The 72089-nt window shown below is 35.5% G+C and overlaps 2 protein-coding genes across 2 annotated transcripts; one reads left to right on the top strand and one right to left on the bottom strand.

Annotated features, from left to right (window-relative positions):
• Positions 1-18875: 18875 nt before the first annotated feature.
• LOC145068811 (Zinc finger C-x8-C-x5-C-x3-H type family protein) lies at positions 18876-22229 on the top strand. Its single transcript, XM_079015804.1, has 4 exons — positions 18876-19292; positions 20193-20381; positions 21026-21150; positions 21229-22229. The coding sequence occupies exons 1-4, from the start codon at positions 19233-19235 to the stop codon at positions 21986-21988; spliced, it is 1134 nt and encodes a 377-aa protein (XP_078871930.1). The 5' UTR covers positions 18876-19232; the 3' UTR covers positions 21989-22229.
• A 3709-nt stretch (positions 22230-25938) lies between these two features.
• LOC145066019 (protein IQ-DOMAIN 32-like) lies at positions 25939-29720 on the bottom strand. Its single transcript, XM_079013164.1, has 5 exons — positions 29500-29720; positions 28217-28549; positions 27898-28122; positions 26306-27815; positions 25939-26224 (listed from the first exon to the last, which is right to left on the bottom strand). Exons 1-5 carry the CDS (start codon positions 29593-29595, stop codon positions 26205-26207), a joined length of 2184 nt encoding a protein of 727 aa, XP_078869290.1. The 5' UTR covers positions 29596-29720; the 3' UTR covers positions 25939-26204.
• Between the last annotated feature and the right edge of the window lie 42369 nt (positions 29721-72089).

The raw sequence follows: 72089 nt of genomic DNA on the forward strand, positions 1-72089 counted from the left end.
ATTTCCACACTTTAAAGCATCAAGTTCTTCAATTACATCAGCAAGACTAAGACGATTGAGATCTTTTGTCTTCTTGATGATAGCCACGTCCATATCCCACAATTTTGGAAGTGAATTCAATAGCTTTTTGTTTATATCAGATTTAGACAAGAAGATCCCAGCTATATTCATCTCGGTAATAAGTGTAGTAAATCGTTGCAACTAAGTTTCGAGGGTTTCTCCAGGGATATAATCGAAAATGTTGAAATTTTGTCTTAACGTATCCTGACGACTCTCTTTCATGTTATAACTCCCTCGTAGACCTTAAAATCAATTAAAAAGCACAACTAGACGCCAAAATCAAACTTAAAAGTCAAACCCTTTGATTATAAAAGTCAACCTTAAAAGTCAAATTTAAAAAGTTAAACTGAAAAGTCAAACTTGAAAAGTCAAACTTAAAAGTCAAACCGAAAAGTTAAATTTGAAAATTTAAAAGTTAAATGAAAAAGTCAAAGTTTAAAATCAAATATCAAACTTGGAAGTCAAAGTCAAAATTTAAGATCAAAAGTCAAAAAAATAAAAGTCAAAAATTAAAATATAATTTTATTTATTAATTTTAATTTAATTTATTCTTATTATTTTTTTTTTTTTTAAATTTTGGATGAAAAAGGAATTTAAAATTAAAAGAAATTGAGTTTTGGGGTTAAAAGTGTCAAAAAAAACAAAACTTGCTGCGACAGGAGTGGTTATAGTCAAAAAAACGGAAGCTTGAAACAACAGAAAGCTTGGCTCAAGTGGTAAGACCATAAGATGCATGGATGTTGATTCAAGAGACCTGGGTTCAATCCCCGGCACCTCCAATTTGCGTATTATTTTTGATGCGAGGCGAGGAAAGTGCTTGCGAGGACGAGGTGCTATCTACGAGGCCGTAAACCACCGAGGCCGAGGCCGCAAGCTCGGACCGTGAACCCCGGGCCGCAAGCTCGGGAACCCTAGCCACCGGCCGTGAACTGTTTCCGGCAGTAAGCTCCGGCCGTGAACTCCGAAACCCTAGCCGCCGGCCGCAAACTCCGATCAAAAACACCGATTTTTCGATTTTGAAGCTCCAAAACTCGATCAAAAACTTTTTTTATGAAAAACACGAAGAACAAACCCCCCCTTATTTTTGCAAGATCTATCCAAAAACGCAAAAATATTTCGAAAATAAGATCAAATAATGCCCCAAATCTGACAAAATTGACTGATACAACTTGGCTCTGATACCAATTGTAAGTCCCTAATTTGCCCGTGTATCAATCAGATCCCTTTGATGGTGCGGAATCTCAATCAAACGGATGATGTCAGATAAAAATAGAAGAGAAGGAGAAGAAGAAGATGATGAATCTCAATGTATTGATAATATGAATTAAATTCCTTACGCAAGATTCACACACATAAATGCTCCTTTCTCTCTAGACCGTAAACTCTCTTCGTGTTCATCAGTCTCTACTCCTCACCCTAACACCTATATTTATACTTGGAGAACATGGGCCGGATAACATGGGCCGTAAGGTGTTTACGGCCATAAACTCAACCGTAAACATGACCGTAAACTCCAAAAATATTACAGAAAAATATAATTGTCCAGAAAAGCAAAGTATTAACCATATTTTGACCCAACAAAGATATTATCGTCTCATTATCACTCGTGATAAAATCCATGAAGTGATTCCAATGAGCGCGGGTTGAATCCAATACTCAGAACTTATGAGCACTCATGAGTGTTGTAGCCCTTTGTCCAACATCTTAGACCTCTACAAGCCAACCCATGACAATCTTAATTCATATCTACTTCCAACATATGACCGACTGTGGATGGTTTGAATAACTTAGTCAATCAGAACAATGACCTAGTTATTCTGGAAGTCAAAACATGCAAAGTGAAACACAATAATAATTGAATCCGATATGGTCTCAGAACTTATGAATATAAATAAAACACCTTTTATTTATCACCATATGATTACACATTATTCATTGTATACTGTTTCAGCTTTCAACTTTATTCTTGAATTTAAAACAATAGTTGTCCCATGCTCCAAGCATGTACACTGTATTTTCTAAACACTAGTCATGCTACACACCAAGTATGCATACTATGTTTGTCTATAATCTTTTACTTTATGAAATAGATCAATTGAACATAACTCCAATGATCCTCTTTCATAGTCCCAAATCTTTACTGCAAATGCAAGAATTCCAAATTCATGCCATTTACTGAAATCTGTTAGATTCTAAACTTATATGCATTGATCTTCTTGTAATGATTATGCACAAAGTCAGAAAGTCTTGACAACAACCATTACAGAGCATTCCAAAGGAGATAAGCTCCTTGGAAACATCCTTCTTGCATTAAGTTTCATAATCTTACACAGATTGAATAATTTCTAACTTTGAAACATTTCCAGATTCCATTTTGACTATCACTCCTGAACAAGAGTTGCCTCTTTACAGATTATGTCAATATGGTCCTTCCAGAATTATCACTATACTTCCAACTGTCCTTGAGCAACCAATCTTTGGTAAACCTTAGATTGTCCTCGACAATTGTTTAATCCTTTTAATCATATCCAATTCTAGACCTTTTTCCCTTCTTAATGCCCCAGGCATTTGGAAATTTTTAGAAATGATGAATATATCACATGTAATCGATCCTATATCCGAAGCATATGGGACACGATTCATGATGTCTCACATAAAGACTAAACCAGTCTTTTGCTATAATATTTCCATTTCTATTTGCCAAGTTCTCATAATTCAGATTATGAAAAGGGATGCCGTAATCATAATCGAATTTTAGAACGCAAATAATGGACCCATATATAGAATTTTCTTATGTTGAGCCATTCCAACATAACTTTCATATATATATTCTTGACAAAATACGATTAAAACCTCAATCTAAGCTTTTAGATTTGAGATGAAGTATAATTTCCTCTCCCTTAATTATAGCAAAACAACTTTTTCCCAATTGAAACCTTTTGTTTTCTACAATTAACATTGCTAACTTGCAATACATATCATAATTATCATTCTCCCACTAACATGATGATTATTAGCATAACACTTATGCTCCCACTAGCTTTGACATGTACTCAGAAATCAGTTGACCTTCTTACCAAAGTTCAAATTTCTGCTACTATATTGTTTTGATAAAACTTTATCAAAATCATACACCTTCTCTTAGATAGCACACTTTTGTGTCTAAACAATTATGAAGAGGGATGTCGTAATCATAATGGTTAGACCTTTTTGCCACTTCTCACAAGTCCAGGTTAGTGTGCCGGTAAACCACACACGCTCCACTAACGACTTTGAGAATGCAAATATTACAATTGCTATCTAGCTAAAATCTACTTAGTGAAAGTGCTTCCTTACCATCATTTTCATGAATCGGAGAGAAACCTTATGACACTTAGATTTACAGGTGTATGTGTTCTTATCCATGTGAATTGTCAAAACCATAGTCACAAGACAAGGATAATGACAAATCCAAACTCATATGGACTGAACTCAATCTTAATTTCTTGCCACCTGGCAGCTCAAGGGTCTGCCATTGCTTCCAAGTTGTTGTGCAACAAATTGAGAAATCTAAGAACTCATATGCAAAACCAACTTTAACTGGAATGGGCACAGAATATGTCAACACGATAGGTTATTAAATCTCAAGTCGTGTGCTAGTGAAGAACTTCAAGTTTTATTCTTGATTAGTTCTTGAGATTTTCAAGACCTTTAAGACTCCCACTGTCCTCTTGACATATAAGACTCCTTTTTCAAACATCCAAGAGATAGTGCGGATTCTAATCAAGACAAACACTTCACACAATTGGCCTTAGTTGGTCTTTGTTTTATCCAAAACATCACAACTTACCAATTTCAAATGTACCAGAGTAGGAAACTTTTACTTTTACACTTGACAAGTGTTTTAATCCTTCTTTAAGACATGTCACTCAAATTACAATCTTGGAGTATGACTCTAAGACTTGTATTGGAACGAAGTATGACTCATCTTCTTGATTTAACCATTTCAACAATTCAAGATTCCTCTTCTTAGTCATAAGAATGCACTAAGATTTCCTTAGAGAAATAATTGTGCTATGGTTTCTTAATCATTAAGATGATCACAAAACTGATACTAAAGTACTCTCCCATCTTTTCAGATTTGAGAAACTTTTATCTTTCTGCCTAAGTTGATTCTTCTTATTCGCACTGCCTTACATTGGAACCTTTTCCAATGTCTCAGAATTACACTTAAGCTTGTAAGTATAACCATATTTACTGAGCTTTAGTAAATTATGACGAATAATCTTATCGATCTTTTGTGGTGGACTTAGTCAGTACACAATAATGTGTACTCGATCCCTTAGTCTGTTACTCGACTCACACATCCATGTGAGCAAGTAGTTAGTCTTAATTTTTCCAATGCTTGAAAGTTCTCATTCATCATGCTATACACCTTGCATGATTCCAAGTTTCTATCCAACTGAAACTTGGGTGATGAGAATCTTTCCTTATTTGGTAAATTTAGACACTACCACAAATGAAAGAATCAAATTCATATTTCCACTCTTGCTCTTAATGGAATTTTATAAGCAACAAAAATTTCCACAAATGCCATTGTAAGGATATTTTAAAATAAATAAAATCAAAATTTTCCTTTTATTTTAAAACTTTGCGGAAGAAATTGTCCTTACAATCATATGAAAACTTGTTGTTATCTATTCCTAAGCAATATCTCACAACTCCTAAGAAGAAGCTCAAGAATCCAATCTTCAAACTATGCGATAAAAATCCATCTACGCGATCAGATTCAGCATATTCTTTCTTTAAGTTCCTTTACTTTTCTTTGATTCTTAAAACATCAACATGTGACCCAGTCACATCATGCATCAAGAATCTCAGAATAGAAACTTAGCAGAGTTAGATAGTGGACTTTACCTAAAGTAGAGTCAAACTTATTGACTTTAACATCCTTAGGTAAAATTGGCAGCTTCGCAATCAATGCCCCTTCCTTTGGCAATTTAACATATGGACGCTTTCGTAATGGAGCATGGGACTATCACAGACTTAGCCTTTCTCTTTACCATTTGGTCAACCGAGTTGACTATGGCCGATCCCTTTCCATTGGGAAGAGAGAGCTTTACTGGATATCCAATGTCACCATTGTCAATGTCCATAAAGTTTTAGGAAGATGATCTTAGCAAATAGATAAGATCATTAAGGTTCTTGTCATAGTCTGTTTCATAGGAGTTCCAAAGAAACTCACTATGTGACTTAGAAAGTGATTGAGCCACTAACTTTCTTGAGACTTTGACACCCAACTCTCTCGGCTTGTCAATATGTGACTACATCTCCAAGATGTGACCACACATTAACCTTTACTTGCCAATAGGGCTTGAGTGACCTTAAACTTTTCAAGAACTTGTGGGTTAGGGAGAATAATTGGAGGAGGTGAAAGAAGTATGATTTCCATGGGACATCATTTTCATTTAGGAAAGCTTGTTTCAAGAGATTTGGGAAGATCATAAATGTCTAAATCGGACATGTTTTGGGAGATATTCAAGATAGTTGATTTAAAGTCCTTAATATAACACCCAATATGAAATATTAAGGCTAGGACCCAACAAACTATTTTATAACTTAGAAGAGGGATGCCATAATCCAAGCTATAAAATATTTGAAGGTAGGTGAATGACGATTCACCAATTTCCACCAAGATAAACGAAATGTATTATTAGGTTTTTATTGTTTTTGAAACTCCTAGATCTTTGAGATTCATTGAACTGTTCAATGGCATGTTTCAATCTCGAGTGTGCCCTTCAGGTTTTGTGACTGGGATGTCGAGGATCACAAAACAAGGTGTGAAGTAACCATGCAAATTACTTGGTACCCTTAAGTGTTTACCCTTCAATCGATGTGCCGGTTAACCACACACGCTCTATCGATACTATGATAAACATTAAGTTACCCTTTTCCTACCTTGTTAAATACTAGTTAGTGTGCCGATTAACCACACACGCTCCACTAACCGACTTAAACAAAGTGCAAAGTGTAATTTCATGGATTAACACCTTATTCACATTTTTCCTAAGTAACTAAGATTGGGTATTAATAAAAGGTTTAGTTACTTAGTATTTATCATTAATACTTTTAATGAAGGGAGAATTCTAGTCCTTGTCCTACCCGTTCGGCTAACGACCCTCCACCAGTCAAGGAAGCGCTGGGTGAGAGTGGACACCCATTAAACTATCATTTTATAGGCACTAACCTTATACCGCCTTATAGACCGGCTTCGTGAGTGAGGCCTACTAACGGTAAGACTGACCTTGCTCTTGTACATATATATAAATATTATTAACTTATAATATTATAAAGTATAAGGGTTGAATTTTAACTTTTAAAATTCTGAGGGCTAATCTTGGAATTAAAGTATTCATAAATTCCAAAACTTGAGGGCAAGTTTTGAAACTATTCAAAACTAATTAATTCCATAACTTATGTGTTTAAAGTAGTTTTAATCCAAAAACTCTTCAAGTTCCATAACTTGAAAGTTATGGAAGACTTTAAATTTTTAAAGAATGTAACTTTTTCTTTATTTTTCTAACTTATGGAATTAATTAAGGTTACATATTTTATTACTTAATGAAGTGACTCTTGAACCTCCATAACTTGAAGACAAGACTCTTCATTTTTTTGTAACCTTTGCCAAATTTTATGAGTTTTATGAAACTTAAATGTGACTTTTCATATAACTTGAGGACAAGTTACAAAAACACATTTTAGAATCAACTCTTAGATTAATTTGGATTGAAAACAACAATTTCACATAACTTCCTATTAATCTAAGCAACTCATAAGAACAAGATAATTCAAATCAAACTTTTTCATGTAATTAGTCTAAGCCTTAAACTATTACAAAACATGAATCTATTGACAATTATATTTGAAATTGGATTAGCATGAACATTACCATATCAAAAATAAGTTTATAAGTCCAAAAACATCTTAGGGTAATGTTCCTAGTCCAATTCCAGCAAAAAAAAGTCGAATATATGTTGTCTGGGGGTCCAACTCGTCGAGTGCATGAACCAACTCGGCGAGTTGGATGTATTTTGCCTTGGACTCGGCGAGTCTACTGGGCAGACAGCATCAAAACTCGATTTTTCAGCTACTTTTGCAAGTATAACAAGAAAACAAGCCTGGGCTCTGATACCACTGTTGGGTTTTGAACATTCTAACACTCCTAAGTGTACATGCAACCCTAAATACCTTGGATCTATGTTTTCTCTATTATACATGCAAATATGAACTTCCAAGGTATTATCCTAATCTAGCATACAAAACAATGAATATAACAAGATAGAATACATACCTCTTTGATGTAGAATATCTTCATGAAGCTTGAGTACCTAGTGCCCCAAGTGTGACACCTCAAATGGTTCACACAACATCATATGCTTTTAGAATAACCTTGAGACAAATGTAGAACACTTGAAATCGGCTATCCCTTCTCTATCTTACACAGTAGCCGATTTTTCCAAGAGTATGATCTTTATATAGTGTTACAATTAGGGTAATGTAGCACCTGGTTCCTGGTACGTAAATCTTATTTGAGTATTTTCCATTTTTAGCCTTGGACTCGGCGAGTCATAGGTCCGACTCGCCGAGTAGAGACGGGACCCGAGACATGTTTAAGTTGGTGACTCGGCGAGTCCATATTCCGGACTCGGCGAGTCACCGCTATTGGATGAAACCCTAAGTTTCAGGGGTTTGCACCCTATTTAAGCCTCATGTCCGCCCCAAGCCAGCCCCCATTCACCCTCAGAGCCCCCAACCCTCATTCAAAGCTTATTTCCTTGAGAGTTTGAAGCATTATTGAGTGTTCTTGAAGGTTTTGAGAAGGAAGTGGAGTAGATCAAGAGGAAGGGAAGGAAGCCAAGCATCTTAGTGTTCTCTCAGTGATTCCTTTGAGGTATAACCCGTTTTCCCTCTGTTTCTATGCTTATTACTCCATTAAGTCTTTCTTGAGCCCTTCCCCAAGCTTGTATGTGCAATATAATTCGTAATAAGTTGATTGGCCTTTAGATCTAGGCATGGTTGAGCTCCAGGAGCTCAGATCTGTTGCCTTTATGGACCCACATTGCGTGAAGACCCTAGATCTACCCTTTTGGGTGCATTTTGAACCCTAAAACCCTTATTGGTGAATATCTACACGTAAAGTTGGAAACTTTACGTGTGATTCATGCTCTAGGAACCCAGATCTGTGAATGGCATGGACTGGAATCGAGCAAAACCGCATAGTTAGTGGTTGCATGGCAACGACTCGGCGAGTCGTTCATCTGACTCGGCGAGTCTGCTCGCGAGTCTCCGAGTTTGTCCCCTTTTCGTTGTGTCGAGTAGAGTAGTGATTCACGGGGTGTGACTCAGTGAGTTGGAAGCCGGACTCATCCATGAAGGAACTCGGCGAGTCATTGCCCTAACTCAGCGAGTTCAAGGCAATCTTCTTAGATCAAGAACAGACTCGGCGAGTTGTTCATACAACTCGACGAGTCTCAGCATAAGTGTTCATCGGATGAAGATGAACTCGGCGAGTATGATGAAGGACTTGAACATCAGTTTGGAAGGAGAACTCGTAGAGTCAACGCCTAACTCGACGAGTAGAGACGGGATCCAGGGCAATCGATTGGACAGGCACTCGGCGAATTGGCGAGCCAACTCGGCGAGTCGGGTCAACTGAAAGTTGACTCTGACTTTGACTTAGGGCATGATTAGGGGTAAAATGGTCATTTTACCCAAAGGACAGTTAGCAGTGTTTGATTGAGTATGTTGTGGGAATTACAGCCGGAGGATTTCCAGAGCAGCAGCAACAGCATTAGACAGTCAGTTCCCGATCAGATCAGCAGCTACTTCAAGGTGAGTTACCTTCCAGTAGCGGTGGGTCTACGGCCACAATGTCGGCCCACCAGTAGGAGTTGTATGTAGATGATTGTCTCTGTGATATTCATCTAGGGATTACTACTACGTGTGTTATGTTTATGTGCTAGTATGATATGATGCTATGTGCTAGTGACAGTAGGGGGAGATAGTCCCTGAGATATCCGGTCGGTAGGACCGAAGGGGTAGTCATACTCAGCCATGTTAGATAGATTCTGATATTGTGATACATGTTATGTGGTAGTAGTAGAGGGGAGAAATAGTTCTCTAGTATCCGGTTGAGAGGACCGAAGGGGAGGCCAGCACCCAGATATGCTAGGCAGTATCCGGTCGAGAGGACCGAAGGGGAGGCCAGCACCCAGGTATGTTAGGCAACGTCCGGTCGAGAGGACCGAAGGGGTAGGTCGGGCACCCAGATATGCCTGGCAATATATGTATGTTATGTGATTATATGGTATGTGGTATAGTGGGGGAACTCACTAAGCTTCGTGCTTACGGTTTTCAGTTTTGGTTTTCAGGTACCTCTGCTTCAAAAGGGAAGGAGCCGGCGCGGTAGCGGCCTATCACACACACTCTTGTTTCTGCAGTTATGAGTTTATTCTGGGATTGATACTCTGATATTTTGGTTGTTCAAATGTTGTGGATTTCAAATTTGGTTTTCGATGTGAAATGGTTTAATTAAACAATGTTTTAATTATTAATGTTTTCTAAGTAATGTTTTAAAAACGAAATTTTTGGACGTGAAAATTGGGTCGTTACAGGTAAACCCTAATTGTCATAACTTTCCATTTCCTTGGATCCATGGGTTCAAATACACCATGGAGCATCCATGGAGCATCCCATGGGTTTTAGCCCAACTTGATAATCCATGGAGCATTAGCCCACTATACAAGTATGGATGATTTACACAATCAACCCATATATTTAATTAGTCTTCTTTTGATCACTTAATTAATCCTAGATTAATTCTTGATCAATACTAATTAAATAATCCTATTAATATATTAGAACTTATAATATATTAATAATCCTTAAGTGTTATTTCTCTCATTATAGTCTATCCAAATGCATGATGCCATGCAACCCAACTGGACCATGCCGGATCGGGTCAAGTCTCACCAATTATAGTTATGGACTTAGACATTAATCCAACAACAACGTCATATATACCAGAATGCATAACCTAGTGATTCGACATTGGTGCCTTCGACCCACATGTACAATGAGGAAAACTCACCTCATAGTCTGACGAAATAGTCGAACAACACATTGCTTCGAATACTAGCTCTACAGGTCGCATATACAACAAATAATGACCAAATCTCAAATTACAACTCAAAATACCCACAAATTCCCTTATGTCAAACTTGTTCAAAAAGTTAACGGTCAACAGAAAGTCAATGTCCAAGGCTGCTAAGTACGCCTAGCGTACGCGGTCTATTCTCACTCCTCCATTAAGCACTTTATCCCTTAATGCCTTTTGTCCAGAGCTTAGATCTTGACTCAAAACATCAACTTAAGTCATAAAATTCCACTTTATGATTTTCCATGGCTATAAAAGGTCCAAAAAGCTAAAATCCTAACTTATGAATCCATTAACCCATCATAATTCTTGAATTAAAGGGATAGAAGGACCGATATCACATTTTTATGGTTCCTAATAGCTCCATAATGATAAAGTTTCCAACTTTATCCATTAGGATGGTCCAAACAACTAAGATCTAGTCTTTAAGTCTCAAAGGGACCAAAAGTGCATCTTTCTCAACTTAGTCCATTAAGTCCAAGTCTCCAACCTTCAAATCTGAATCAATATGATATTTAGATGGATAGAGTTTCCAACTTTATCTATAACAAGGTCACAAACTTTCAAGATCTAAACTTTATGCACTAAAGCGACCATAACTCATAACACCCAAAACTAGCTAGATCGAATAAATGCATCATCAAGATTCAAGCTTCATACCTCCAGAAGAAAGATCAAGGTGAACAAGGTATGGATCTAAAAGCTCCAATGCATCCAACACTTCTCTAATGAGCTCCTTCTTCTCCAAGATGTACCAACAACACTCCAAAACACTTAAAAACTCAAACATCTCACAAATGGGGATATGGTTTCGAAATTAGGGTTAGAGAGGATGGAGGCTGGAGGTAATAAGGGTTTGAAATGAGTTAAGGTCTTTAAATAGGGTCCAAGACCCAAATATTAGGTTTTGAATTAGGCTTGCGTACGCCCAGTGTACTCCTGGTATGCCCAACGTACCAGGTTGAACCTCCATAATCAGCCACGCCTAGTACTCCCAACGTACACCCTGTACGCCCAACATACTCACCTTAACCCAAAACCTTCCTAACTTCTAACGATCATAAATTCTTCGTTCCTACTCCATTTTCGATGATCTTTATATCTACGGAAAGGTATTTAAGAGCCCTACAATATTATCCAGATTTCATGCAAGAATCCATATTTCATGCAAGAACCCGACCTATGACTTTCTCATTTCTACCCTACGGCCCAATACACAGTTCAAGGGTTAAATCCATTAACCATCATTACCTCCTTTCACAAGAATTAAAATTTACCTCCTTAAGGCCCAAATCCTTTACACAATCTACTTCCGACCCACGACCCTGAAATAAGAAAGTACAGGAAACAAGATGTTACAAGTTTGTTCAAAAATACAAGAAAAATAACAATTCATATCAAAACAATAGCCCAAGTATAGACATTACAACTTAATGTCTTCTAAAGTCTTGTGCTTTCTATCTTCAGTCTTCTCTAAGTACTTATATGAAAACATGTAAAAATATTATTGGATTAAGGTGTCCAAGCCTATAACTAAATTGGTATATTCTTGTAATTAAAGGAAATTCCTTTTTGGGTTGCCCTCATAACTAGAACTTGATTAGAATGATATTTATAGAGAGAATATGATTTATTAGATTATTATATGATTAATAAAATAATTGGAAATTATGAGGAAATGATTTGTTAATATATTAATTGGAAATTGACAGTTGGTTTATTAATTTATTATGTGATTAGTAAATTAATATGAGATTAGTTATTAAAATAATTGATTTGTTAATTTACATGGTTAATAAAATAATATGAAATCATTAGAAATAATTAATTATTAATCATAATCAATCTGGAATTAAGTTGGGATTAATTGAAATTAATTAAAGGTGCAAGGGGTGAATTGTAATTGTTCAATAGTTGAACAAAAAAAGCAATTCTAGAACCATAAAAGGGGTGGACGGTTTTGGGAGCCTCCTTGGGGTTTCTAGAAGCCTTTTGGATGTATATAAAGAAAAGATTTGGATTATGATTAAAAATTCATTCAAATCTTGCTTGGCCCCTAAGTTACCTAAACTATAAATAGGACCCATTTTGACCTTAATTTCATTCATGCACTTCCCATAAGCCTTAGGAACGAAATTTTCCTCTCCCCCTCTCTCCTCAACTGTCTTTAGCTCTAGGATTTAAGTGTGAGCCATTAGAGACATCCAAACTTTTGGTGCTTGCATTCCAAGGAACTTCAAGAGGATTTGATTTGATTAATTACTATAATAATCAAAAGGTATGTAACCCTAATATTTATGTTAATTTATATTTTCATAGCCTCTCTATAAGGTTTTCTGATGTTCATAGGTTATTGCTATCAATAGAGAAAAAACATAGATCCTTTCTAAGTTACATGTGAACTTAAGGGTTTAAGTGTTTTTTCCACCACCGGATTTTTTTTATAACCTAAAAAACCCATCAAATATAAGTGTTATTTTTGTAAATTCTATTAAGTATAACCAAGGAGGACTTCAAATGTTTTAGATTATAGTGATCAAAATTTTAATAATCCAGAGTCGGGGGTACTATATACCCATAGTCCAAAGTCAAATACTTTAAAGTTTCAACATTGCTAATTATATAGTTTAGTAAAGTCAATAATTTCCTAAATATCAAATAGATCCAAGAAGGAATAATTCAACAAAAGCTAATAAAAAAGTACATATGCTTTTATTCTCAATCTCAATGTTCATCTCGGTCCAAACTCACTATGATGGTTAATGGGCTCACACACGGTACACATATCTTACATGATACATTCACGACCCATCCAAATTGGGTAAGTTGCGAACCATTCCACAAGCACCATACAATGGGTAGCTAGCCTTGTACATAGTGATGATTATATGAAAATCTAATAACTTCTAATTGGTAAAATTTCATATAGATATCATGAATGGCTCCTGAAGTCTCCCATCTTATGTGAATGTATAATTAGGTTACTCAAAACATTTCCAAGTCCAATAAGGTTTTCTCAAAGTAAGAAATATTTTAAAAAAAAGTAGATTTCCTAAAATAAACAAGTTACTTATGGAATTTTAATAATCCAAAGTCGAGGGTACTATATACCCATAGTCTAAAGTCAAATACTTTAAAGTTTCAACATTGCTAATTATATAGTTTAGTAAATTCCATAATTTCCTAAATATCAAATAGATCCAAAAAGGAATAATTCAACAAAAGCTAACAAAAAAAGTACATATGCTTTTATTCCCAATCTTAATGTTCATCTCGGTCCAAACTCACTATGATGGTTAATGAGCTTATACATGGTACACATATCTTACATAGTGATGATTATATGAAAATATAATCACTTCTAATTGGTAAAATTTCATATAGATATCATGAATGGCTCCTGAAGTCTCCCATCTTATGTGAATGTATAATTAGGTTACTCAAAACATTTCCAAGTCCAATAAGGTTTTCTCAAAGTAAGCAATATTTAAAAAAAAGTAGATTTCCTAAAATAAACAAATTACTTATAGTACTTACATTGCCCGTAGAATAATATCAAATGAAATGAATTCAACTTAAATCATTAAAATAAGTTTAGGGACATTCCTCCTCGTATAAACTCACCTTAAGACAAAAAACAAAGCTCACTTCACATATATGCTTATATAGTTGGCTAGTGGTCACCTATAGTTAAAGTGTACACCCATAATTATCTAAGTGATTCTGACTAGTCAAAACCATAATTAAATTTATTGTTTTAATCTTATTTTATTTGCTAAATATGTTCCTTAAATGGTTAGAATAGTAATGGAAGTGGTTTGAGATCAAATAGATCACTATAGAAAAAATTATAACATTTTTAAGAAAACGACAGATAATTACACGGGTCGTGTAATTTATGTCTTGCATATTACACGGTTATGTAATGCCTAACAAGAATAACACGTGGGTTTTGATAATTTAGGGTAATATACTTTGATCCCCTTGCTCCCTACCTCCCATAAATCTTCTAAATGATCTCTATAGAGATAATAAGACCTATAACTTAATTTACCATGTGTAACACCTGGTTCCCGGTATGTATTTCATTCAAGTATTTTTTCGCATTTTGGACTGAGACTCGGCGAGTTGATGGCCCAACTCGTCGAGTAGTAGCGGCTTGGACCCAGGGTTTAAGTGACGGACTCGTCGAGTTGGCAGCAATACTAGACGAGTAGGCTTTGGCGGGGCAAAACCCTAATATGAGGGTTTGCACCCTATTTAAACGACCTTATACAACCTCCATCGCCCCTTTATGCTCCTAGAACACTCCATTTCGAACCCTAATTGTGTTGTGTAAGATCTAAGGGCTTTTTGGTGATTCTTAGTGGTTTGTGGTAGCAAGAAGGAAGGAAAAGCTTGAGGAATCAAGAGGAGACCAGAAAGAGTCAAGCTTGTGCATCATCTATAGTCCTTGGAAGGTATAAAGTCGACACCTTGCTCCTTCTTGCATTAGATCCCTTTTTGGGGAAATTTAGGGCTTTTATAAGCCATTCTTGGTGACCAACCATGATTGCAAGCATGGTTGGGGGTTGAGGCTTCAGATCCAGGATCCTTAAGAAGTTAGAAGGCAGAAAGGGACTGCCTTTGCACCCATGGATAGCCCCATGCAACTTAAGAGCTTCTTTAGGGTCTTTTTAGCTCATAGTCCCATGCATGTATGTAAAGTTCGTAACTTTACGTGCTAGATCGATATTAGGAGCCTAGATCTATCATTTGGACAAGTGTTGTACATCAGAAATCGAGAAATGAGACTTGAACAACCTCGACTCGGCGAGTTGTTCTTAGGACTTGGCGAGTCCGAGGCTTGACTCTCCTTTTCTGTTAAGGTTCAAAGGAACCCAGTTGAGTGTTAGAAGGGTTTTAGAGGGTGCAAGGGAGTGGCCCAATGTGTTGGACTTAGCCATAGACCTGGAGTTCATAGGACTCGACGAGCGCATGAGCGGACTCGGCGAGTCCAAGGCAATTTCCCACCCATTAAAGATGAACTCGACGAGTGTTCATACAACTCGGCGAGTCGGATGAAGGTTCATTCGAGGTTATTTTAGAAGGAGGACTCGTCAAGTCATTACTAAACTCGATGAGTAGAGGCGTGAAGAGGTTCTGATGAAAGGATAGGAACTCGACAAGTTGGCGGCCCAACTCGGTGAGTCAGGTCAACTGAAAGTTGACTTTGACTTTGACTTGGTCGGGGGTAGAATAGTGATTTTACCCTAAGAGCAATTATCAGTGTCTGACTAAGTATTTTATGGGAATTATAGCCGGAGGACCACCGGAGCAGCACTCACACATCTGTAGATCAGCTTTTCAGCAGTCAGCCTTACGAGGTGAGTTACCTTCCAGTAGTGGTGGGTCTAAGGCACCAAGGCCGGCCCACCAGTAGGAGTCGTATGTTAGATGACTGTCTTTGTGATATTCATCTAGGCTTGCTACTACCTAATATGTTATGTGCTAGTATGATATGATGTTATATGCTAGTAGCAGTAGGGGAGATAGTCCCCAAGATTTTCGGTCGATAGGGCCAAAAGGGGGTAGTCATACCCAGTCATGCTAGATAGTACCCAGTCATGCTAGATAGAATACGATTATGTGTTACATGTTATGTGGTAGTAGTAGAGGGGTGAAATAGTCCACAGTATCCGGTCGAGAGGACCGAAGGGGAGGCCAGCACCCAGATATGCTAGGCAGTATCCGGTCGAGAGGACCGAAGGGGTAGGTCGGGCACCCATATATGCCTGACAATATATATGCATGTTATGTGATTATATGGTATGTGGTACGATGGGGGAACTCACTAAGCTTCGTGCTTACAGTTTTCAGTTTTGTTTCAGGTACCTCTTCAACGAAGGGGAAGGAGCTGGCGTGGTAGCTGCACATCATACACACACACGTTGGATTTCCGCATTATGAGATTCTTGAGAATATACTCTGATTTATTTTACTTTTGGCAAAATGGTTTTATGGTGGCATGTTTTGGATCATTGACATATTGGTTATGACATGAGATATCATTATGAATGTTTTTATACCATTGGTTTTTATGTTATAAATTATTTAAAAAAAAATGAAATTCTGGCCTTAAATTTTGGAATGTTACACCATGTTGATACATCTTCATTCATCAATAACTTAATTATTTAAATGTATTAATGCTTCAAAAGCTTATTTAAGCACAAATAAAGACATCATACTTATAAATTCTCTTTGGCCCAATAGTTTAATCTATTTTGTCTCTAAATGACTTATATCAAGTCAAAAGACACGATAACATGCTTTGAAACCTTTTTATGATTCGAATGTGATGAGCTAATGGTTTTAAACTAAAATCTTGTTTATATACAATAGAAACTATTAGATCTTCAAATTGAGATATGGCATTAACTTTTACACTAGATGAACATTCGATAATTATATGGAGATTATAAGTTAAACTTATGAAATATTAAAATATGTAAAGTAATTTTAGTAAAATATTAAAATATAGGTTAATATTTTTCATTGGCGGTTGGCGTTGGATAGATTACCTTCTTGAGTTACTCTTGATAGATGGGGTTCGTATATTCCTTGTTTATTGTGCCCTATTTGCGATGAGACTAGTGAGTCTGTTTCATACCTTTTCTTTATCTGCTCCATGGATGTGTTGCTCCGTATCTAGGTTGCCATGTGGTGGAATCTGCTTATTCTAGTTTTTTTATGCTGGTTCGTCGGGATGGTTATCGACACTACGACTTAATGGAACCGCTAACAAGTACTTGGAATGAGTTTTCTATGTGATGTGGTGACATATTTAAGTTTTAGGAATGATTGTCTTTTTGGCATCAAAAAGCGAAATGTGGGAGAGGTTATTGATAAAATTGTTACACATGTTTATTTATGGTGTAATGCTAGAAGCGAGAAAAATATTAATTGGATTGATTGGGTGCAAAACCTGATTATTGCTATTTCTTGATGTTCTTATTTTTTTGGTAGACTAGTTTCCTTCTAGTCTTTTTTTTTATTTTATTTTTTTTATTTTTTTTTTTATAATAATACCGCCGTTCAAAAATAAAAAAACTCAAACTTCCGTTGAGTAATGCACAAATAGGACCTTACGAGAAAATTTGAAGACTAGTTTATATTATTAGGATCTTCCAATACCAGTATGATATTACAATCACGATATCGTTAGGTGTGTAAATGAACCAAAATGACATTGTTTATGTTTGTTTATTGAGACGTTAAACAAACATAAAGGAAAATAGATGAACAAACACTAACAAAACATATATGATCATAAACAAAGAAAAAACAATAAACAGAAACGAACATAAATAACATAAACATACAAACGAGTTACCATGCATAAATAAAAGAATTACACATAAATACAAAAAATAAAACATCCAATATCCAAAAAATAACTAAAAACTAAAGTCTAAATATCATCTTAATCCAAATATCTTTCCGAAAAAAATCAAACTTGAAAAGTTCCACTCCCTAGCAGACCTGGCCTGAGATATTGGAGGCCCTGTGCAAAAATTAAATAAGGCCTCATACCTTTTTGTAAAATATTATTAAGGAAATTTTTTATCGGTAAAGACAAAAAGAGTCCACTATTTTATCAAACAAAATTTTATTGTTTATAATATAAATGAGATTTGTGACATGCAATTCCATTTTAATTAACTTATTATTATTATTTTCTTCTAACTTTTTTTAGTAATTAATATTAACAAAATTCTCAATCGGAGGCCCCTTACGATTGAAGGTCTGGTGCAATTGCACACTTGCACCACCCCAGGGCCGCCACTGCTCCCTAGCCTCGTTGAATACTATATATCTTCTCAAAATTTCAAACTTATAAAACTTCAACATTTAATCTCTATCATACAAAATCACCATATATTATGCGGCAAATTATTAACTTCGATAATAAACAAACAAACATAAATGAACGAAGATAAACCAAACATTCATAAATACCAACAAAACATTTTATTTATATTTGTTTGTTTGTATACTAAATAAATGAACGTTTTGTCAAATGGTTCAGATACAATTCATAAAATGTTTGGTCCGTTGGTTTATAACCCCAAATTCTTGAAAAACATAAAATGATTATTAACATCAATAATAAACATCAAATTGTTAACGTCAATAAATCAAACAAACATAAATAAACAAATATAAATGAAATGTTAACATTTTGTTTATATTTGTTTGTTTGTATATTAAATAAACAAATGTCATGTCAAACAATTTACAAAATTTTTAGTCTAATGGTTTATAACCTTACATTCTTGAAAAACATAAAATGATTTTGTGTATGATGTCCCTGTGATTGAGAACTTTAATTATTTATTTATTTCTAAAATAAATAGATATATTTATATTCGAATATTATATAGAAATGTAACATGAGTTTTTAAAAGATAAAAAAACATAGATAATATGAAATTTTAAACAAAATAAATAAAAGTTAGAACTTTGAAGGAAACTATGAGGGACCAAACGTAAAGTTGAGAACTAGTTGAGGGATGATGTAAGCGATTCCGTCAAAATCTTGATCGAAATCCGACTCTCGATCTCAAATACGTTTCTTTGTATTCATCAGGGGCTAAAAAGCGTATATATCCTCTCCCTTTCTCTCTCTTGACCTAGCATTCAACCATCGTCACCGTCTTCCGCCCATCACAGCCTGTCGCCGCCCTCATCAATCCACCCCAAAATCCCTAAATCAAAACCACCGTGCTCTTAGATTCACGCGATTACGTTAAAACGTTCGTGTACAAGTTAGTCAATTAAGGGTTTTAGAAGAAGAAAAAAATTAAGTAAATTTAGGGTTTTCAGTTTACCGGAATCCCTTAATCTTGTCGCCGCGGATCAGTGTTGTCTAATCCTTGCAAAAAACAACATCCATTTTGGGGAAATCGAATTTGTTATATTTGTTTTATTAAACATGCGAGGACTGCAGAAATCAAAAAGGGTTTCATGGGCGTCAGATTTAAATCTTTGTCAGGTATACGTAATATACGTGGTAAAAATGGTTTCGATTTATACATGCAGCTGTGATTATACTCGATTTATATCCGGTTATAGCTGATGATATCTAAATGAGAATTTGGGGGATTTGCTGGACTATACATTACTTCCGCATTCCATAACTGAGCTGCATTTTGACTCTTGATGTCAAATAGGCAACCTTTCAACTTGAATATTCATATTACAACCTAAACTTATAATACTAAATAAGAAAATGATGCTGTTGAGTTTCCAACTAAAATCATATGGATTGCAGTATTAGAATACCATGTTTGACACCAAAGTTTAAATCTGGTTCTTTCAATGTGATGTGAAGCTATTTGAATAAGTTAGTTTTCTGCATTTAGATGCTTGCAAAATATTTTGTTGGATTAGTTTATTGCTAGAAGTGTTTTTATTGTTTTCATGGTATTGAGAATGCTTTGTAATGACATTTATAAGCTCTCATTTCTTAGATTGTACTTTTATAGTCTGGAAAGAGGTGAATGGTGATCTTTTTCTCCAAAAACCTATTTATCAAGCTTAGTTTACATGAATTCTGTTTAGATAATGAATAGGTTTCTATATGCCTATTTATTTTTCTCTTCAATCACAAGTATATGTATTCATTTCAACTTGGTGAATAAAAGTTCTTTCATGCTTCTGAGAATAACTTTTGAACCATGTTTTTAGCATGTAGAAATGGATCATTGCTTTTGTTTTGCATTGAGAAGTGAAAATACTAGAGAGCAATATATTGTTCTTGTCGTATGTTATACATCTCATATTTCAATTGTATGATTGATAGTTTTTTTTTAAAGAGTTGAACAATCGTATTATTAAGTTAAACATGGATTAGTTGGCAGATTTATTGACTAAAACTATTGTTGAATTACAGGTGAAGCTGTTTTTATCAGATGAATCTCCTTCACAAGTGGGATTAAGTGGTCAAGATCATCTTCAGGCTAAAGAATCATGGCATTCTGATGACAATTTGCCACCTGGATTTGAAGGAATTCAGCCTGCAAATTTGTTTCAGAATAAGTTATCTCAAATTACTCTCATACAATGGAAATGCCCTTCTAGAGTAAGTTATTTCTATAAATTTTAGGGAATTGGAATCTTTGGAATTGAATTCAATTGAATTGGAATTTGAAGGAATTCAAATCTGTCTCTAATTTGGATGACAAAAAAATGGAATTGAATTTAGAATGTCAATAATAACAAATGACAAAGTTATCCTTCACTGATATTTATTAGTATGAAGATAAATGGAACTAGCATTTTGTTATTAGTAGTAATTATTATAGAATACATATAGTCTTTATTTACATAAGGACATTAGCATTATAAAAATAATTTGAGCATATATTCTTTAAATAAAATAATGTTAATAATAATAATAATTATTTATAGTTAACTTTGTTATTTAATTATATCGAGTTTATGTCTTTTTATTTATAAAGATGAAGGAATCTAAATTCCCTATGGAATGACCAAATCAATCAAATACAGAATTTTAAGGAATCCAATTCCTTCCTTTTGACAATAAAACTTTTCTCATGATGTAATCTCACATTCAAATCCTTTAGATTCCATCAGAATTTTCGTTAGTTTACAAAATTTATTTTCTACAAATAACTAGAAACTATATATTTTTATTTAGTTTTTTTTTAAAAAAAAACTTTAGTATATTAAAATAATCTATAATTAATTAATTAATTATCACAGTTCATTCTGGATCCCAATTGGCAAGTAACAGCCGGAGAAGAAAGCAAAGAAGTTGACTTTGAAAGTCAACGCGAAATGAGAATACTCGAAGCAGTCTACCCACGCCCATCAGCAATCCCTCCAAAGTAAGTTACACAAACACCCCCTCTACTTTCATTATTCTTACAACTTCACTCCCTCACCAAAATCCATTTTTTTTTCAGTCCCGCATCACCAATCCACACAGACAACTCACCATACAACAACGACCACCACACTCCTCTCATCCCCATCACTCCAATCGAAGACGAAGACACATCACCCGCCACGTCATCAATCCCACCACCACCACCACCAACAACAACAAATCACATGTCCAATGGGATGGCGCCACCTGGCATCGAACCGGATGTAATGAACGCAGCGTATAATGCTTTAACAACTGCAATGTCAAGCAGTCAAGGAAACCTAATTGATCCTAATTTACTCATCAAAATCCTCAGCACACCAACCTTAATTGAAAAACTCGTTTCCTCCCACGGACCACCGCTGCCGCCAATCACCGCCACCACCACCACCACCACGACCCAACCGCCGTCTTCTTCTTCCGGCGGCCCGCTTTATCCACAACCGCCAAGATCAGGCGGTGGAGCGGTTTCGGTTTCTGGTCCAGCGGAGAGTGGTCCGGGGAGGAAGGATTTAAGTTATTACAAGAGCTTGATTCAGCAGCATGGTGGAGAAAAAGGTGAACAGATGATGAATAATAATAATGTGAAAACGAAAGGGAAAGTGATGAAAACGTGTATCTATTATAATAGCACGAGGGGGTGTAGGCATGGAGCGAATTGCATTTATCAACATGATTCTTCTATTTCTTCTTCTTCTTCTTCTACTTCTTCGGTTTCACAACAGAGAGTGAGTATGCCCGAAGCACAAACTGCGAAAAGAATGAAAATGGATAGTAGGGAGATTACGGGTACATAAGTTTTTCAGTGTGATGTAAATGTGACACGTGTCGTCTGGTTACGGGTTTGCTACAAAGATATGGGGTCCTTTTTTTTTTTTTTTTTTTTTTTAAATTTAAAATTTTGCTTTATGATGCTTACCTGGTTTTAGGTTTATGAAATATGAATGGTGGCCTTGATGGGTCTGGGTCGGATACAGTGTGGGTGGACCAAGTATCTTTTAATGGTAATGGTACGGTTTTTGTTTTCGAAGTTATAAAGTTGCTTTCTTCATTTTTCTACATAAATTAAGAGATTGTATGAATTTTTTTTTTTGTTTATTTAACCATTTTATGTTTATAAACTTCGATCGGGTCTTAGTGTCTCATGATACTCGGATTATTTGGGTTACAACATAAATCAGAAATGTATGATGGGTGCTATTATATACACTTCCAAAATCCTTAATTATCTTCTAATATCAGTGTTTTTTTAGTAATTTATTATAAGTATTACTAATATTAATTTTTTTTCAATAACTTTTGTTGTTGCAAAGTATGAAAAAGTAAAAAGTACGAATCGAATCACAATACGAATCAAAGGCTTTCACCATTCATCCCTCACCCCTTTATATCACGGACGATTTATATGAATGACATTTGATTACTCGGTGGGTATATAATTGACAATCAAATTTCATCTTATAAAATAAAATGAATCCAATGATACAAATAAAAGGGTTTTACCATTGATCAAACTGCGATAAAAAGATTTTTATCAAACCAAAGGCTTTCACCATTCTATACACATCTAAAACCATATATAGACGATGAATAGTTTCACAATGAAGACGGTTGATCCAAAATATTGACAAGGAATAGTTTCACACGGGTTGATCCAAAATGAATTACAAATGGTTGCAGAATTGAGAAAGAACAATATCTCCCCACGTGACATTCTATCGAAGTTGAAGAGTCGAAATGAGAATAACATATCTACAAAAACAATTTACAATGCACAAAACAGAGTTTGAATAGAAAGATATAAAAGGAGTGGAAATTGTGGATTTTGGGCTATTGTTATTTTTCTTTGTTATAGTGAAAAAATATTGACATTAGATTCAGTTAGATTTATACAACGATCTAATAACACACCTTGGAGAGTACGTAATGATTTACGATGAATATTTTAACATAATGAGCCATTCTTTGATATCATTGGATCGGGTTCTTCGACATCTGAATATTGGACGACTATGTCTGACACAGTGCTAACAAATATCGTGTTATCGTTCATTATTCGAGTAAAGAAGGTTCTACAACGTAGTTCTCACTTTGTTATGCCCGCAACACATCCCAAATCATATATCTGTTGTGATCGCCTACATTCACTGTATCATTATGTCATGATTGATTTACAAAAAAACATATCCAATATCTACTCTTTTTTTTTGGTCATATTGACGTAGGTACGTATCAAAACAGTTCATTTGAGATTTTTCATTTTTTAATTTTCATTCTCGGTCAACTTGAAGATTCCCGGTTCAACTTGGATTCTTGTATAGCCCCTTTATTTTATTATTTTCTGCAAAACCACCTCAGCCAAACATCAAACCCAAAGACAACCCCTTTTCAACTTAGGGGCTGTTTGTTTACCTCTTAATTGAAAATTTAAGAGGCATCCTCTTAAAATATCAGATGTGAGGTGTTTGGTAACATCTTATAAAATACCTCTGAATTGAATAATTACCTCTTAAAAAATCAGACATCAACCCACATCTGAATTAAAAAAAGACGCTTGTGCCCAAGAAAAAACCACGCCTCTTTTCCTTTCTTTATCGTAAGTGCCTCCAATTCCTTTTGTTCTCATCAGACATCAGCGCCACTTCTTTCTTCCACCCCTCCTCCTCCATCTTCGATCTCGTCTGCCATCGCCGCTTTCCCTGTGTCGCCTTCTCTTTAGGCTTCGACAGCTCCACCTCTGGTATCTTCTGCAGGTAATGGTTTCTCTTTAATTCGAGTTTAATGCTTGAAAATCGAGTATGATAGTTGCTTCCCCTGAAAATCGAGCACAGAGCTTTATTTGTTTTCTTTTTGTTAAATCCAGATGCTATTTGAAAATCGAGTTTATAAAGATTTTTTTTTTCTGAAAATCGAGCACATAGCATAGAGCTTCGTTTGTTTTCTTTCTCTTTTTTCTAGTCATTAATGCAGGTTTATGTTTACATGTATACATTGAAAAGATGAAGGTACATGAGTTCACTCATTGAAGCTCTTATGCACACCAACTGTTTGTGAAAAGTCCTGTGAGGTTCATCAATGTATGTTCTGTGAAAATCCCAGACAGAAAATGCCCTCATCTTTGACCTCCAATGGTCTTACAACAAAAAACCAAGTCCATAAATCACAAGCATTATCATTGGCACACATATGGAATAGACCATTTGGTGAAGAATAAAAAGATGACAACATCAGTTAACTTTGAGATTGTACACCTTCAAAGGACACACTTTTGCATAATGGCTTTTTAATCAAATCATAAATGCCCATCGATAATTTTGATGTATAGGAAATAAATCTTTGGTTCAGAAATTCGGACATTTGGGTTAAAGACACATGAGATTGGTGGTGGTGTTTTTTTTCCATGGATTGAAAGAAATGAATTTGTAAAAATTTATGTTTAATTTGGCTATATTGTAATTGAAAGAAATGAATTTGGAAGAAATTATGTTTAATTTGGTTATAGCACAAAACAAAACTATATAAGGGTAAAATAGTCATTTTTATCATTCAGATAATTATTCAGATGTTCCAACCAAACAGCATGTTAAAAATTCAGATCTTAAAAGTTCAGACCCTCTTAGAAATTCAGACCTCTTAAAAGTTCAGATCTTAAAAATTAATATCCTGCCAAACAGCCCCTTAGACTATTTTCTCCACATGTCAAGGCAGAGAGGTGGCGTTTGCATAGTTGATTCAACGCATGTCAAACCTACTCCTCACAACCTTATAAAAAGTAGTAGATAATCGAAAAAATAATCATAACCAAATTATATTATATATAATGCAAAGTAACCCATATATGAATGGTATTTTTGTATTTTATATTTTTGCCACAATAGTTTTGGTCATTAGACTTTTGCCACAATTGTTTTGTATGTTGGCAGACTTGGTCCCTATATAAAAAATAAATTACAAAAAATATCCTTGTAATTTACAGAAAATGTCCGTATCCGTTTTTTTTTTGTGTAGATAAAATTTGTCCTTGTAGTTTACAGAAAATGTCCCTACATTTTTTTTTTACAAGAATGGTTCACGTGTGTAAATAGTACTCTTTGAGTTTGATTTGACTATAAGACTTTCGTATATTGGCAAGTTTGATTTCTATGTAGAAAATAAATTATAAAATTATACACGTAATTTAAAAGATCATTGTGCAGGAATTTTTTTTACAACAAATAATCCATGTGTTTAAAAAAAAATAGAAAAATACTCACTGCTTAATAAAAAAAATTTATAGATCACGTCTCCTGAAAAACGAAATAAGTTAGACTACCGATGTGAGAAGCGGGGATGGAAATTTCTAGCTGGATAATAAAAAAAATGAAACTATTGGATAGAAAACAATTACAAAAATACTTTTGGATCTATACATCCCACAATAAAGTGCATATCACAAAATTCGTAAGTTACTTCTAGTTTTATATATCTCTAGTTGACTAAATTGTAAACTTGTTTGTGCTGTTTTCTTTCTTTTTTTTTTCTTTTTCTTTTTCTTTTTCTTTTTTGTTTATATCCATTTCTTTTCAGTTTTGCTATGAATTTATCCATATAAAATGACCATCTTTTAATAATCTAATGTCTTTATAATACCTTATTATTTATTTTAATAGTTACAATATAATTATATTTTGTAAAAAATGATCATATCAGTAGTTAATATAAATTGGGAGTAGTAGCTTCACAAGATGAAAATCAAAGATCAAACACATGAAACGAAATCATTCTTGCCTAAACTTAATTTCAATAGTTTTATTAGCTTATATCCTCAAACCACACCAAGGCACTCTAGCTCGAAATATTATATATATATCACGTTTAAACCAAATATTAAAAAAAAAAAAAAAAAAAAAAAAATTAAACAAAATGGCACAACCACTGTTTAAAAAAAAAAAAAAAAAAAACACAAATAAAAATTCAAATAAAAATTAATAACAAATAACCACATAAACCACACAGTCCCATCACTACTTTACTTTATCTCTGCCATTTCTTCTCTGCAACAACACAAATCCATAAATAAGCACCACAACAACATTTTATACTTCAAAAAAAAAAAAAAGTTTATAAAAAATTACCTTGATTCCCATTCCCCTTTGCGGATTCCAATGCCTGAGAAACAGACCTCTGAATCCGAGGTGACGCTTGTCTTCCATTACCAGGTAATGAATGTCTCTTTTTTAAATAAATCTCTTTATCTTGCACATCAGGGCTTGACCTTGGTGACCCATTTGCAATTGCTTTTGCTCTTGCTGATTCCGTTGCTTGCATGTAACTCGGTAATAGCCCATTCCCTTCATGATCGGAATTGTCAGGTTTAGGTGACCCAAACGAATTCCTCCGTTTCCCGGGTTTCGTTTCCTTCGGTAAACTCTCCAATTTTGAACCCGAGTCAACGGTTGACTTCTTGCTAGTTGACCAAGACTTTCGTTTTTGACTTGATACGTTTTTAGTACTACTTTTCTTGGTGTTGGTTGAGAGTTGACTGTTAGGTGTCCCTTGTGATTCCGGAGCTGTTATGTGGCTTCTTGGAGATAATGACTCCGGAATCTGATGGACGGAATCGGAATTGGAATTGGGTTCCAGATTAATTTCAATGTCGGCTTCAGATGGTGTGTCTTCTGGGACTTTAGAATCTTCCGGAAGTTTCTCAATGTTTTCAACAACATTGTTGTGTTCTTCAATATTATCACCATTTGTGTCATCGATTTCTTGATTTGAAACTTTGGAATCTTCCGGAAGTTTCTTGGTTTCAACTTCGGATGGATCGGGTGAATCGAGTGTAGATGTGATGGAAAGTTCTGTCCCACATTCTGAAACTAAAGATTCTTCAGGGGTAACAGAGGAAATTACATTGTTGATGGGTTTTGAAGGAATGATGTCTTCAGGGGTAAAATCGTCATTTTCTTGGTTAGAAGAATTGTTGATGGGTTTTGACGTGTCATCTTCAGGGGTAGTACCAACGTCATTGTCTTGATTAGAAGAAGCATTGATGGGTTTTGATGGAATGATGTGTTCAGGGGTAAAATCGTCATTTTCTTGTTTAGATGAATAATCGGATGGTTTTGATGGGATGTTGTTCTTGGAAGTCAACTCTTCAAACCTTGACTGAGCAGCAATGAAAGATGGATTGATTGGTTTTCTTGATCCAAAAACTGATTTTCTTCCTTCTGAATCTGCTTCATCAGTTGCAAGTCTTTTTGTTACACGTTTGGGTTCGATTTCTAATACAGATTCTTCAACAATCAAATCCATGGATTCAGGTTGAGGAATTTCTTCTTCATTTGACTTTTCTTCAGTATTGACTTTGACCAAGTTGACTTTTTCATCAGAAACCACTGTTTCTTCTCCAACATTGGATTCCAATTCCGTTGATTCATAATCAGGAATCACAGTTTCCACTTGATTCTCGGTGTTGTTAATAACCTTTTCTTGATCTTGATCCTGATTCTGTTCCGGAATGCGTGATTCCACTGTTTCTGGTGAAGACACAGACATCCATCTCTCCAACCAATTCCAAGCGGAATCAGATTTTGAAGGGACACATTTGATGTTGATTTGTTTGTTCTTCGGTGCAGATTCCAGTAGCTTTTTGAACAAAAAAAAACACGTTACTTTTTCCAATTATTATAACAAAATGATAAAAGGGTAAAATGGTAATTCTGTTTACCTGTCGAGCAAGACTGTTACTTAGTAGCTTCTCAATGGAAATATATTTTGGTTCCGAATTTATTTCAGATGCCACGTCAGCACGTCGAGCACGAACAAGAGCTTGCATCTTGACAATAGCTTGAACACATCTTAAAGTTCCCACAGCATGATTCCTGACTAAATGCCCTCTCACAGCAGCTTGTAACTTCACAACATTTTTATACCTCACAAGTTCTCTTTGAGCCTGCAAAATTACAAAAATACCCACAATTCTAAAACACTAAACAGATAGATATCAGATTTAAAATGTATACATATTAGTATTACATATTACATACCAAGAATCTTCTAACAGCAGACTGTATGACAAGGATGGCTGATTCATCAACAACAGGTTCAGATTTAATGTCATCTTCACAAGTATCAGTAGCCATTGTTGACATTGTAACAGCATCTTTTGTAATTGGATTTGATAATTGAGGTGACTCTTCTGTCCATATGCTGTCACAGGTTTTTTCTGATATGGAGGAATTGAGTTGTGGTTCAGAAGTGAGTGGAACAGGTTCTGAGATTGGTTTGTTCTCCAATGGTGTTTCAGTGATGACAGTGTTGCTCAGGACTCGATGTCTGGCTGATCTTTTTCTGAAACTCCATCCTCGTTTATCTTTGTTCTGGATGGTGTTTAAGTAAATTGTTAAGTTACTTGAGAAAGAAAAAGATGTTGAAATGTTTGAATGGTGATTTGATGCTTAAAATGTTGTTGTAATGAGGATAAAGTGAAGGAAACATGTGGACCATAATCAAGATTCATAATTTCATGTCATGATTGCTGAATGGAAAAAAAATAAAGGGGAAACAATGATCATAATAAGGTTAATCCATATTCAATCAGATAGATCAACTAACTTATCAAATGTAAACAACCAAATTTAGTACTTTTAAGATCGATGATCTCAAACCCTAGGAATAGACTACGCAAATAATTAATATATATTTTTTTTGAAAGCAGAAGGAAATACAAGCTCTGAATATGTAAAGATCCGATCAATCTCCATGTTTGGAACATCAGATTTCCGTTAGACATGATCATTGAATGTATCAGCTTCAATATTTAAATAATAGATCAAAATCAACTTGACCTAATCAAACATTAAACACGAATCGCGAGTGGTAACCCTCAAAAAACATCGATACACACGAGGTTTATAGATTCAATCAAAGTCAAACATCTTTTTAGATTCGATTACACCAGCATTCGGAAGCAAAAATTCCAAAAGTAGAACATCAAACTTCCATCGTATACACGAGCAAATCAAAAAAAGAAAGCAACTATTCAATTTCAAGTTACTTTCAACCTAATCAACTACCTAAAACAAATCAAGATCTCAAACACTAACACAAAAAAACAATTTGAAGTTTGAACACACATACGCACGCATCTCGTATAAGTCAAACACACACAACGGATCAGTGAAAAACACTGAATTCCATGTCTAAAACCAAAATTAAGTTGTGGATTAACAAATTACATAAACTATACTACACATAAACGCCCTTTTCAAAACAAAAATTGATTTAAAAACACAGACAAGTGGACAACCAAACAAGCACATTTAAATACCTCGGAAGAAGCATCAATATCATCTCTATCAACAGATTCATTGCTACCCCCACCACAAGATATGATCTTGAAGCAAGATGTGGTCGATCTTCCCATGTTCTTCTACACTGTTGTATCCAGCGTCGATCAGAGGAGAAGATGGAGAGTGTTTTTGTGTCGTTGGGCTTCACTTGAGAGTGTTTTTCGTCATTGATATTGTTGGAACTTGCGCCGGATAGAGAGCAAGGGGTATTTATGGAACAACACCACCCTGAACATACTCCTCCAATCTAGGATACCCGTTTTTTCAACATGTATAGTTGTACTTTATGCATTAAAACATGTACCCATTTCATGTGTCATATTTTTTTATTTTTGAATATAAAGTTTGTTTTTAATAAAAGTTAAAATTGTTATTTTGCTATAAAATAATAACAATCAAGTTCTATTATTGTTCTTTTATGGGGTGTTTTTAAATATATAAAGTTTAGTGTAATTTTTTTACAACTAATGCAAACATATTATAACTTCGTTTAATCATACATTATTAAGTGATATCCATTCTTTTAATACTAATATCACCACTTGGTTGTTCAATGTCGATGAGGGACTTGATGTTTGACTGTTCCTTCCATTCTAAGGTTTGAGAATTTTGAATACGAAGACACTAGATAGATGAAATAGAAGAGAAAGTTTAATTTGTTCCACTGATCAAATTCTTGGTTTTTAATAGGGGTGTGCAAAAAAACTGCAAAATCGAGCCGATCCGGTCAATCCGAAACCGAAAAAACCAGAACCGAAATAAACCGAACAAAAAAAAAACCGAAACCGAAAAAACCGACTCTATACGGATCGGTTTCGGTTTGTATATTTATATATATATATATATAAAAGAAGTAAATAGACGTAATAAAATAATAAACTATATCATCTCAATTCTCATATGCCAACTTTATTTATATGTATGGTATTTGTCTAGAACTCGAGAATATAATTTTTAACACCTTTATAAACTTTTTACATATTGTTTTTTTAAACTGTATCGGATGTCCCCGAAGGGACTCTTTTAAACTGTATGATATATACTTTTTGTGTGTGTAAATTCTTATGGCTGAAATTGAGAAAGTGTTTCTACATTCATCAAATAAATTGTTTTATTATGTGATTAGAAATATTATTGAAAGCAGAATAAATATTTTATATGTATATTAAAACAACATAAATTAAACACATAAAATATTGTTAACGAACATAACATGTACGTGATTTATTTTATAAAATGTTGTCAACTTTGGTGATGACTTAATAGTTGTTTGTATTTTTAATTAATGGTTATGTTTTTTTTTCTATTTAACGGGTACCCGTGAACCAAACCGTGGATACCCGCCTTCATACGGATCGGTTCGGTTCGGTTTTTTGCAAAATTTGGTTCAGTTTCGGTTAGTGCATGTCAGGTATCCGCCCCGTGGTCACGGTTCATAATTTTATTACTACCCGAACAGAACCGCCCCGTGAACACCCCTAGTTTTTAATATTTCACAATTGGAATAAATTTGAAATATGGTTATTGTTTAGTGAAATTGTCCTAAGACCGGATGGAGTGGTCTTGGTGAGCCACTCTGTTACCTCGGCAAACACAGGCCGAGGACTCGGCAACTCGGTGGAAAAATGCCAATGAGAGTGAGTAAAGTGGTTGGATGTTTTAATTTATTTTTTAACGTTACCTTGGTCAAAATGATCTTTTGTTTTTCAAAAACACCATCTTTTTAGTCTATATAAATACCATTACATACCATATTTCATCTCACTTCACATTCTTCATTTTTTTCACTCAAACAACATGTTGGTGATTTGTTATCATCAATATTATTTAAGTGTAATGAGATTACTTTGTTGACCAAAAGTGATCTTGATAAATATTAAACAAGTAAGGAAGGGTATGGAGTACACACTTGTTTAAGTTTGATCAAGTTTCAAAGTACACTGTCATTTAGGGGCGAAACCCTTAAATGAACAGGGGTCCGGGGGCAGTGCCCCTGGGAGTGGGGCCTAAGGGGCGGCAGCCCTGGCGGGGTCCAAGGGGCAGAGCCCCTGGATGGGGTCGAGTTGCAAGGTCAGAAAATTGACCATTGGTTTGACCCTTATCCAAACTTTCATTTTTATGTCAGTTTTTATGGTTTTATGACAGTTTGAAACTATCATATGACAATTTTTAGACAAAGATCAAAAAGTCGGTTTTGGTCTCTATTTCTGGTACATACGAAACTATCATCAAAACATTCTCTGTTCTTGTCTCTCTGAGTCTTACCCGATTAAAGAATATTGTGAGTACCAATCAAATACTCTAATTTGAAAGTGTTTAACACAATTCTCAGAATTTCCTAGACTTTCTGTACCCTAAATTCCTAACACAACATAATTTTTGTGAAAAAAATGGTTTCTCCTTCCAACCCAAAAGTTCAAAAATATACCAAAAGAAAAACCCAAAACACAAATCCAATCTTTCACATTCTTCACCAAATTTCGTTCAAATCCAAAACGACCAACCTATTTATTCACCTCCAAATTTACACTTTGGTGGTGTTACTACCCATTTCAAGCCCAAAACCAACCTCAATACCAAAATCAACCTCAATTCCAAAACCAACATCAATTTCAAAGACAACTTCAATTTCAAAACCAACCTTAAATGAACTTCTCATCCTAACTCCAATCTCAAATGGAAAATGAATTCAACCCATTTGACAATCTTCCCGACTCCCCAATGTATTTCCAAACCTAATTCCAAACTCAAGGAGAACCCGAAGTCGTCCTCGAAACGGAATCGGAGCCGGAAGAGATTTGACCACAACCCAAGAAAAGTGGAAAGGCGGCTCCAAGGCAATGGACAACAGCCGAAAAAAGGCGTTAGCTCGTGCGTGGGTGGATTTTTCTAAAGATCGGTGGTCGGAAACAACCAATATAGTCCAACTTTTTTCCGAAAAATTACATGATGTTTTCTCACGAAGATGAATCTTGGAGACTACCAGAAAAATGAACAAATTTACTCGAAGTGGAAAAATGTCAACAAAGTGACGACGGAATTTAATGGGATGTTTTTGAGTGTCAAACAACAATGACAAAGTGGTACAAATGACGAAACAATTTTGCAAAAATTTCTTATCTCATTCCCAAAAGAATCATCTTTCTACACTTATTTGTCTCTATATTATGTGGCCCATCACATAATACATTGTCCCATGAACATTTTGTCTCTTTATCTCATAAGGAGATCTTCTACTAAATAACTAGTACTTAACTCATTAAGTACATAATTTTTATCTATGTCTATTAATATATAAGTATTCTACACAATAGCATAATGTTTAGACATGTATACATATATACATACATATGATTATAAGGCATATATTCCTATTCTTTTCCCATCTACATCTTACAGCCTTACATGTATTACTCATAATACCATTAGCATCTACATATGCTTACATACTATTCTATATGATTATGCTGCATATAATCACGTGTCATCTCTTTTACATCTCTTAGGTATTTAACAAATACCTTTGTCATATCTGACCATACTTACTCTAGGGATAAACACATGCTCTTATACATGTTTTTAAACGTATACCTCATACATGATACTTAATATGCTTTAAAATGTTTAATTACAATTAAATTTGGAGCTATGATGCAAAAGGAAGAGAACGAAGCTGAAAAGGAAGAAAAATGACAAAAACACGAAAATCAGCAAAAGACGCGCCACACCCATTTAAAAGGCATGCTACGTCCCTTCAGAAAAAAGGAAAAAAAAATCAAAAATCAAAAATCACGTTTTATTGGATACAAAATTTTAACACACCGCGATTTAGACACTTCCGTGCCGTGGTCCCTCTATTTTCTATAAATACCCTATTTTTCCAACCCTAATCGAGGTGCAGCCATTGGCAGCCTTAGGCTGCAACTTTTACTTCGTTTTTGACTTCTAGAAACCCCTTATGGTTGATTTCGAAGCTAAAGAGTCGATTGGAGTAAGGATTTAAATATTCAAGTGTTATTTCGCGATTTCATTTCGGGTTTGCTTGATGATTGTGTCTCACATCCTTTTGGTGATGTTTTTTTGCGTTACTTTACTGATTATGATGTAAAAACCTTTACTTTCACTAGATTTAGATGAACCCTCGTTAATTTGCTTTAATTTCGTTAGTAGGATTATGTGAGTTTGGCTAATACTGTAACGTCCCAAAATACGACCCAAATTTTTTTTAATCATTACTAAAATCATTAGATCAATACCATAAAATAAAACCCATACGTAAATGTATCCAAAACCATAACAAGTATCACAAGAAAACTGTATCAAGACTGTATCAAATCATACCAATGAAAAGCTAATCAACTCCCAGGACAAAAACTAAAGCTGTGGTGTGTGCGATGCCATCATCCCGAGCTCTTCCCTTTACTTGCTGAAGTACTTGAAACCAAAGCTGAAACTGTAAGCACGAAGCTTAGTGAGCTCCCCCAAACTACCACATACTATAAAATAACATATAAACACATACTGGTCCTTTCCCACTGCATCGGACCGAAGTCTGGAAACTGCATCGGACCGAAGTCCGGAACTAACCAGGGCCTTGCCCTCTACATCGGACCGAAGCCCGAAAGCTGCATCAGACCGAAGTCCGGAATTGACTGGGACCTTGTCCCCTCCATCGGACCGAAGTTCGGAACTGACTGGGACCTTATCCCCTGCATCAGACCGAAGTCCGGAAACTGACTGAGCATAACATGGCAAAACATAAACATATCAACTAGCATAAGCACATATACTGCATATTGCATCGGACCGAAGTCCGGAACACATAATACAAAACATACTTGAATCACAAAGACATCAAGCAATCTAACTACTGCATCGGACCGAGGTCCGGAACTACTGCTAACTAAACGGGTCGACATTGTGGCCGTAGACCCGTTCCTACTGGAAGGAAGACTCACCTCGTTGTCTAGCTGCTGAATGAACTGCTCTGGAATCTGTCTGCTGCTGCTCCGGTTTCACCCCGACTACAATTTCCATAAATACACTCAATCAAATATTGATAACTATACTGAGGGTAAAATGACTATTTTACCCCTGGTCAAAGTCAACATACAGTTGACCTCACTCGTCGAGTTGGCCCACCAACTCGTCGAGTCCTTGTTCTCATTTCTCAATTCTGATCGCTACTACTCTTCGAGTTTGACATAGACTCGATGAGTTCTTCTTTGATACAAACGCTTAGTCAATCTGCATCTGACTCGCCGAGTTGTATGAACAACTCGTCGAGTTCTTCTTCATCATATGAACACTCCAACTGGGACTCGCCGAGTTGTATGAACAACTCACCGAGTCTGTTCTTGAGATATGAAGATTGCCTTGGACTCGCCGAGTCAGGGCATTGACTCGCCGAGTCTCTCCATGATTGAGTACAATCACCGACTCACTGAGTTCACCTAAAACTCACTGGTTCCACTCGGCATAAAACATAGAAGGGGGAAAACTCGAGGGCTCGCGACCCGACTCGTCGAGTCTAAAGAACGACTCGCCGAGTTGGTTGCATGCACTTCTATACAATCGATTCTGCTCAAAACCACTGCATACAACTTATAGATCTGGGTTCTTAAGGCTTGTTTACCACGTAAAGTTTCCAACTTTACGTGTACATATGCATGAAAAGGGGTTTAAAGGCTCAAAAGACACTTAAAAGAGTAGATCTAGGGCTTTCATGCAAAATGGCTCCATAAAGGTGTTAGATCTACGTTTTTGGAACTGAAACATGGCTAGATCCGAAGGCTAATCAACCCAATGTGATATCTCTACTATAAACAAGCTAAGAAATGGATAAAATGGCCTAAATGTGATTAACAATGGAGAATCACTCATAGAAACAGAAGGAATCCGATTATTACCTCAATATACTCTGTAGTGGGTGCAAGATCTTGGATCTCCGTCTATTCCTTTGGATCTTGCTTCCTTCTTCTCTTTAAAACTTCAAGATTCACACAAAAATGCTCAAAATGCTCAAGGAATGGCTAGGGTTTGCTAAATGATGCTCTGAGGGTGAAGGAGGCGAGTTTGGGGCTCATAACATGGTTTAAATAGGGTGCAAAACCCGTGGATCTAGGGTTTCTTCCAGACCGGCGGACTCGCCGAGTCCAGGATATGGACTCGCCGAGTCGCCAACTTAAACGTGCTCAAAATCTCGTCTCTACTCGGCGATTCGGGCCTACAATTCGCCGAGTCCCAGCGAAAAATGCCAAAAATTACTTAGATTAAAATACATACCAGGAACCAGGCAATCTCCCCCACTTATTTTAGACTTCGTCCTCGAAGTCTGTTGATGCTGCATCTGGAAACAACTCCGTGTATTGGTCCCTCATCTCCTCCTCGGCCTCCCACGTCCACTTAGACCCCTTCCGGTGCTGCCACTGCATCTTTACCAACTGAACCACCTTGTTCCTCAAGGTCTTCGTCTTTCGATCCAAAATCGCAACCGGTCTCTCAATATAATTCAGGCTGCTATCAACCTGAATATCTTCCAAGGGTACAACTGCTGACTCATCTACCAAACACTTCCTCAACTGGGAAACGTGGAAAGTGTTGTGGATCTGGCTAAGTTCTGCTGGAAGATCCAACGGATAAGCAACCTGACCCACCCGGGCCAAAACTCTGAAAGGACCGATGAACCTGGGGCCCAACTTGCCCCTTTTCCGAAACCTGATGACACCCTTCCAGGGTGATACCTTTAGGAGGACCATGTCGCCTACCTGAAACTCCAAGTCTGATCGCCTCCTGTCTTCGTAACTCTTCTGTCGACTTTGCGCAGTCTGCAGTCTACTACGAACATGCCGGATCAACTCTGTCGTCTTGAGCACCACCTCGGTGCTCCCAATGACACGCTGAACGACCTCGCCCCAACAAATTGGGGTCCTGCACTTCCTCTTGTAGAGCATCTTGAAGGGAGGGCGGTCAATACTCGCATGATAACTGTTGTTATACAAAAATTCTGCTAACGGAAGATATGTATCCCAACTGCCACCGAAATCTAGGACACATGCTTGGAGCATGTCCTCAAGAGTCCGAATCGTCCTCTCGCTCTACCCGTCCGTCTGAGGGTGGAAAGCGGTGCTGAAATGGAGACAAGTACCCATCTCATCATGAAACCGCTTCTAGAATCTGGAAGTAAAACGAACATCTTGGTCCAACACCACTGAAACAGGCACTCCATGTCATGCCACAACCTCTCGCACATAAATATCGGCTAGCTTCTCAGCCGATATGCTCTCCTGGATCAGAATAAAATGAGCACTCTTCGTCAACCGATCCACTATAACCCAAATCGAATCCACTCCACGTGCGGTCCTGGGAAGCTTAGTGACAAAATCCATGGTGATATCTTCCCATTTCCACAGTGAAATGTCTAATGGTTGCATCTTACCGTGAGGCCTCTGGTGTTCCGCCTTAACCTTCCTGCATGTCAGGCACCTCTCCACATACCAGGCGACATCCCGCTTCATGCAGGGCCAACAATAGTCGGGTCGAAGATCCCTATACATCTTCGTTGCCCCTGGGTGGATGGAAAATCGAGACTTATGAGCCTCGTCCATTAGCACTTTCCGTACTCCGCCCCAGTACAGTACCCAAACTCTCCCATGAAGGGTCAACAATCCTCAACTATCATAGTTGAAGGAAGCTACTCGCCCCACAATCCTCTCACACTTCTGCCTCTCCTCCTTGAGGCCCTCGACCTGAGCCTCTCTGATCTTCTCTAACAATGGAGTAATTACTGTCATCCTCAAACATATGTCCCTGATCGGGGCCGCTGCCGCCTTGCAGCTCAGGGCGCCGGCCACTACGTTGGCCTTCCCTGGGTGATAAAGGATCTCACAATCATAATCCTTTACCACGTCTAACCACCGCCGCTGCCTCATGTTAAGATTCGGCTGATCCATGAGATACCTCAGACTCTTATGATCCGTGTAGATGGTACAACGAACCCCATAAAGGTAATGCCTCCAAGTCTTGAGAGCAAACACCACTGCCCCCAGCTCTAAATCATGCATAGGATAGTTAGCCTCGAGAGGCTTCAACTGTCTCGAGGCGTAAGCTATCACACGGCCTCGCTGCATCAACACTGCTCACATACCTGTGATCGAAGCATCACAGTAGACTACAAAATCCTCTACTCCCTCTGGCAAGTTAAGGATCGGTGCCTCGCACAATCTTTGCATGAGGGTCTCAACTGTTGCCTGTTGCTCAGGCCCCCAGCGAAACACCACCGACTTCTTAGTCAGTCGGGTGAGTGGTACAACTTATCTTGGAGAAATCATGGATGAATCTCCTGTAGTACCCTGCCAACCCTAGGAAACTCCGAATCTCAAATGGAGATCTCGGGACCTCCTACTGCATCACAGCCTCTATCTTGGCTAGATATACCAAAATACCCTTCTGATTGACGAGGTGCCCAAGGAACTGCACCTCACGCAACCAGAACTCGCACTTGGAGAACTTTGCGAAAAGTCTCTCCCTCCTCAGAATCTTTAGCACCTTCCTCAGGTGCTCCACATGCTGCTCCTGAGTCTTGGAATAAACCAAAATATCATTAATGAATACTATCACTGACCGATCCAACAACAGCCGACAAACGTGGTTCATGATATCCATGAACGCGGCTGGAGCGTTGGTGAGCCCAAACGGCATCACCACGAACTCATAATGACCATACCAGGTCTTGAAAGCAGTCTTTTGCACGTCCTCATCTCTGACTCGCATCTGATGATACCCGGAGCGTAAATCGATCTTGGGAAACCAAGACGCTCCCTGCAGCTGATCAAACAAATCATCAATCCTCGGGAGTGGGTAACGGTTCTTCACTGTTACCTTATTCAACTCCCGATAATCTATACACATACGGTGCGACCCGTCCTTCTTCTTCACGAACAAAATCGGTGCTCCCTAGGGCGAACTGCTTGGCCTGATAAAACCCTTGTCTAGCAGCTCATGCAGCTGCGTAGACAACTCATGCATCTCTGGGGGAGCCAACCGATACGGTGCCTTGGCTATCGGAGCCGCACCAGGGACCAAGTCAATCCTGAACTCGACCTGTCTCTCGGGAGGTATTCCAGGAAAATCCTTTGGAAATACATCCGGGTAGTCTCGCACTACCGGAACATCGTCAACCGTCGCCTTGCCCTTCTCCCGGGCATCTAGAACATAGGCAATATAACCGACGCAACCCTACTGGAAATAGCGCCTCACTCTCGCTGCTGAACATAGAACTGGTCCGCGATGTGGCCTCTCGCCCTGAATCACTAACTCTCCCCCACTGGGAGTGCGAACCCTCACTAACTACAGCTCACAGTCTATCACCGCCCCATTGGGGCTCAGCCAATCCATGCCTATTATGACCTTATTCCCTCGCAGGGGAATAGGGACCAAGTCCACCAAAAACTGCTCATCGAATAACTGTAGAGAACATCCTCTGTGTACTCTTGCCACCCTAATGGTCCTGTCAGCTACTATCTCAACTTCAAGTGGACAATCTAGCTCCCCAGGAGCTCTGCTAAACCTCTTGCTAAGCACAAGAAAGTCGAATGATCGGGTAGCCCCCGAATCAAACAGTACCGTGGCTGAAATGTCGTTCACTGAGAACGACCCTATACAAAACATATAACCATAAGAAACAATCAATAATAAATGCAGAGATAAGGAAAAAAAATACATACTCGCCACAACGTCAGGAGTCGCTCGCGCCTCCTCTGCTGTCAGCTGAAAAGCCATACACTTCGCCACCGGTGTCTCAACTCGGCCCTGACGGCCATCTGTAATCCTCAAAGTAGCAGGAGCAGGTGCTGACACCTTCCCTGCAGCAGCTAAACTTGGACATTGGGACTTTTTATGTCCCCTCTAATTGCACTGGAAGCAAATCAGATATGATGCCGCAATGGCGGTAGTAGTGGCTGTACAATCTCTGCTCATATGTCCAGTCCCACCGCACTTGTAGCATCCAGAACTCCCTGCCTTGCACACCCCATCATGCAATCTCCCACACTTGCCACACCGACTGTGGCTCTGCTGACTCCTGGATTTGTGATCTGAAACCTTGGGCTTTTTGCCCGAAATCCCTGGACCCGAAGCCGCCTCCGGCTTCCTTTTTCTCTCCATCTCAAGGTCTCTCTCTCTCTCTCTCTCGCCCTAGCAATCATGTCATCTAGCGTTTTACAGCTGGACCGACTCACAAACTGGTGGATGTCACTCCGCAGCATCTCATGATAACGGGCCTTCTTCAATTCCTCATCAGCTGCGTACTGAGGAACGAGAAGTGCCATTTCCCTGAACTTGGCAGTAATCTCCGCCAAAAATACAAGAGCGGGGTGGATTACTACGACAAGAAAACAAGAATCTTGACAAAAAAATAAGTGTGGAGTGCATGTTCGATATCAAGGAGTCTACGAAGCTATCACTGTCACATATTAGAAAAAACTGATACGAAGACTAATTGAGAAATTAGTTACTTCCAGATTGGTCAATTCATTTATCGGTGAAGAATTCAACCTTTCATGAAACCGCGTCGCGAGCCTAACTACCCTGCGACGTGGCTAACAATTCCATCTCAACTTGTTTCCCAACATATGAAGAGCGCGACACGTTAATTCCCACTGCGCGCCACGGCGAAGATTTTATCGCGACAAAAGTTCAAAATTTTACTGAGACCGTCTTGTGGTCCTTTACTCGACGCGTTGTGGAAACGTCCCACACAAATTACTTTTTTCACATTTTTATAGTTTTCCGCCTACTTCTATTGATGAGTTATGTGTAATTAAGAATACCACTCTAATTACATTAACTTGAATCTAAATTAGTTTAGGACCATTAAACTATTATGACTAGAGATTGATCAAATCCTTGGGTTAGGAAATATTAATTTTTAAATTTGATTTTGTTAGAGAGTATTAGATAACCATGCTATGCTTCGATTGATGGTCATGACCATTGACAAGACATAGCTAGATTATATTGTTCATAGTTCGAATTTATTCAGTTAATTGTGTTCACTAATTACATTACCTTTGTGTTATTTGTTCATTAATTACTAGTACTAGGAAATCCGACCAAGATAATTAGCAATCCGACCAAGATAATTAGTCATATTACAATTTGGTAATCAACTCATTAGTCAATTGCACTTCTAATAAATAAAACATAAGAACTCGAGGGATTCGAATTCTAGTGGAAATACTTCTTATCTATTGTTTTAATATAGTTATTTACTTCATTTGTTTACTTGAGTGTTAAAACCAAGTTTAATTTGGTTTACCCCCCCCCCCCCCCCTTTTACTTTATTGTTATTAGTTTAATAAACATTTGAATTATTTGATCTAAACCATTCCTATTTCCCTAGTGTTCAACACCCTTTCTAACCATAACTATACTACTATATGATTAGGTTCACTGCCTAGTGTGTATTAGCTTAGAAGTGATAAATTAGGGTTTATAAATTTAAAACTAGTGCATAAATAAACACACCAGTTAGTTAGTGAGGACTAAATACAACTTGGATCTAAATCTCCAATTGATGCATCTTGGCTCATCCTCTTGCTCAAGGCCTATTCATACAACATTTCAAGTTCCTTAAAACTTTTCTTAGCCTATTAAGATCTTATGTAATTCTTAATGTCAAAATGATCACTTTATTTATCATAATTCTAATATTTCATTTTCTACTTCTAAATTCAATCCAAACAATGAACTAGACATCACATACTATGTAATTCATTACACTTTAATCTCTAAAGTATCAATTCAACATTACCACTAGTTAGGGTTTCAACCCCTAACTTCTCATTTATATATTTCACCTTGGAAATCATATATATAGTTCGTTCAAAGCTCCTAAACACTCTTAATAACATCAATAACATGCTTACTAAGAGTAATCATTCATATCTAATTTAATTCCATAAATCACCATTAGAGCCCTAAGAGCTTAAGGATGAAGGAAATGATTACCTCATACGCTTTTGATGCCTAATCCAAGCCATAAACATTCCCTATCGCCACTTGACCCACCTTATAAGGAATGCAGAGTGTTTTAACAAGAATGAAGACTGATCAGGGGGTTTAGTTTATGCGACACCACGCCGCGGTAGGCTCTTTACCGCGTCGTAGTGACCAACTTACCCGTGGTCAATGGCAGCACTTACGCCACCGCGTCGTGGCGATCTACTTGTCTCGTCGTGGGGCTCTTTCTGCACTAGCAACATACTTTATCCACCGCGTCGTGGTGCCCATACACCACACTGTGGTGCAAAGTAGGTTACCCTCCTCTTACGAAGAATAACTATGTCTAAATCACTATCTTCCTTCCCCGTACTATGGTGAAGTCCTCACTACGTTGCGGTGGATGTATGACAGCAACCTTCAAGGCTAATTCCATTCTAGCATTGGGATATTTTTCTTCAATTTTGAAACCTTCATATGTTCTTCGTTTCTAACCCGTTTTCTATATTCTTTATATCCACGCGAAGGTGGGAAGAAAATCCACAGCTCAGTTAATTCATTTCTTATTGACTTAATACATGTGTTAATCTGTTATGTTATAAACTTGTCCTAAAAAGTATAAAATACCTATTTTACCCTTTTGACCAAAAATGCATCTTCTCATGCATTTCTTATCTTAAACTTACTTATCTAATCTCATCTAAGTGACTTAAACTCATCTTGACCATTTTCATGAAATCACAACTTCATAATCTTACATAATTCTCATAATTGACCATTTTTCAATTTTGGTCAATATTTTACTAAAAGTCAAATATTTCTAAATTTTGGGTTCGTATACTCCAACCAATGATTAAAGTTTTAAAACCATTGCATCTAACACACGTTAATCAAACTTTCCAACCAAAAATATTAACTTTTATCAAATACTTTTTATTCCATCTATTTTTATTAATCTCCAACACTAAAGTAAAATCAAGATGATACCATATATATTAAACATAAAGTAAACATGTATCAAATAGCACCTGACTCCAACTATCAACTAATCCAATCTAACCCACCTACTTATTTAGGTACAAGTATCTTTTTCCAACTTCACTCAATGTAACATTCTTTTACCCAACATTAGCCAAAAAAACATATATTTTAATAATTAGGTAACAACAAAAAATAGAATTTACATCAAGATTGAATAGAAATGGAAAACTTGTTTAAATTTGTGAAAATCATTTAAAACCATAATAGTTACTTTATACATAAGGAAAAATATATCCAAAATTCCAAACACCGGTTTGATTAGGTTTTTCGACATCCAAATAACAAACAAGAAATTTCTCTAGAATCATTTGAATAGGTTGGAAGAGGATGAAAGAAATATTTAGCTCATATACTTAGGCATTTTTACTTGACAACCCCTTAAGTTCCTTATTTTGCAGATTGACCATCAGATGACTAATTTATTAACTAAAACGTTTATCTTTTTACTCATAGTCCTTTCCCAACCATATTCTAACATTTTAAGTCCCATATGGTTAATTAATTTAACCCAAGGTTAAAGCTCAACTTTTATCTATTTATTCCAAATAAAATCAAACAATTTCAAATCATATTTCTATAATTTTATGCAAGTTTTAATTCCATTCAAATCTAATTAATATTATCTATTATATCACTACTTTCAATATAGACATCTCTTGTTTAAATAATTTTTTGGTAAATTTCGTTGACATGGCCTACAATTATCTGTTTCTTTAGTTTTTGATAAGAAAATGTGTAAAAACATATTTCATCAAAACCGATTTCGACGTCTACATGTCAACAATCAAAATGCATCTAATATCCGTACACCAGGAATTATTAAAATTACACGAAAAGTCTGGAAGATCACATTTTACAAAATGACTAATTGTTGATAAGATCACATCATACTGTAGTCTTCTTATATTGTGCTTAAAAGAGCTTTCTTACACTGATTCTTTCTCAACACACTTTCTTGCGCAAATCTCTCTCAACATTATCCCTTAAGACCTCCACACAAATTATAAACTTTCTCATCATTATCAATCATATTAGAATTTCTATATTTTATATCCAAATCTATCTTAGATATGGACCTTTATAGTCTCAACCCAACCTAGTGCATAAATGCTTATAATCATAAGCAAATTTCAAACATAATCCAAAGTCAAATGGTATATAAACCAATAAGTTTAAATCAAATGGTATATAAACCTATAATCAAAGTCAAATAGTATATAAACCTATAATCATAGTCAAAGGAAAACCCGATCATTAAAACTTATATAGAAAAATATGTCATTTAATCAATAAATGACACCCCCAAATCATAAACTGTAACATCAAGCAAATAAAGTCACACATTATACATATATTATCCAAGAAATCTAAAAACATATAACATTGCACAAAAGGAAAAGATAAGTTAAAGTACATCATATAGTGGGGGCAAGTGTTCCAAGGTAAAGTACTCACCTAAATATAACAACAAGGTCTTGATTAAACTCCCCAAATGGATGAGCAAATTATTTTAACCTATACAAGTTAATTATAAATAAGAATACTTCATTTACTTTTATTATTAAGTAATTTAGGATTACTAAATTTCTAACATCATAATGACCATAGAACATACATTACTTAACATTAGAGTACTAATGGAAGTAACCGAAAGAGAAACTGAATGACCAATAATCAAACATATGTTTAAAATCTTCTAGAAGGCCACACATTCTTTGTGATACATATTGGGTACCAAAATCACACATTTTTTTCTCATAAATGTAATGCACTTTGTTAACGCCTCATGTATAGTTCCAATAGCTTCTTAAACTCTTAGTAATGATTATAACACTTTAACAACAACCTTAGAATGATAAAATGATTATTATCACTATTAATTTTGAGATTAGATGACAAGGAACTCCATAAACTCAAATAGAAGCATCAATAGAGACATGGTCTCAACATTGTCATTTCCACTACTTTTGACTTATAAATTTCAACCAAATTACAAAAAAAAAACATGATAAAGAACTTTAAACACCATAAATTAAGATATTATAAGGGTCAAAGAATTAATCATTAGTTATCATTAAGTTCTAACACTCGATGGTACACAAGGAGATAAAAATCCACCAAAACACAATTGACACCAATAGAAGCATGACTTTCAATATGACATTCCTTTGTTCAAGTTAAAAATTGAATTACTTCTAATCTAATCTTTAAATTATTGATTCCATGCTTAATACATGATCCCAATTCCAAATGTGGAGTTATGAGGCTTTAATTCGTATAAAACATTTGTGAGCTCAACTAGATCTTTTAATCACTTTTAAAACATGTAATTCCATTTAATCTAGAAATCATTAACTCCTTTAAACAGTTTAAAAAAATGATTTTATATGTTAACGGTGATTTAGAAACCATTTAGTTGCATTCTAATGGTGAATCACCATTAGAATCATCAATTACTCACATAATATCCATATAACTAAGGAATCATCATAAGGATCAACAACAGATGGACAACTAACTCTATAACTCCATATAGAAGCCTATATTTGAATTTATAACTTCATCTATAAACTAAGTACAACTCTAACAAGCTTAATTACAAATCAAACATAAATTTAAGGTTCCAAATCGCTACATTCAATCATTGAAGATGGAATCAACCATTTTCTGGGTAGAATAGTGATGCATTGATACTTTAGAGTATGGTAAAAAAATTCAAAACCTAATCCAAATCATAAATGAATCCTTAAATTTCAGTTTATGAATATTCGGGTTTGAAAAACCTAAAATTTGCCATCAAATTTTCAATCAAACAACTATATGGAGAGTTGTTGATAAAGTGATGTTATAGAGAAGAGATAGCAACTATAAATTCTATAGAATTAATGGAAGAAACATGCAAATCAGATTTGACTTGAAAATCAAACCTTATACATGAAGATACAAAGTTCTATAGAGAGATTATACCTTTAAGGCTAGTAGATGATGATGAACAATGGTTGGATCTTCAACAAAGAAGCTTCAATTACTAATGATAGAAGAAATATCCATTTCATAGTTCTAGACACTTCTCTAGAATGAATGGTTTAAGAGAGGATGGAAGAAATCACTAGCTTATATACTGAGACATTTTACTTGACAACCCCTTAAGTTCCTTATTTTGCACATTGACCATCATATGAATAATTTATTAACTAAAACTTTTATATATATTTTTACTCATAAACCTTTCCTATCCTTATTCTAACATTTTTAAGTCCCGTATGGTTAATAAATTAACCTAAGGTTAAATCTCAACTTTTATCTATTTATACCACATTAAACCAAAATATTGCAAACCATATTTCTTTAATTTTCTATAAGTTTTAATTCCTGTCAAATCTAACTAATATGATCTATTATATCATTATATCATTTATTTATTTTTACTTTATTGTTTTCCAAAAAGAAATATTTTTGCTAAAAATGGGCAAAAACTCAAAGCCCAAACTAAGGATATTACATATGTCCCCTATTTGTACTTTTGCCTCACCATGAAGGAAAAAAAAACAAGCAAGAAACAAGTACTTAATCACAAAATGTTATACGAAATCATTATGACAATATAATGAAAAGATCAATGGCATAGAAGAAAGCAAGAAACGGGTATGTACATCTACAAAATGTTGCAATCCTTTTTTAATGGTTTTATGAAATAATTATGACAAATATAAAATGGTGTATTAAGGAGAAAAAGAAGTCTGATGTTATATTATACCAATTAATGAAAACATGTTGCTTTTATTACATTTAGAGTAAATTACACGAATGGTCCCTATGGTTTAGGGTAATTTGCATGTTTGGTCCCTAAGTTATTTTTTTAACTCGGAAGGTCCCTGCTGTTTGTTTTTGTTACACACTTGGTCCCCGTCTTACCTAAAAAAAACTATTTTGCCTTTGATTTTTGAAAATATTTAAATAAACACACCTCAAACCCAACCCCCTCATCTTACCTTACTTATCCGACAATTTTTTCCTATTTAAATAATAGTCTTTTTAGGTAAGACAGAGACCAATCGCGTAACAAAAACAAACAGTAGGGACGAAGCACGTAACAAAAACAAACAGTAGGGACTTTCTGAGTTAAAAAATAAGTTATGGACCAAGTGCGCAAATTACCCCAAACCATAACGACCATTCGTGTAATTTACTCTTACATTTAACAGGACAAAAAAGGTCTAAAACCAGAAAGAACAAAATATTTTTGTTTATTTGTTATGATAGTATCCTTCTTTTATTTATTTATGATACAACAATTTACTTTCATTTTTTTCCTTATGACTTTTTTTTAATCCACCCAGTTATAGCATATAATTTGTATTTTTTTTTTCTTATTATGACATTATACTTCGAAAAATCCACCCAATTATGAAAATAAAATTTTCTTTGTATTTGGATGATTATGTATTTTTAAAAGGTATATTCTCTTAGTTATAAATAATGAAAGTATGATTCCATTAGTGTATTGTATGACCCATGAATAATAATCTATGAAAGTGTGATGCTATAAATGTGATTTATATATGTAAAATGTATTTTGGTTATAACAAGAGAATAATATCTTAATAGGTTAAATCCAAGTACATCATTATAATCTTTTTAGATTTTCAACATTTAGTGCCTAAATATGAAAAAGAAATTCAATATATAAATATGTTAGATTTTTGGAGTGTAATGTCTTAATAAGAAAAAAAACCGAAATGTATAATGTTTTCGAAATGTAATGTCTTAATACATCAACCGAACATATCATACCACAAAAATTGTTACTTAAACTCTCGCCACAACCCGCAACTTAAAACTCATGTTTATTAATAATGACCAAAAGCTCCTTAATTTCCTCATTAGTTGCAACACAACTATCAATTTTATTCTATATTTCAATAATTTTTGCCAAAAGTTTGTAGAGACCATTGAACTTTCGTTGAAAGTCACATAAAAATAAAATTCAAAACGGTATATCAAAATTAAAACTTAGTTTATGTTTGACACACCATAACTAGCTTAAACTTTAGCTTATTTTCCGGGATTTTTTAGATTGTCATGTTTGACAAACCAAAAAGTAGTTTATAAATCAGCCTTTTAAAAAGCTACGCATACTAACTTTTCAATGAGCTTATTGAGTTTTATTATCATTCTTTCAAATATACATTTTATTAATTATAAAAAGACACAACCTTTTATATATCATTTTATGTCTTTTTACATATTTTAGCTAATTTATTAACTAGTTTTTTCTGACGTTATTTTTTATCAGCTACAAGCTAGCTAACTTTGTAGCTACCTATCAATTGACTTTTCAGCTAATCCCCAAAGATAACATTAAGTGTTTTGAGTCACCTAATCATAAAAACTAAAGAGATGTGTTACTATTTAATGACTTCGTCTCTTGATAAATAAATCTTTTACAAATTAAATCATTTATAAGTTACCAATTATTGATCCACAAATTTCTTCCTATTAATAAGTTTCTCAATATTTGATTATTAGTCAAAAGTTTTTTCAATTATAAAAAGAAAGTAGTGATGTTATTACTTTTGGTCAATAAGCAATATAACTAAATGATAAAGACCAACAAATTTCTAGTTTGATAGGATGTAATGACACTTTTATATCATTAATTTATGATTGAATGCTCAAATCTCATTTGATCGCTTAAAAAAACAATCACGATATATCCACAAGTAGAAACCAGATAATTTACATATACAAGCAATGTCCAATACGTGCATAATATTGAGATATATGTGTAGATATTCGTGCATTTAAACTATTTTTGTTGGGTCATATGTGTAAAAATGATTATAAATAATTACTATATAGCTTTACAACATAATACATAAGTTTTTTGAACGACAAATCCAATCTACTTCTAAACTACTAATATCGTTAGGTCACCTATGTTTTAAACGAGACTTGAATTTCGACCTCAAAGTGGAAAAACACAGGCTAGAATCTCATTGGTCACAACACCTTATATGCATTTATCACTTTTGAGTGGGACATTAATTGAATTATGTTATTTACACAAATTCTAGCATTTAGAGCACATTTATGCAACAACTATCGGTCATTTGTATAGTTATGAACAAATATATATTGATAAAATTGACAGGATTTATGATCAAAGTTGATAGAATCTATATAATCTAACATAACTAATCATGATAAATTATACTTTATAAAACATTAAATGATCCAATAATGATTGAGATTGAAATAAAGAAGTGTATTTATTGTTAAGTTAATGAAATTGAATATATAGTTGTTATGCACCTCTTAATATTAAAACGGGGGTAAACAAGGTGGCACCGCAATAGGGGACACGAGAACGAGCATTGATATAGTACTTCTTCTATCCGGAGATTTTCAACAACATCCCATACTATCACTAAATTACAAACTAGTCCCTTAAACTATTAGATGTTCTACAAAGAACTTCATATTTTTTTACCAAGATGCAAATTTGTATATTTGACATTAATACTATGAACAATTACAATCAAACTGGCGCATTATGTTATGCATTGTGATTTCCACTCTCCGGCTTTTGTTTTCCCACATATATAAGATGTTTTAGATAAGGTATTTCCCTAAGAAATTTTGTGAAATGACCAAAAAAAGGAAGGATTTGAAAAAAATGACCAATAATTTTTGTTTTTCGAAAAATGACCATGACTTCCGCAGAGAGGAGCTTTGCGGAAGTCCTTATCTTCTGAGTAATGAATTTTGCTATGAGTAAATGACGTGTCATGGACAAAAGACAAAAATTCCAGGGTTCCTCAGAGGGTACATTGGTTTCGCAGAGATGCCATCGACGGATCTGTTCTTCAGAGGTACTCCTCTGAGGAAATGTTCTTCCCTGAAAAATTTTGCGAAGAACATTTCCTCAGAGGAGTACATCTGAAGAACAGATCCGCAAAGAGCATCTCTGCGGAACCAATGTACCCTCTGAGAAACCATGATTTTTTTTTTTGTCTTTTTTTCTATGACACGTCATTTCCTCAAAGCAAAATCCATTTCTCAGAAGATAAGAACTTCCGCAGAGCTCATTTCTGCGGAAGTCATGGTCATTTTCCGAAAAACAAAAATTTTTGGTCATTTTTCTCAAACCCCTCCTTTTTGTCGTTTCACAAATTTTCTCTATTTCCCTTGGGTCTTTTATATGTTGTTTTTATTATTATTATTATTATTATTATTATTAATCTCATATTCTCTAGAAAACATAATTAAAGGCAAAACAAACATATAAAAAAGTAAAGACTCTAATTTTTTTTTTATCCCATGTCGTATGAAAAATAGAATTTAAGAGAAAACAAATGTTCGATAAAACCATTTTCTGAATATCTTTATTCTTTATTGTTCTTAATTGATATTTGAAAATATATCCATTGTATGATCAATCCAAAGAGTCGTTGTGATCGGCTCAAGAACCAACAATTTTGATTTCATGATCGATATCATAAACTTTGGACGTATACATTTCAATACTCGCTCATACTATTTAAAAAATCAAATTAATACGGTAGAAGACAACTATTTATATTACAACATCAACTGAATGAACTCTATTATAAAACATATATGCATATAACATGCTATTAAATATGATAGATATAGACATATCTAATGTAACATATGTGATGTGAGCCTAATAGTTGACGTGCCAAGAATGGTTGATCTAGTAGGGAGACATGTGGGTGTTGAACCCTCTCTAATCTATCTTTTAAATTGAACTATATCTTTTAAATTGAACTACAAGTTCACAACCATCTACAATTTACTATAATTTAAAGCTCATCGTCCATATTAAACCTTAATTATTCTAAAATCTTAGCTTTGACCTTGTATGCCAAGTTCCACACAAAATATATATGATTTAAATCATGACACACCTGAAATATTAATAGCATTTCGTGATTTATCTCTTATGTGGAACTTAGATCATGCTAACATGGATATTGGGAGGGGCTAAAACAAGCCTTTAATATAGTATGTTTTATAATCTATACTACCTAATAAATAAAAATGTTTATGTGCCATATATTATTTTTCTAAAGTTTATATTTAATTTTCAATTTATTTATAAGTTGACACATGATATCCTAATATTTTCTTTTAGTTATTGAGTTCTATTTAACTCTGTTATTCCTTTTTTAAAATGTAAACTAAATTTATTAGATATGTGATCAAAATTTTAATTTTTCCAACTTAAATGTAGAATTCATTATAGTTTACTTTATTAAAACAATTAATACTATAACAATATTTTACTATTAAAATTTTTAGTTTTAAATTAATATTTCAAATCTCATTATATTATGTATATTAAAATTTATTTACATCATAAAAGATAAATTTATAACACAATATAACAACTTTATAGGTTAACATAATAATATTTCATACCGTTTTTTATTAATATATCATTTTAGTAAAAATGCAATTGATTAACTAAGAGTTTATAATTTCTAAATTTATCTTACTTTTTAAACTTTAAATTAAATTTAAATAAATTTATAACACAATATAACGATTTTGCCCTTAAATAAACAAGTACGTTTGGGCATAAATTTATAACATAATATAACGATTTTACCCTTAAATAAACAAGTTCATTTAAGCATAAGGCACTCAAATTAATAAGGGCAAATGTCATATTAGCTAATCAAACTTATCGTGTTTGTTTTAAAAGATCACTAAACTATTTTTTTTTGCACGTTAAAAGAATAAACTCTTATTTCCCTGTTTTAAAACACCCTTATGTTACCTGAAACCAGGTTGAAAGGTAATATACATGCCACGAAGGAAATGTCGGTGTCAGGTCACTTAATGAAATGGACATGTGTAGTACATTTATATTAATTTGTTTTAAATAAACCGATTGCGTTCTAAAATCGTCTCCCCTCATTGAATAAACTCCTCCTCCTCATTGAAGAAACCCCTCGTCCCACCAGAGTAAGATCGATGACTATATTCTTCTCAATCAAAGTTCATTTCCAAGGTGTGTTCATCAACAAACCTTTTTGTTATTCTGACGGTGTTCATCATATGTTCGAGAATATCTATTTTACTGGTATGTCATATAACGAGTATGTGAGTTTTCATTAACGATTCACACAAGAGAAGTGTGAAAAACTTCATTATTGTGAACCCGATTTACAAATCCCAGAAGGTTTAAGCTTGATTTCTAATGAACTTCAATATCAATAATTTATAGACATTGCTTATCGATGTAGAGTAACTGCCTGTTTACATGGACCATTTTGGTACTATTGTGCACGCAACTAAGGAGCATGAAAATGAAGATAATTGTTAGGTGAAGTCAAACATGTCAATCGAAGGGGAAGACAATATTGACCTAACTGACTTCATGAGTCCCCAACAGAGCAATATGGAATGAGTAACTTATGAAGGAGTAAGTCAGACAAATGGAAATAAGTATGCCACAGAAGGTGATAAAAAAAACGATGAAGATGAGAATGACCTAGATGTGAAAGGAAAACCAATGTTTAACGAAGACATATCTTGGAAGAAGTAGTTGCCAATTCTAGGTATGAGGTTCACTAACCTCAATTAAAATTCATGCTTTGTAATTATGTTGTAGCAAATAGGTATCAATTCCATTGAAAAAAATGACAGTAAAAGGTTATTGGTTAAGTGTTGTGATGGTGAATGCACATTTAGGCTCTGGGCGTCATGGATGAGTGAGGAGAACTCATTCCAAATCAAGTCACTTATCAATGAGCATAATTGTGCAATAAATTTTAAGTTAGGGTCAATTGTTAATTATAAATGGATTGGAAGTTCACCAGGGAAGTTCTTAAGAATCAGAAATTCAATGTTAGGATGCTAAAAGAGGAAGTAAAGACTAAATTTGGCATAGAGGTTAGTATGGGACAATGTAGGAGAGCTAAGAAACATGTAGTGTCTCTTGTTGAAGGTTCCATGGTGGAAAAATATGCAAAGTTTTGGTCCTAATGATGAAGAGATAAAAAGGTCTAATCCTGGGTCAACATTCAAGTTGTGTGTGAACTCTATGCCAGATGTGAAAACTTACTTTAGCAGGATGTATATATATATATATATATATATATATATATATATATATATATATGTTGTCATGCACTAAAGGAGGGTTGGAAAAGTGGCTGTAGAGTGATAATAAACTTAGATGTGTGTTTTCTAAAAGGAATGTGTATTTGTCAGTTATTATGTGCTATTGGTAGAGATGGAAACAATCATATATACCTAATAGCTTGGGATGTAGTTTGTGTTTAAAATAAAGACAACTAAAAATGGTTATTAGAAAACTTGCAAGAAGATCTACATCTTGAAGGTGGGTTTGGTAAGACATTGATGTCAGATCAACATAAGGTATGTTTGTGTTCATAATGCCATGGCTTATTTGTTTCAAATGTGATCTACTTCTAAATGTTCTGATGATGTAAATGCATAGGATAATTGAAGCAGTGAAGGATTTATTCCTAGAGATAGAACATAGGCAATGTGCTAGGCATGTTCTTTCCAACTTCAAGAAGAAATTCCCTGGAGCTTAATATGAGAAATTATTTTGGAAGGCTTGTAAGGTATTAACTAAACCTATTTTCAATTCTGCAATGAAAGAGATTCAAATGATTAGCCCTGCTACTTTTGTGCATCGAATGGGAAGGAATCCAAACTCATGGTCAAGAGCATTTTTTTCAAATAAGAAGGGGGTGTGATGCTGTTGAGAATGGGTTTTCTGAAAGCTTTAGCAATGTTATCTTGGATGATAGGAAGAAGCCAATTATTACAAAGCTGGAGGATATTAGACTATATGTGATGTAGATGATGTGTAGTTTGAGACAAAAAGGAAGTGGATGGGGACATGTTGATGTATGTCCAAACATTTGTAACATGAATGTTTGTTTGTAAGTTTAAAACATAACATGAATGTTTGTTTGTGATACTAATATAAATGTTTGTTTATGATTGTAAAACATATATGACAAGGTAATTCGACATAACAATGTACTTTCGCATAGCAAACATGCTTCTTTGTGATTGTAGAACAAATATGGCAAGGTACACGGAACAAACATGTTTGTTTTTCGTTTGTAACATGAATGTTTGTTTGTAAGTTTAAAACATAACATGAATGTTTGTTTGTGATTGTAACATGAATGTTTGTTTATGATTGTAAAACATATATGACAAGGTAATTCGACATAACAATGTACTTGCACATAACAAACATGTTTCTTTGTGATTATACAAAAAATATGGCAAGGTACACATAACAAACATGTATGTTTTTGGTTTGTAACATGAATGTTTGTTTGTAAGTTTAATACATAACATGAATGTTTGTTTATTACTGTAATATGAATGTTTGTTTATGATTGTAAAACATATATGACAAAGAAATTCCACATAACAATGTACTTTCACATACCAAACATGTTTCTTTGTGATTATAAAACAATGGTACAATCCACATGAACAAATAAATATACAGTTAACATAACAGAAGTTACTTCAAGTACATTACTAAATATTAGAATAACATCATATGAAAACAATGGTTAATAGGAACTAGATTTCATTTCATTCATTGGAGTGGCCATACATTACAACTGAGGTTATCGTATTACCAAAACCCCCTTAAAAAGATGGTTCTAAAAACCCTAACATCGTCAACAGGCACCATTGATCAAAATAATCAACAACAAAACATATCCTAATACATACATATTATACTAGCAGATAACGAACGTAGACAAAAACAAACAACCTTCGACAACCCCAAAAACCCAAAAAATGCTAAAATTGCCATCGTGCTACCTACCAACTTAACTACACCCACCAAAATCCCCACCCAGAGCTTTCAACGCGAACACGAACCCTGATCAACGACATCATTGCAACTCCAACAACAACCATCATGGTCACAATCTTTTTCAAGTACCGTATCTCCTCCCTAAACTCAACAACCTGTTGTCGCATGTCATCTCTCATTTCCTCAATTTGCACTTGGGTTTCCATGGCGTGAAGCTTGTAGTTAGTTGGTACGTCTAGGTCCGAAACTCTGAAACCACCATAGGAGAAGCTTTGTTCTGAGGGCATCTTCTTGATTTATAAGTGGGAAAATATCGAAATTGGTTGTATTATGCGAAGGTTACGGATTAGGTTAACAAAGTGGGTGGGGAACACGAATTTAGGGTATCCCTTTAATTTATAAGAGGGATCATCAAGGATGACTTGGCAATCTTGGGGACCAAGAATGCAACAGTACTAGTCCACGGTGGAGGCCCATGTCACGAAAATATGCTTTATACCTTTTACAATCGGCAAAAGGATGTAATTAAACGGTCATATGAGAGTTTATTACATTGATGTGCAAAAAAATAGTTTAGTGACATTTTAAAACAAACACGATAAGTTTGATGGGTTAATATGACATTTGTCCGTTTAATAAGTATACATTTTCTAATCTTATTGGGTAATTAAATGTGAGTTTTTAATGCCAAAACCTACCAAAAGAATTCATTAAACGATACTAACTCATTAAACGAAACTAATGATTGTCTGTGACATTGGATTTTTGGTGCCAACAGCTACAAACATTTGAAAACGTAGACCAATGGGTTTTACATACATCGTTAATATAAAGGGTATAACCGGCACTTCAGACCAAGCTATACATCATTAAACTAACCTGTGTCATCTTTGATTTTGCAATACCACCCTTAAACTGCTAGCAAAAAGCCTCGACTCCGTCCACCCTTATAGATGGAAGTTCTTTTAATGATTTCCGGATTGAGAGGGGTGTTCGCCACATAGATCATTTATCTCGTTTTCTCTTTGTTTTGTCTATTGAGGGTCTTTATGTAGCCATTGAAGATGAAAATGTTGCAAGTCTGTTTCAGAGAGCTAAAATAGGTAAAGATAACCTTTTTATGTCTCATATTTTTATGCATGTATTGTTTTAGTAATGGGAAAATGGTCTTGTATAGGGGTGTGGATAGAATTTGATGATGTCAAGCAGTTTGCTGAAAATACAAGGAGTTTTCTTAATAAGCCTCTTTTTGTCTACCTTGATATCCCGGTGGGATCTAATATGGATAGGATTCAAGGATGGCAATTGATTGTAGAGGGATTTGAAAAGAAATTATCTAAATGGAAAGCAAATATGTTTTCCATAGGTTGTAGATCCATGCTCCTATGATATGTTCTTGTATTGCTCGAGAATAATTATTGTATTTATTTACGATGCCAGTCCAAATCAAAGATCCCGTGGAGGCTATTAGAGCTAAATTCATCTAGGAAGTAATGGTAACTATCAAAAAATCATTTGGTTGGGTTAGGATTTGGTTATTGCTTCTATTAAAAAAATTGTTCTACGTAAGATAAATATCTTATTTGGTGTCTCTATTACAACATAAAACAAATAGCAAAGGTTTTTGTTATCAGACGGTAGTGGCGAAATGAGATGGAATAAATTTGTTCATCGTAAGGTAAATATCTTATTTGACGTCTCTGTTTAGATAGACTTCCTTTTTAACTGAATTTGGGAGATAAGGGCATTGATGTCCCCATGGTTTTTTGTCCTTAGTGTTTGTTGCATTCTAAATCATTACTTCACTTGTTTGGTCAATGTGAAATTGTTGTGAGGACTTGGAATGTCGTGTCTCAATGGTTGTAAGTTACTTTTCCTATGCAATGGGTGTTTTGATGTTATAAATTTGGTGGATTTGTGGCATATGTCCTTTGTTAAGAAGGATACGGCCATAGCCATTGTGATGATGACTTATTGGATGCTTTGGAAAGTCATAAATAAGACGTTCAACAACATTTAGAACAGGAGATTGATTTTTGATTCCATTATTGATTATTCGTGCTTACGGTTTACTAATAGGAACCGCAAGATAACGTCATTTGGATTTCTCGGCTTCAAAATCCACCAAATACTTTGTAATTTTGCTAGTTTTGGTTTTATAATTTTAATCATTCAATTGCTAAAAAATATGGACGGTTGTCGTGAGAGTTTATATAATGTAGGGTTCAATTTGATATTTGATGATGATACAAGGGCCATATATGAGAGTTAAAGGGTGCGACACCAAGTTCAGTAATGGGTACCCAGAATCATGTGGATAACGAAAATGTAAACTCGTTTGACAGCTGTTTTGTCATGACTTTCCATGTGGATACTATATTCTTATACACTTCTCTTTTGTCCAAATATGCCCCGTTGTATGATTTGTGTTACGAATTCTATAAACTTTTTGTAAATAAGACTTATTTAATTTAGAAGGTAGCCTTATTTTGTAGTGAATGTTTAAGTATTTATGTTTCAATTTCGTTTCAAGTGTTTTTTTGTTTGTTAATTGAAAATAGGTTGGTTATATTTTAATTGAATTCTAAAACGTTATTGATATACAAGCCTAAAGTTTATAAAAAAAATATGGTTTATATTAAATTCATTTTCGTTGTGTTACAACCGGACGTTTATTAGTTTTATTTTTTCTACTATAACTATTATGACATATTACAATAAAACCATATGTTTTCAGGCAACCTTAAAATCAAATTCATAACACCTTTTAGTTTTCAAATTTTTTTGAAGTTTTTATTTTTAGTATATATATATATATATATATATATATATATATATATATATATATATATATATATATATATATATATATATATATAAGGTTATGTTATTTTGTTTTCACTATCTATTGTGTGCATGTATGACTGATTCTGGACTAATCATTTTAGTTATTTTAAGAAAATAATTAATGCATATTACATGTTGAAGATATAATAGGTATTAATTACATCTTCAGCATTTAATAAGCATTAACTATTTTCTTAAAATAACTAAAATGATTGGTCCAGAATCAATCATACATGCACACAATAGATAGTGAAAACATTTGAAAGACATATTTTTAAGTATTTATAGACTAAAAAAACTATTTAACTAAACATTGTATTTATGTTTATTTAAAATGCTATTTTTTATAAGTATTTTTTCCTAATTTATAAGAGGATTAAAACGTATTTATACTTTTAAAGATTACCTATACACAACGTTGAAATATGTATTTATGTTTTTATAAAATATTATAGAAATAACACTCTTAAAATCATTTCTATTATATTTTTAGAAGTATATATATATATATATATATATATATATATATATATATATATATATATATGTGTGTGTGTGTGTGTGTGTGTGTGTGGACGTATAAATACATTTTTAGAAGTATAAATAAGTATTTTTATGTTTTTAAAAATATAAATACTTATTTTTATGCTTTTTAGAAATAAAAATATGTTTTTAGAGGTATAAATATGTATTTACACTTCTAAAAATGTATTTATATTTCTAAAAACATAATATTTTACTTCTAAAAATATGAATATACATATTTCTATTTCTAAAAAATATATTTATAATTGTAAAGACATAAAAATATGTGTTTATATTTCTATAAAAATGTATTTATGCTTCTAAAAAGATATATTTATACTTACAAAACATAAAAACATATAAAAATATATGCATACTTCTAAAAATGTAAAAAAACATTGTTAAGAACGTTAATTTTCACCATTTTAAACGAAAATATGTACTTTTACGTTTTAAACTGTATAAATAGGCAAAAAAGAATGTGTATAAAAATAGGAGCTTGGTTGAGAGTTTTGGATATTAAAGATTATTGTTACAAAACTTTTTTGCTTTAGGCTATCAGGAGCGGAAAGAGAAAGACGCGTGGGAGCTGACGTGTCAGCCCCTTTTACGCGTGAACACCGCCCCACCTTCTGGTGGTTGTCTTGTTCCGTGGAGCTGGAGACGGGTGAAGACGAGTGATTTGATTGGGGGAAACTTTTTGACCGTTGCTCTCTTGACCATTTGTAAAAAAAATTAATTAATTAATTAATTACTAACAATCATTTCTCTATATATATCAACATATTTTTACCTTTCAAACACACACCAAACTTTGAACACAAACATATATACTCTCACTCAAAAAATACACTTTCCTCCATGGATCCAAACCAAAATAACCTACCCACCCCGAACACCCCAAACACTCCAAATGATCCGTTAGCGAACATTGGCTATATGCAATTGTTATCATCCCCCGTTCAACAACAACATCTATTCACCAATCTTTCATACCACCCACTCTACTACCAACAACAACCACCACCACAATCTGTTCAAATCTAATTTCAACCCTTTCAACAACAACATCCTCCGCGATTTCAGCCCCAAACTTCCCAACATCCACAACAAAGTTCACAACCATCTCAAGTTCCATTATCGCAATCTCAACCCGTAAACCTCGACATTGAAGACGACGACGAACGGGTTCAAGAAACACAACCAAGTCGTAGAAGGCAAAAAAAATCAAAAGATTCAACAAAGAAGAAAAATACCCAATGGACCGAGGAGGAGGAGGCAGCTTTAGCTAAAGCTTGGATTGCCATATCACAAGACGGGGATATCGGCAACGCGCAATCGGGACAAAGTTTTTGGAATTGTCTTTTAGACCACTTCCACGCGTTATTGGGAAGGGAAACGAGCCGGACATATGATTCAGTCAATGCTAAATGGCGCGATCTTAGAGCGACGTGTACCAAATTTAACGGCGTATTTGACAATCTAAAAAATATGCCTCAAAGTGGTAGCAACGATTTCAACATTTTGTCAACGGCGTTGCACCAATACGAAATTACCAACAATGGTAAACCTTTTGGCAACCAAAAAGCATGGGAAGTTTGTCGCAATGACCCAAAATGGGTCCTTTATCCGGAAACGGCGCGTTCGAGATCTACCACCGGTTCCAACAAAAGGCCGAGAACGTCCGAGTCAGACATCGGTGCTAACCTTGACCTCAATGATGAGTTCGACGCCACCGAGGGGGAGGGTCCATCGGACGTCCATCTTCGTCGACCACCGGGGTAGGGACAAAGCGTGAAATGGGGCTTCGTCTAGGTAGAAATCAACCAACGGGGACGTATTAGCGGAGAAAATCGAAAAAACTCTACATTTTTTAGAAAAAAAATTGATTCAACGGAGGAGTCACGCCGACGACAATTGACACTCACCAATCTTCAAATCGTAAACACGGTGCTGCAACCAAATCTCGACCCGAAAAATTTAAGGGTGTTTATGAAAAATTTAACAAGAAGTTCTCGATCAATATCGCAACTAGATTTGATGTTTTTTAATAATTTAGGTTTAATTTTCTAAGTATGGATTATGTTTTTTTAGTATTTTAGTTTTAATTTTCTATGTTTTAAATTATGTTTTAAATTATGTAATGTGGTTTTAATTAATATAAAATTTGTTATTTATAAAATGTTATTTATTTAATATGTTATTTATTTAATATAACGTTAAAAAATAATAAAAAATAAAAAAAGTAAATGTTGTTAGTGGTGACCATTTCCATAGTGGAGTGGGTTGGTGGTGAATGTGACGTGGCGTAGAGGTGGCACCACTTTTCCGGTGAGTTTGTAGCGACCACTCCACATAGTCTTAGAGTTGAACAAAGATTGTGTGGTTAAAGCTCATGTTCTGACACATTCTTTTACTCTTTCTTTGTGTTGAAGTCTTCGTCGGGTCTAACTAGAGTTAGGGTTGAACTCGAGCGGTGGCCCAATTTAATTAAGCTTCTTGAAAATGTAGTTTTATCATAAGACTAGACGGTGTGGTGCGGTCCCAAACCGCGATTCGCTGCCACCTAAGCCTGGAACACCGCCCCGGGGCACGGTTTCCTGCGGCCAAGACCGCGTGCGGCCCTTGAAGACCGTGAATTCTGATTGGTTGGTCAATTTTTTGACCGTTGAACTGCAAGATTCGTGTAATTTTCTTCTTTTCTTTTTTCTTTTTTCTTTTGTTTTTTCTTTCTTATATATATACACATATCAACTTAATTTGTTTTCACAACACAATCTCCTCTCTCTCTAATTTTTTTTTTTTTTTAAAATCACCACTCTCCCAAAAATGTCATCTTCTTCATCTTCTGAAGAATTTCAGACTATTTTTGATACCGCTATTGCGTGTGTTCAAATGGCGGAACAAACATACAACGTTGTATGTAACAACGCAACTACAAGTTCTCAACAGAGAACACGAAGATATATTTACAAAAATCGTGAAGAAGCCAACCAATGTTTGGTGCAAGACTATTTTGCATAGAATGCCACTTACCAAGGGTATTATTTTCGTAGGCGCTTCAGAATGCTCAAAGGTTTATTCGAACGTATAGTTGAAGATGTAACGAGGGAGTGCATTTTTTTCCAACAATGTTACGATGCTAGAGGTACACTCGGTTTCACTCCCTTACAAAAATGCACGACCGCACTTCGTCAGTTAGCATATGGCATCCCGCCTAATGCATTAGACGAAAGTTTTAGGATGTCTGCTAGGATAGCACGAGACAGTCTCCATTTTTTCTGCAAAACTGTGATTCAGTTTTATGGTCCAAAATATTTACGTAAGCCTACACGTAATGACATCCTGCAATTGCAAGCTCATCATGCTAGTGTGCATGGGTTTCCTGGAATGCTAGGAAGCTTAGATTGTCTCCATTGGGCATGGGAAAATTGCCCTACAGCATATCATGGGCAATTTACCCGAGGTGATCATGTTCACCCAACGGTCAAACTTGAAGCAGTTGCATCACAAGATATGTGGATTTGGCATGCTTTTTTTGGTTCTCCTGGTTCGATTAACGACATCAACGTTCTTAACCGTTCACCAATATTTAACAACATATACGATGGATCCGCATCAGATTCTTCTTTTCAAGTGCGTGGAACGCCATATAAGTATGGCTATTATCTGGTCGATGGAATCTATCCTGAGTATGTTGTGTTTGTTAAATCGTTTTCAGCTCCACATGGTTCTAGACGAAAGAAATTCAAGAGAGCTCAAGAAAGAGTTAGGAAGGATGTTGAGCGTGCTTTTGGAGCTCTGAAGAAACGGTGGTTCATATTGAAAAAACCAGCAGCTTATTTGGGCGAGGAAAAACTTCAAGAAATCATGTATATATGTATTATATTGCATAACATGATTATTGAAGACGAAGGAAGAGCGATATGTGCGTTTGACGAGGAAGAAACCATACCAGAGACACAACCAATAGAAATTGGTGGCGAAGAGTACATAAACAGGAGAGCAGAGATACGTTGCACTGAAACATTTCACAATCTTCGCAATGACTTGGTGGAACACATTTACGGGGTTCAAAACATTAACCTTAATTTGGATCCACCGAATGACCCCGAAGACGAGTTCTCGGAGAACGACTTTATGTAGTTTGCTTTAGTTATTTTATTTATGTTTTTTAAGTTTCTAGGATTATTTAAATGTCATGTGTGTGGGGTTTTTTTTTGGTAATGCAATGTACTGTTTTTTTTTTTTTTATTTAATTTTCAAGTAATGAAGAATTATGTTTTTTTTTTATTAAAATAGAAGTTATATTAAATTAAAATAGTTAAAAAAAGAAGTTTTATTAAATTAAAACACTTAAAAAAACAAAAAAATAAATGAAATGAAAAGTGTGGCACCACACCCTTGGTGTGGCAAGAAACCAAACTTGAGTGGTAAAAAGTGACATGACGCTTATGTGGCGGGGGAGGGAGTGTGGTTTCAGTGGCACCACTCCATCCAGCCTAACAATGAGAATGTTTTGTATGAGTGTTCGATCCTTCGTGATGTTATTTGGTTTCCATGACATTAAAAGTGATTGGTTATTGTACTTTGGTAGTAAAGGATACTCAAAGTCTTTTCAAGAATGACGGCATAAACAATCTCCAATCGAATTTTTAATTATATCACTAACACAAATGAGATTAGAACCATCGATTTCTTGGATTGAAGGTGTAACACATACAATCGTTGTGGACAGAAGATGCTCCCAAGGAAGTCAGATGGTCATGGGGCAGACGCTGGAGATTGGACGGAGATTCGGGGAAGAAGACAATCCAGAAATCAGACGAAGGTGGTCACATCCTACTACGTTACAAATATTCCAGTGGGGACTAGTAGATTCACTCTAAAAGACGTTTTCAAACCATTTGGGAAAATTGTAGATGTGTACATTCCAGGCAGAAAAGACAAAGGGGGCACGTATTTTGGATTCGTCAAATTTGAAGGGGTCAAGAACTCTGTTGAACTGGAAAGATCCATGTAAAAGGTGAAATGTGGGCACTGTATTCTCAAGGTGAACATCTCTAAATACAGAAAGCAAGACAAAGCGTGGTCGGCGCAACCGAGAGAAAGATGTGGGCGTTACGGGGCTCATTCCCATCCCACCCCGTTCAAGACAAGACAATTTGTTTCGGGTGCTAATCAGACCGGCAGATCCTACGCAGAGGTGGTGGGTTCTAAGTTACGTACTGATACTCAAGCACCTATTAATGTGACTCTCAAGCATGTCCCGACCATGGCTGCCTGGAATGACTGCGCTCTGGTGGGGGAAGTGACAAACCTTCACCTTCTCACAGAGTTACCGAAACTCATAGAGGCTGAAGGAAACTACTCAAAGGTTCTATTCTATGCAGGAGGTTTGAGGGTGGTTATCCGATTTCACATCCCAGCTGATGCGAAGAAGTTTCTACTGGAAGATCATATTTGGAATCGTTGGTTTAAATGGTTGAGAATGGGAGTCTTTGAGGAACCAAACTTAGAAAGATTAGCGTGGATCAAGATTACTGGTGTCCCAATTGCACTTCGTGCTGAGGAGAACTTTACAATCATTGCTAATATCTTTGGGAAACCTCTACAAGTGGACGGGAAAAATTGGCATAATCTGGATCTTTCGTATGGAACTGCTTGCATTCTTACCTCCAATCTAAACCGAGTTAATAGCACTGCAGTCTGCACGTTCAAAAATAAATCATATTCAGTGGGTGTTGTAGAATACGACTACAATTGGCACCCTTTCTTTCACAACTCTGCAACATCACAAATGGATTGTGATTCAGAAGAGGAGGAGGAAGTTTTTAAGAATGTCGGAATCAATGATGAAGATGCAAATTCAATCGCTGAATCTAATGAGGATGGAATATCAGATAATTGGGATAACAAGCAAACTGATGAGTTAGAGGAGGGTGAAATTAACCAGCAGGCTGTTCCGGATAATACGAATCTTGATGAATTCTTAATCATCAATAAGGGGATGATACCGGAGGCGGAGAAAGAACCGGGGAACATTGGAACTTTGGATTCAAAATCAATTACAGATGATGTCGCGACCCCTTGTGATTATAAATTTATTAATGATGTGGGGATTCCCGATAGCACCGGTAAAAAAGTTCATTCAGCTTTTTCTCTTTCGGATATGGGGCAATTACCGATCTCAAATTCTAAAAACCCACCAGAAGCCCAAAAACTATCACATGGACCCAGTCTTATTAAGCCCACTCCTATCGTAATGTCCACGCCCATTACTCTAAAACCAAATATACAGGACCCTCTCCTTGACTTTGAGATCGGTGATTCTATGGGTAAAAGAAGGAGAGTCGAGAGAACTTTTGCTTCGACTATCACACCTCAAAGAATTTTCGATTCCTCTTTACTAGATCGACCTTTGCCAGTCGCTGATTCTAATCCTATTATGTTGGTATCAGCCTCCTCATTTCACTCTCTGGATTTAAACAAAACCATATCAAACCATGATCTTTCAAGCTGTAACTCCTCCACCGAGGTTTATTCCTCATCCAATGAAATTAATAGCACCATCAGAATTGGAAACGAAGTTGGCTTTTAAATCGACAGAGATGAAAGTCTCGTGGGTAAAGTGGTTGCAGGTGATCGTGAACCAACAGGTCTGTAATGAATATTATGACTTTAAACATCAGGGGGATTGGGGAATCACACAAAGTAGATTAGGTATGTAAATTAAAATTTTCTCAAAAGGTTGATTTCATATGTCTTCAAGAGTCTAGGGTATCAGACTTTAATGTAATTGATGTGAATAGTTGTTGGGGGTCCGGATATTTCGAATGTGATCATGTCAATCCGACTGGTGGATCAGGCGGTATCTTAAGCATTTGGGAACCTCTAATATTTCGTAAATCGCACACGGTTCAATCAAGAAACTTCATCGCTACTTCTGGGGTTTGGAATGGGTTCCCTGGAATCACTACGATTGTCAATGTTTATGGGCCTCAATCCATAATTGAAAAGCGCATTTTATGGGATAAACTACTTGAGCTTAAAAGGAACCATGTAGGAATATGGATATTCTGTGGGGATTTTAATGCTGTGAGGTCTAATAGTGAAAGGTTCAACTCCTCTTTCTATCATTACACTGCCTCTGACTTTAATCTCTTCATCTCGGAGGCGGGACTTCATGAATTCAAGCTTGGTGGCAGAAACTTTACTTATATGAGGGATGATGGACTCAAACGGAGCAAACTAGACCGTTTCCTAGTATGCCAAAACTTCATCAAGATACAACCTTTATCCATGTCGTTTGCACTTCCACGCGAGCATTCTGACCACTCTCTGGTTCTGTTAAAACCTTCAAATACCGACTACGGTCCTCCACCATTTCGTTTTTTTAATTCCTGGTTGAGTAATAAAGATTTCAATGCTATCTTTGATTCTGCTTGGAATTCCTTTCAAGGTTATGGGAACCCAGACAGTTATCTGTTACATAAACTTCGACATCTCAAGGATAAGCTCAAGACTTGGAGGATAGGGGAAGTTTTAAAGGAGACAGGAGATTTAAAAAAGTTAAGAGACCATGTGGAGTTTTTAGACCTTGAAGCTGAACCTCGACCTTTATCGGTATCGGAAATTGACTCTAAAAGAGGTGCAATGACTCAAATCAGACTATTAGAACAGGCAAAAAAATTGGATCTAAAGCAAAAGGCCAATATTAAATGGATTTGTGATGGGGATGAGAACACCCGTTTCTTTCATGGAATGCTAAAGAACAAATATAGCAAAAGCAAAATTCATGGCATCAATATAAACGGCTCATGGTCCTCCGATCCGCAAGAAATTATGAAGGAAGTGTTTGATTATTACAATGCCAAATTTCATGAACCTGTTCCCAACAGACCTAAGTTGATCATCCCACTTTTCAAAAAACTACAGCCTTCTCAATGCTCTCTTATCGAATCCCCTTTCTCAATTGAAGAAATCAAAGCTGCCATATGGGGTTGTGGTGCCGAGAAAGCTCCTGGGCCTGACGGGTATACGTTCAAATTCATAAAGGAGAAATGGGAATGCATGAAAGATGATATAATCCGGTATATCCATCATTTTGAAAAAAATAGATTGTTCTCGAAGGGGGTGCAATTCATCATTTATAACTTTGGTTTCAAAGGTGAAAGACCCGATCTCGCTCACAGATTACAGACCCATCAGTCTTATAGGTTGTATTTATAAGATCATTGCTAAAATCTTAGCTAATCGTCTAAAAGGGGTTATTGGATCGGTCGTTGATGAAGTACAATCAGCATTTATATGTGGAAGGAATATACTTGATGGTCCTCTCGCTATGAATGAAATTTATAATTGGGCAAGAAAAACCAAACTGTCGATCTTCCTCTTCAAAGTAGACTTCGAGAAAGCGTTTGATACAATAAACTGGAGCAACTTGGACTCAGTGATGGCACAGATGGAATTTGGGAATAAATGGAGAAAGTGGATCTTTGGGTGTTTATCTTCAGCAATAGCTTCAGTTCTAGTAAACGGGACTCCTACGGATGAATTCCAAATCACTAGGGGTGTGAGGCAGGGTGATCCCCTCTCGCCTTTTCTCTTTATAATCGCTATGGAAGGACTACAAACGGCAATTCAAGGTGCTGTTGACAGGTCGCTTATTCAAGGGGTGAAGCTGCCGAATAGTGGGCCAACAATCTCACATCTGTTTTATGCAGATGATGCCATTTTCTCAGGAGTCTGGGATTCCGGAAGCATTAGAAATCTATCTAGGATTCTCAAATGTTTCGAGATTTCGTCAGGGCTTAAGGTCAATTTCCAAAAATCTCGTCTGTTTGGTATCTGTGCTCCCGAGTATGAAATTCAAACCATGGCGCAAGTTCTAGGATGTCAAAAAAGTGTTTTTCCTTTCATGTATCTTGGGGTGCCCGTGGGAGCAAACATGCTATTAAAAAACAATTGGAAACCGGTGATCAACAAATTTCAAGCAAAACTATCAAACTAGAAAGCAAACTGCTTATCATTTGGAGGCAGGCTCACTCTGATCAAGTCGGTGCTGGGAAGTTTGCCTACGCATTACCTCTCTTTATTCAAAGCACCTCAAGGTGTCTTGGATGAATTGGAAAAACTTAGAAGAAGGTTCTTGTGGGGCAGTACAGATGAAAAAAGAAAATTGCACTGGGTTGACTGGAATTTGGTGACAGCAGATAAAAATAATGGTGGACTGGGGGTTAGTACTCTGAAAGCCCAAAATATTGCACTGCTCACCAAGTGGTGGTGGAGACTTAAAAACGAATCTGGCTATATCTGGACTGAGGTCATTAACAACATTCACAACCTCGACAAGCACCCAACCTACTATCTTACCAAGAAAAACACAACCGGAGTCTGGAGTAATATTTCATAAGCAATTACAAGTCTTCTGAATTATAATATCGACCCAATCAGTTTGTTCTCCCTGGTGCCAGGTGTGAATATTAAAATACTCTTCTGGAAGGACATCTGGTGTGGAGATATCCCCCTGCAGGCCAGATTTCCATTGCTCTACAACCTTGAAAAAGTTAAGAGATGCTCCCTGATGGATAGACTGTGCAGTTCCGGGTTTGCATGGAATTGGAGAACCACTTCTTTTGATGCCGACTCTCTTCTAGAGTTACATGAATTTCACAAGTTGGTTGGATCAGTTAACTTTAGTCAATCATTCAAAGTTGGTTTCCGTTTCAAACCCAATGCAGAAGGAATCTACTTGATGAACAACCTAAGGCGGGAGTTGGACTCGAAAATCATCCAGTATAAAGGACCTTTGATTTGCTCGACAAAAAGCATACCTTTAAAAGTCAAATGCTTTATATGGAGGGCTGCTATGGGAAAAATTCCAGTAGCTGATGCGCTAGTTCAGAGGGGTATATCGGTCCAAAATAGGATTTGTCCAATGTGTGGTACTTGTGATGAAACCTCTAATCACTTACTGATTGGTTGTGATTTCTCAAAAACAGTTTGCTATTGGATTTTTCGGTGGTGTGGTATTCAACATGGGTAATTTGGGAATGTAAGAGAACTAATTGATTTTGCTGCAACATGGGGGAATAGTCCCAAGAAAAGGCATTTGCTGAGCATGATAATATACTCTACCATTTGGAACATATGGCTGACCAGGAATGATAGACTTTTTAAAAAGATTGGAGTAAATCCTACAAAGACTGCAGATTCCATTATTGCTCAAACTTTTGAATGGAACAAGTATAGGAGGAATGGAATGGAAAGTTGGACGGAATGGAGTTGCTCCCCTTTTTCTCTTTTTTAGTTCAAATTGTTAAGCAAAATGATGTTGTATTGTTTGTTTATTACTTTTTGGTTTGTTTGGTTGCTCCCTTGCTCAGCTTCTTGCTGCTGTCTTGGTTTTTTTTATATATAATTATTCGCCGTTTCCAAAAAAAAGGTGTAACACACACAATTTGGTGCTAGAGTTTTAACAATTAACGGAAATTATACGAAAAAATAAAATTAAAAATAATTAAATAATTAAATTAAATAAATTGATAATATAAAAATTAACTCGATTATAATTCAGTTAAAGCGGTTTAGGTGAAAGTTGAAATTAAAAACATTTAAGATTGTGAATTAAGGAATGGCATTTAAGTAAATTCATTTAAATCGTGATATGAACTTATTTGCATGGAAATTTATTATTTAAGGTTGGATTCTACCTTAAAAGATATAAATCTAAAATTGTTAATTAGAAGGTTAATATGAGTTAAATAGAAAATTTGCATTTTGAAGGACAAAACTTGTCAAATTTGAAACTTAAGTTTGGCCTTGAGTTGGTTAGATTTAGATATATGTATTAAGACTTGTCTCTTAAATAATAGTTTGTTAGGGAACAAATAGAAACTTAAAAGTTCGAGGGTCAATTTGTGTTTTTGTCAAATTTATGAGCTAAAGCCCTAATTACTTATCTTCTTTCTCATTCAAAATATTAAGAGCTAGCGAGAGAACGAGAGTTTGATTTTGGAGATAAATGATGAAATCCACATCAAAAATGAAAATTAAATGGTGTTTCTAAGTTAATTTTGAAGTAAAAACATGTAAGATAGGTTTCTTCTCCATTGTTGTCTTCAAGGTTTAAGAAATCTCTATGAATCTGAATTCTATGATAAAAACCATAACTATATCTGTAACATCACGTTTTTCTTGAATGAATCAGCTAAAACTTAACGGAATCAAAGATGAGGTTTTTGGAGAAAACCCTATGCCACGACGTGGCAAGGTTAATATGGAATGTGTATATTTGGTGGGATTCAGGACATGGCAAGAGGATGGCCGCAACGTGGCAGCCACTACATCCCAAACCCAAGATTTTTAGTGTTTCTCTCGTATATAAACACCTTAACTCTCATTATAGGCCATTTTCTTCAGCCTCCATCTCCCCATCTCGAAACCTTAGCCTACTTTCCATGAGTTTGAGATTGGTGGCTTAATCTTGAGGTTTTCCCTTGATTTGGTGGAGCTAATGAAGGAAGCAAGTCCATCTTAGTAAAAGAAGCAAAAGAGCAAGCCTATATCCATCATCTTCTTCAAGTTTCTGAACCATTGTGAGTTTAAAGCTTCAACCTTTACTTCTAGTTTGTTAAATTTAGTTTATGGTCCATTTTTATGCTGTTGGTCCCCTTTTGTTGGTGAGCTTGAAGTTGAGATGACTCCTACCCCTTTTAAGCACTAAGGATTGTCTTATGGACCTTTTCTTGTTGGAAAGTTGGTAGCTTGATCTTGTCCTTGGAGCCATGCATGCTTTATGAGGGATTTATGACATTTTTCACCTAGGGTTTAAAACCTTGCTTAGGGATGAGGTCTTAATGGATAAAGTTGGAAACTTTATCCATTAAGTCAATGAGAAGAAGTAGATATGAGAGTATGAACTTTGATATGTAGGGATTAATTTCTTAACGACAAGAAATAACATTCTGCCAGTGACCATGATGTGACCAATGGATAGCCACGACGTGAAGTTTGGAACCCCGATTGTTTTGTTCTGGCATTGCCACGACGTGGCCAAGGAGGGCCTACGACATGTCAATATCTTTCATGTTGGCTGTTTGACTTGGATTTCCCACAACGTAGCCAACGAGGGCCCACGACGTGGCATTGACTTTGACTAAGTTAACTGTTGAGTTTGTGGACCTTTGACCGTTGACTTTTGACTAGTTTGACTTTGGGTCAAACAAGATTTAGGTTTTAATTGAGGATTTGTCTGTTTTGGGTGTCTATAGTAACTTCGTGATGAAATCCATCATGATATCTTCCCATTTCCAAATGGGAACATCCAACGACTCCAAATTTACATGCGGTCGTTGATGCTCAACCTTCACTTTCCTCCAAGTCAAGAACCTCTCCACATACCAAGCCACATCTTACTTCATGTAGGGCCAACAATAATTGATACGAAGGTCTCTGTATATTTTTGTCGCACCTGGATGAATATAGAACTTAGACTTATGTGACTCCTCCATCAGAATCTGAGGAGTACCTCCTTAATACGAAACCCAAAATCTCTAAGTTCAACAATCCCCGACTATCATAATTAAAAGACGACACCTGAACCACTATGCGCTCACTCTTTTGGTGCTCCTCTTTTATAGCCTCAATCTGAACCCCACGAATCTGCTCCAAGAGTGCGGTAATCACTATCATCCTAAAACAAAAATCTCTGATATGATTACTAGTTGTCTTGTGGCTAAGAGAATTGGCCACCCCGTTGGCCTTTATGGGGGTGATAAAGGATCTGACAATCATAATTCACCACGTCGAGCCATATGCATTGCCTCATGTTCAGATTCGGCTTATACATTAGATATCTCAAACTCTTATGGTTCGTGTAAATGATACAATGATCCCCCATACGAGTAGTGATGCCAAGTCTTGAGGGAAAAGACCATAACCCCCATCTCCAAATCATGAGTAAGATAATTCGCCTCATGATGCTTCCACTGTCTTGAAGCATAAGCAATCACATGATCTCTCTTCATAAGCACTATACCCAACCCTGTGATCGAAGCATCACAATAAACCATGAGATCCTCCATGCCCTCGGGTATGGTCAAAATCAGAGTCTCGCACAACTTCTATCTCAAAGTATCAAATTGAGCCTGCAGCTCAGGCCCCCAACAGAAAGTGACAATCTTCTTTGTCAGTTTGGTAAAAAAAATTGCGAACCTGGAGAAGTTCTCGATGAACCTATGATAATACCCTGCTAACCCAAGGATACTACAAATCTTAGATGGAGATTTCGGTACTTTCCACTGTATCACAACCTCGACCTTGTCTAGGTTGACCAATATCCCCTTCTGATTGACAAGGTGCCCTAGAAACTGCACCTCGCGCAACCATAACTTGCACTTAGAGAATTTGGCATAGAGCCTCTCTTTCCCCAGAGTCTATAAAACCTCTCGCAAATGATCCCCATGCTGCTCCTTGGTCTTATAATAGATTAGAATATCATCAATAAATACAATAATAGACTGATCCAGCATTGGTCTACACATAAGGTTCATGAGGTCCATGAATGCGGCCGAAGCATTGGTGAGCCCGAAAGGCATCACCACAAATTCGTAATGACCATAACGAGTTCTGAAAGTAGTCTTCTACATGTCTTCCTCTATGACCCTCATCTGGTGATATCACGACTTTAGATCAATCTTGGAGAATCAAGATGCACCCTGCAACTGATCAAACAAATCATCGATCCTCGGGAGTGGGTAACAGTTCTTCACCGTTAGCTTGTTCAACTCCCAATAATCGATGCACATCCTATGAGAACCATCTTTCTTCTTTACAAACAGTATCAGTGCTCCCTAAGATGAACTACTTGGTCTGATAAACCCCCTGTCTAACAGATCTTGCAGCTGTGTAGACAACTCCTGAATCTCTTGAGGCGCTAACTAGTAAGGTGCCTTGGCTATCAGAACCACACCTAGAACTAGATCTATACGGAACTCAACCTGCCTTTCTGGAGGCACTCTAGGTAAATCCTCTGGAAACACATCGGGATACTCCCGAACGATCGACATTGTTGGATTAAGGTGTCTAAGCTAGTAACTAAATTGATATATTCTTGAATTAGAAGCAAGACCATTTTGGGTTACCCTCGAAAACTAAATAAAAGAAATGACATTTTGGAGAAAAAGAATAATTTTTTAGTTTATTATATGATTAATAAATTGAAATAAAAAATTGTTAATATATTATATGATTAATACATTAATTGAAAATAGATAATTGAGTAGTTAATTT

Source organism: Lactuca serriola, chromosome 8 (assembly GCF_051521515.1).
Source record: "Lactuca serriola cultivar US96UC23 chromosome 8, Lser_US96UC23_V15, whole genome shotgun sequence".
Lineage (NCBI taxonomy): Eukaryota > Viridiplantae > Streptophyta > Magnoliopsida > Asterales > Asteraceae > Lactuca > Lactuca serriola.

Excerpts from the sequence above, each read along its gene's own strand:
- LOC145068811 (XM_079015804.1), top strand. The coding sequence starts at position 19,233 with ATGCGAGGACTGCAGAAATCAAAAAGGGTTTCATGGGCGTCAGATTTA. Across the intron at positions 19,293-20,192 it reads CAGATTTAAATCTTTGTCAG|GTGAAGCTGTTTTTATCAGA; the intron begins GTATACGTAATA and ends GTTGAATTACAG. Across the intron at positions 20,382-21,025 it reads AATGGAAATGCCCTTCTAGA|TTCATTCTGGATCCCAATTG; the intron begins GTAAGTTATTTC and ends TAATTATCACAG.
- LOC145066019 (XM_079013164.1), bottom strand. The coding sequence starts at position 29,595 with ATGGGAAGATCGACCACATCTTGCTTCAAGATCATATCTTGTGGTGGG. Across the intron at positions 28,123-28,216 it reads CTGCTGTTAGAAGATTCTTG|GCTCAAAGAGAACTTGTGAG; the intron begins GTATGTAATATG and ends GTAATTTTGCAG. Across the intron at positions 26,225-26,305 it reads AAAGGGGAATGGGAATCAAG|AGAAGAAATGGCAGAGATAA; the intron begins GTAATTTTTTAT and ends GTGTTGTTGCAG.